This window comes from Oryzias latipes, chromosome 18 (assembly GCF_002234675.1).
Source record: "Oryzias latipes chromosome 18, ASM223467v1".
Lineage (NCBI taxonomy): Eukaryota > Metazoa > Chordata > Actinopteri > Beloniformes > Adrianichthyidae > Oryzias > Oryzias latipes.
This window is the reverse complement of record NC_019876.2, coordinates 1,462,382-1,532,510: the sequence shown is the minus strand read 5'-3', so window position 1 is coordinate 1,532,510 and position 70,129 is coordinate 1,462,382. Positions and strand designations below refer to the sequence as shown.

Genomic DNA, 70,129 nt, shown 5'->3' with positions numbered 1-70,129 from the left:
GTCTTTCAATCTTTACAATTTAGATCAAATGTCAAGGTCTTCAGCTGTTTGGTAAAAAAAAAAATTCAACTTTAAAAATCCAACAAAAATCAATGCTACTTTATTAAGTTTGAATATTTAGAGATGGGTGTTTGGTAAAATAATTCCTGATGTTTATTAGATCCATTTATCTAATAATATATTTGATAAACATTGTAAGAAATTCAACATTTCAGCTGCTCAGAGCCTCACAGTTATAAAACATAAGAGAAATAAACCTCAATGTCTAGGGACTTCTAGAATTCCTACCAGAAGGCTGCCACGATTTGTGGACTCCGGTCCAAAACCAAGTTCTCAGGGAGACTGGGTAGACTAAATAGAGACAACTACTGCAGATTCCTTGGCAGATGGTACTTAGTAAAACAGCATGACTTTGAGAGAGAATGACAGTGTTTTTGTCCATGAAATCCATCAATGCTGAGGTACAGATCTGTCAGTCAACACAATAATGTCAGCGACCCACTGGTGTGATAAAACCAAGTACATGTAAAAAATAAACAAAATAAAAAAAGTATTTTTCCATGATTGTGATGAAATTCCATTGTCTTCTTTGGTTGACCTTGGAATGTTCTCCAACAGAGTCAATGAAAAAAGGCAAAGCAACTCTTAAATGTCTTTCTTTTTAGGTCTAAAGTCTATCCAGCAGACATGAACTCATCGTCCACCTCGGATCCTCCACTCATCTATTTCTGCACCAGCTCAGACATTGGACCTGTCATCAGTTTTAGTTTCTCTGTAGTCAAAGGCATCTTCATCCTTCCTCTCTCCGTCCTGGTCCTCTACCATGGTCTTCAAAGACGGCAGCAGCAAAGTTCCTCCAAATCTGTGAGCCACTCTGACGTCTACACCTACCACCTGGCTGCCATAGAGCTATTCTGGGGTGTTGGATTGATCTGCAGTGTTTATAGCAAATACCTTCAGAGCAGTACATTGACGGTAGCTACGAGTGGTTTCTATTCTTTCACGTTCTACGGTGAAGCGTTTTTCCACATTCTGACCTGCATGGATTGGTACTTGGCTGTTGTTCATTCCATCATCTACCGGCAGCTGAGAAACTCTCGTTGGATGAAGATCAGAAACATCAGCATCTCATGTGCTTGGATTCTCAACCTTGGACTCACATGTTTGTATATAGATCCAACGGGAAACTATGTTCTTATTTCTGTGTTATTTTTCATGGCTTTTCCAATTATTATCATCACTTATTGTAGCTTGTCATTTCTCTGTGCTTTGATTCGTCCAGGGCCGGGGGAGGGAGGGGGGGAAAAGGAACGAGTCGACCAATTAAAGCGGAGAGCTTTCCACACCATCACGGCCATATTGGGGGTGCTCTCCTTTTGGTTTGTTGGGCTTCTTGTGGGGATTGCTGTCACTCAGGCAAATTCAGTCAGTGAAAGTGTTAGATGTATGGCATTGTCTTGTGTAACTTGGTTCAACATCCCGACCAGTCTGGTGTCGCCTGTGCTCTATCTGCACAGGTCAGAAAAACTTATGTACATCCGCAGCCACAGGAAGTGAAATACAACTTTAATTTTGAAAACTATTTTTTTTTATCTTAACAAAGGAAGCTGTGTCCCAGGGTTAGACCACCAAGGTACAAAACTCCCACTTCTCTGACAAATTTGTTCTTTCAAAGCTACCCCATTGGAGAGTGTGTTCACATTTAACAAAAAAGCTTCTTATGTCCTAAAGAAACATCTAAGTCTACATAATTCTATTTTTTTTCTGAAATGTATTTGGAATGAAATGATTTTAACAAAACTTAGAGGTAGTGGTAGCATTAGAGATGGTGCGTGTAAAGCTACACCAGGCATGTGATCTGCCTTCCATAACATCTTGAACACGAGTTCTTAAACTTGTTTTTAGCAAACGGTGTTGACATATTACTGTTGATACTTTTTACTAGCGCCTCTTCTCACAGTTGGACGAGGCTTGGTTTGAAATGTCAAAGTGCTGCACATCTTGCTCCAAGCTTTTTCTTTCCCAGCTCTGTTCTGATAATGGAAAGACTTGGTGTCATAGAATTCCAGCTGAAAATGTACCGTAATTATTAATTTTTTTTCTCTCCATGATCACAGTTCAAGCGATTGGCACTGCAGTGTTTTAAAAAAGATTCTCAATACGGTCAAAGTTGTTGACTGGTCATTGAAAGTGCCGCCTGGTAGCGCGTTTCTGAGCCTGGTGTGAACATAGCGTTAAATGTCAGCTCATTGCCCAATGATCTGGTGACCATCCCTACTAGGTGGGGGCATCTGGTAACAGTGCCGAAGCCGATGCCTCAAAAATGAAAAAAAATGAAAACTTTTTCCCCCCCAGAATTATTTCAGTAAGAAGAAGCAGTGTGACAGGGGGAAGGAGAGTACTTGTATTGGTCTGAAGTACAGCAAAACCTTTGTGTGGTTTGCCTTAGTTGTATTAACTGAAACTGCCCAACCTTACAATCCTCATCCATTCTTAGATGAGCCCACCCACAATTGCTGGAAACGTAGAATAATTGGTTAGAGCAAAAGTTAATTGAATACAAGTGATTGACATGCCGAAAATGAAGCCCTGAAATTCCTGTTTTTATTTGATACCAGTGGTACTGTATAGGTCAGTATTGGTACCAACTTGGCACAGAGTTTCAGGACTCATCCCTACTTCTAAGGCTGCAAAACGGTCTATTAGCTGCTGTAGTAAGAATTCATATTAAATATTGAAATTGAGTTAAGTAAAAAGCATTTATTGGCATAAAGCCTTCATTATTTATACAGGTGTGTGATTGATCACCATGTTTATTAGGATTTTGACATTTTGTCTTCATCATAGCCAAACAGGGGTTTCTGTGGTCGACTTGCTTATGCGTCCTTCGAACAGATTTCTGCTTTTGAAAGATTTCTTACTATCCTTTTTGCTCAGTGGACTAAGTGTTTTACACTTGTGTTTTTCTATATACATGAGACTATGTATTCCCAAAGCTCTTCTGAAATGTCAATCCTGAAGGATGGTTCACACAAATATAACAGGACAAGCCCACATATACAGAAAGCCCATGGATGTATTCAAGTACATTTGGTTATAAAATTGACTTTGTGGTCAAATACATTTCTTTGAAACATGCAAAAATTCAAGTCTGGTGTGATTTATCCTTTTGTTGCCCCTTGGTGGCCAAGGTACAGAGGTAAAATGGACAACTTCTGATTGGATAATCACACGTTTGGTTCCCGCCTTGCATGCTCATGTGATGATGTGTCCCTGGGAAAGACACTGAACCCTACATCTTTCCTGGTAGTTTTGGGTTTTCCATCTGTGTGTGAATTTATGAGAGGAACAAGCTTGTATGTACTTCATGAGGAAATGGTATGTGTGTTTGGCAATTTTAGGCTATAAAACAAACCAGAAAGTCTTAGTTTGGTCAACTGTCTCAGTAGAAATGGAAAAGTTTTGGAAATGCAAATTCATCTCTGTGTGGTTCATAATTACAATTTTAAAGCAAAAGCTAAAACTGGTGCTTGAGGATTGGGCTATTTGACATCAATTGAAGCAAATACGCATCAAACATCTGCTCCAAACTTAACTTACTTTAGTGTCTACTTGCAAAAGCATAATGAAAAATGTGGGTTTTTTTTCTTTTTACTGTATGTTTTGGTTTGTAGTTTTGGCTCAAGCTGGGTCTATTTAGGTCCCCTCCAAACCACCATGACAAGCGTGCAGTAGTTGATCAAAAGTCTTATAAAATAGGACTCAGCCAAAAAAACTGATGTTAGATGTATACAATTGATCGCAATTCCTCTAAAAGAAACAGCTTAATATGTCCAGGATTTCAGTTGAAACATTAAAATGTAAATCAAGAAAAAAACTAATAAACTCCTCGAAATTTGGAGGTTTGAAATCGTTTTGCAAACATTAGGCTTATCTCACTGGTGATATTGGGAAAACGGCCACAGACACTTAAATCGTTTGATCCAAGACTCAGAATTAACGTTTGAATTGGTTAAGAGAAAAGCTATCTGATTATGTGCATAAAATTCCCAAGTCCATTGTATTGACTATGCTTGACATTTAAAATGCATTAAGAGCAAGAGGGGCCAAGTTCCTGGACTTGGGCCTCTCTTGCATGAGTTTTGCTTTATCCCATAGATAGCAGCACTAGTTATCCAATATGGCAGCGCCCCTGTTTAAAGGCCTGTTCACACCGGGACGAATTTCGCCGGCGATTTTCGCCGACGTTTAACGCCTCGTGACTAAACAAAGGGCACCAACGAGAGTGTGCACACCGACGCGAAAAAACGCCACGCGTTAAAGCGTCAAAAAAAAAAAAACGCCTCGGGTTCGTTTTTTTTTTTCGACGCGTCGCGTCGAAATCTACTCGACCAATGAGAATGGCGCTTTTGCTCACGTGTCTGGAGCTTCTGAAGTTACAGTAAAACACAACTTGGGGGCGCTCAAACACAAAACTGCCTTGCTGAGCACACATACCAGCGAAGAAGATAGACGCCAAGTAGCGCCTACACTGCCGCGAAGCAATAATGACGGACATTCTAAAACATCCCCGAACCAAACACCAGTTGGAGCTACTGGTGCTTGAAATATTCATGTTTTCTTTGTTTGATTCTGACAAGCGGGTAAATACTTGCTCTCTTCTTCTGAGTGAAAAGCGACTTTAAGAAGCGTAAAGTTGCGCAGCGCCACCTTGTGTACAGGAGTATTTCTGTTTACATTAAGCGCCATCTAATGTCAGGGAATGAAATTGCATGTTCACTCCACTCATCGTCAGCGAAAATCGCCTGGGTGTGAACACAAAAAACGTGGCGAAAAACGCTGGCGAATAACGCCTGGCGAATATTCGTCCCGGTGTGTACGGGCCTTAATTCAAGAAGGGCCCAAATCCAGAGACTTTAGTTTGGTAGTCCTCTGAAATGATAAAAGTGAGGTGCTTCATACGATAGAATGTGGGTAAAGTATTAATCATTTGGTGTAGCCTCCCTTTAAGCTATGCAATTCAAATCATTTCCTGGAAAAATAAACCTCTTGGACTTGGGCCCCTTTGGAACTAACCGATTCAATTACTGGAAATACTGCAAAATAAAATGTTACTTAATTAATTAATTGATTTCATTCCATAAGTGTATTGAGTGCATTCATGTAAAAACTATCATATCTACTAGTTGAGCCTCCTGGCATTTTTTTTTATTCCATGGAGATTTTATTGTTGTTTCGCCATAAGTTGCATATAATCAGATGCTAGTCAAAGATGTTGTTTTGAGGTATGCAAAAGCTCCAGTCTAGACGAACCTGCAAACATTTGAACAGAGGCGCCACTGCATGCTGGAACTGCAGACCTGAGGACACAAACCACAAAAAACAGGTTGGTGTTCATCTCTCCAGAAATATTTTCAAACACTAGACCGACCGGTGCAGTCACTTTTATGTCTGCTTTCCAAACACTTTATGTGAAAAGACAAAAAAAAATGGGTTGGAGAGACCCTAAGAGAATTTAGATCATGTCAGTTGTCTATTATGTACTTGTGTTTTCTAATTATTTTTGACCATCATGTGCTCAAAATTTTTGAAATTAGACACGTTTCTGTTACAGTTCAAGGAAAAATAGAAAAACTGCATAAAAACTTCATGTAAATTAGGTATTTTTAAATTATTTATTTTACACATGGCTGTTTACTTTATTCCAGTAGTCGTTTTTCTTTTAATTGCCTATTACTGGTTTTCCCCTGGACAGCCAGCTTTTATAAATTACATATACATCACAGTCTGTTTTTTGCATCACAGGTGTCAAACTCCAGGCCTCAAGGACCAGAGTCTGACAGGCTATCAAACTAACAAGTCATTGTAGCTTTTTATTGGCAAAACACACCTAATTCAAGTAATCAGCAGACAGGTAGGGGTGGGCTTTCTGAAGAACCATGTCTGATAGAAAAGAACATAAGAAATCATTTAATCATATACAGACCCAATGTACTTTTTTTTAACTATCTTTTAGGGTGAATTGTTCAAATTAAAAGTCATGAATTTACAAAATCAGACCTCACAGATATGTTACATTTAAAACACACACCGGCTCATGCCTTGATACTCTTCAATCTGATAGAGATATTTCAGTTTGCACGTGAACTTCTGGTTCTGGACCTTCAGTTGTGAAAAATGATGTCTAGGTGCCATGTTTTTGTCTGCAGCCAGGTCTTCTTGCACACAGCTACAAATAAATAAAGTTTTGTAGGTAATGGAAGACGTACAGAGACTTTGATACACAGATGAAGAAAGAGAAAACAGGATGTGTCCATTAGAGAAACGAATGGACGACTTGGAACACTTCAAAAACAATAACAGGCAAAAGATCAAAACATCATGTACTTTATGTATAAATGCAAATATTTATAATTAGTAGTAATTCTACTGGCATCATTTATATGAGGATATCTATATCTATTTTTATATATCTACCAAACGCCCCTCTCACCCTCCGCGGGTCGTTACTCACACACAAGCTCTACCAGAGGCCTGGGAGCTTGAGGGTCCTGCAGTATCTTAGCTGTTCCTGTTCTTTTCTGGACTGAGAGGTCTGAGGTCTTTCCAGGTATCTGTTGTAGCCACTCCTCCAGCTTGGGGGTTACTGCCCCGAGTGCTCCAATTACCACAGGCACCACTGTCACCTTCACTTTCCATGATTTCTCCAGTTCTTCTCTGAGTCCCTGGTATTTCTCCAGTTTCTCATGTTCCTTCTTCCTGATGTTCCCATCGCTTGGCACTGCCACATCCACCACAACGGCTTTCCTCTGTTCTTTATCCACCACTACAATGTCTGGTTGGTTCGCCATTACCATCCTATCAGTCTGGATCTGGAAGTCCCACAGGATCTTTGCCCTCTCATTCTCTACCACCTTCGGAGGTGTTTCCCATTTTGACCTTGGGGTTTCCAGTCCATATTCTGCACACATGTTCCTGTATAATATTCCAGCCACTTGATTGTGGCGCTCCATGTATGCTTTCCCTGCCAGCATCTTACACCCTGCAGTTATGTGCTGGATTGTTTCAGGCGCCTCTTTGCACAGCCTACACCTTGGGCCTATCTGGTGTGGTAGATCTACACCTTGGGCCTATCTGGTGTGGTAGATCTACACCTTGGGTCTTGTCTGGTGTGGTAGATCTACACCATGGGTCTTGTCTGGTGTGGTAGATCTGAGCCTCTATTGCTCTGGTGCTCAGGGCTTGTTCCTGGGCTGCCAGGATGAGCGCTTCAGTGCTGTCCTGTAGGCCAGCCCTTTCTAGCCATTGGTAGGACTTCTTGATATCAGCCACTTCAGTTATGGTCCGGTGGTACATCCCATGCAGGGGTTTGTCCTCCCATGAGGATCTGTCCTCCAGCACTGTGTCCTCTGCTCTCCATTGCCTGAGACATTCACTGAGCACACTGTCAGTTGGGGCCTTGAGCTTGATGTATTCATGGATTTTGGATGTTTCATCCTGGATAGTGGCTTCTACGCTCACTAGTCCTCGGCCTCCTTCCTCGAGGCTAGCATACAGTCTCAGGGTGCTGGATTTGGGATAGAACCCTCCATGCATGGTGAGGAGCTTTCGTGTTTTAACATCCGTGGTCTGTATTTCTTCCTTTGGCCATCTTATTATTCCTGCAGGGTATCTGATAACTGGCAGTGCGTAGCTGTTTATTGCCCGGGTCTTATTTTTGCCATTGAGCTGGCTTCTCAGGACTTGCCTTACTCGTTGGAGGTATTTAGCTGTTGCAGCTTTCCTTGTTGCCTGCTCCAGGTTGCCATTTGCCTGCGGAATTCCAAGGTACTTGTAACTGTCCTCAATGTCTGCTATTGATCCTGGTGGTGTGGATCAGGGAGTCAATGTCACGCTCGCTCTTAGCATATAGCTGATTGGTGATTATTTGATTATATATATATATATATATATATATATATATATATATATATATATATATATATATATATATATATATATATATATATATATATTTACTTTATCATCTTTCACTGTTTTTTACTTTTTTCAATCAATTTATGACTATGACCATAACTGTCTGTGTTTATTTGTTTGTAGGTATTCTTCAGTTTGATTTGTTTTGATTGCTTGAAATAAACCAATTCCACACACAGTCACAGTTTACAAGGTTCATGGAACATGCCAGGTTGTAACAGAGTTAAACTACATTATTATTGGTTTTGTCCTTTCTGGAGTTTAATCATTATTGTCAAGCTATTATTGTTCACATTATTAAACTCTGAGACTCTTAACTTTGTCTTTTTTTGTCCCCTCAAGTATGTCAGGAAACTTCTCGTCCACCTCTGGGGATCCTCTGAACTCCTACTGTGCCAACCTACAAGTCAGAGGTTTGATTCTAAACGCCTTTGCTGCAGTTAAAACCATCCTCACTCTCCCTCTCTGCATCTACGTCCTGTATCTGGGTTTTCGACGATGGTTGGTCCAGCGAACCTTTGAAGCAGTGAGCCACTCTGACATCTTCACCTCTGCGGTGGAGCTGTTCTGGGGCCTTGGCTTTGTGTGCCACCTTTACGGTACAACCATCAACAGCTACATATTAATTTATGTAGGAATCTTTACTTTGTTCTTCACCTGTTATGGAGAAGGCTTTTTCCACGTCCTGACCTCCGTGGATCGATACCTGGCTGTGGTGCACCCCATCACCTACCTGGGACTCAAAAGCGTCCGTGGGGTCAGGATCAGAAACGCCGGCATTGCAGGCGTTTGGCTTCTTTCCTTTGGACTGGTCACCACAGCTGCAGACACCCATAGCTACTACTTAATTTTCCTTTTCCTTTTTCTCATCGTTTCCCTCTCAGTTGTTACGTTCTGCAGCTTTTCGGTTCTCTGTGTTCTAATTCGTCCAGCACCGGGGCAGGGAGGGAGAGAAAGGGAGCGGGTGGACCAATCAAAGCAGAGAGCTTTCAACACCATCACCGCCATTTCTAGTGTGCTCTGGTTCTGGTTCATTGGACTTCTAGTTGCCACTGCTCTGTCAAAGTCTTCTTTGCTGACCGAGCATGAGAAGTGTCTGTTGATCCCGTACGCTTCCTGGTTCAACCTGCCCACCAGTCTGGTGTCACCGCTGCAGTTTCTGCACAGAGCTGGAAGACTGTCGTTTATCTGCTGCAGCCGGAATTAACTTTCAATAGGAACGACAACTTGGTTTTCAATGCGCCAAAAGCTTCAAAGAATAAATCAAATCAAACTTTATTTATAAAATAGCGCTTCTCATGCATTGTGCAGCTCGAAGCAATTTAACATTAAAAACAAAAAACACACAATATTACAGTAAAAACCCAACCTCCCCTTTACCCTTACCACCCCCCTCCTTAAAACATATGACCCATGACCCCCATGTACAAAGAATAATGACTATTTAATTTCTAAAAGAAGAAAAAAATGTTAGACTTGGCTCTGCTGCGAGGAAAGAGTATTTGGGACTCTCTTCAGCTTGGCCATTGGAACATCGCCACAGTGCCCCCCCAGACTGGGACAGCAACAGAGTCCACTTCACAGCTGCAAAGTTAGACTCCAGCCGCCCCAGCAAGAGCAACAACCGTGGCAAAAACCACCAACCACGGCGGCAAGCCCTGGCAGAAAAGATCCCCACTAGAAACACTGGGGCTAAAAACATGATAAGATGCTAAAATTCAAGACATAAGATGTATATAGAAACATTAAATAATGTGCATAAAATGAAAATAAATATATATATAATAGCCTATACTAAAACTAATAGAATAAATTAACAGTTCAAATCACTACAAGCTAAATTAAGAAGTTAGGCAGTCAAGCACTCTTGAGCTTAATCTTAAATTGCATTGATGATGATATATTTTACGTTTTTTAATCCTATGTGAACCAAACGTTTATGTTTGAGGTGTTCAGCAGAACACCAAAATTGCTCTTTGTCAAAATTCTGTTTGGATCTCCATTTCCCTCTAAAGACTTTTTACTGTCAGGATGTTTTTAGACCTATTTTGTTTGGTTCTTGGTCAAACATTCATATTCATATTTCGTCCATGGAGATTGTGTTCTACATGGATATATGCTACTCAATATCTAAAGTCCTACTATGGTCATCTTTCGATCTGATCAGTGAATTATGATTTTGTCATTTTTAACCAAACTCCAAAGACCTGTGTTGTTTTCTAGAACATAGCTTCTGCAGAGCAGCAGGAGTTCATTAAAAATTTACCTCTGAGTTGTGGGCGGGGACCGTTGGTGCAAAACACCCCCACCTCCCATTGCCAATAACTGAGCTCTCTGTTTTATGCTCTCTCCCGCCAGCTCACAGCCCAATCCCAATGCTACACACCAGACATGGGATGAGCCTTCAAGAATGGGCATCCTTGAACACACTTGTAGCATAGTGTGTTCACACTGGACTGTCGCCGTCCATACTAGTGCATGTGCTCACAGTTGGAAGAGTCTTGGTGTCAAAGCAGTGCAAATCTGGCGAATCTTGTTCTAGGCTTTTTCTTTCACAGCTCTAATCCAATATATGCCTGACTTGGTGTCATAGGATTGCAGTTGGGCTCAAATTATTCAAACCGCCTTCATGATCAATTTCCAAACAGTTGGCAATTCCGCATCTTAAGAAAGGACTATAACAATAGCTCACTACCAAATCCAAGTGTCTGACTGTTCAAAGTTCAACCCGTCAAACTTTTGATGCGTGTTTTAATGGCCGCTCATTTTGCACAGAGAACTAGAAAATGGACTTAAAATTGTTATGTAAGGGTTATGAATGCAAGCTTATTGAACACGGAAGAAGAACTTCTTTGGAAGGGGTTGTTTGAGGCATCAGAATGGAGAAGAGCAGGGAGCTTGTGGAACGCCCAGCAAATTCTTTTGTAACAGAAATGATCTTTTTGTGCACTCAACAACATTTGGTTATTAAATGGCTTTATGGTCGCACGGATTGTTTTGTCACATGCAAAAGTGCTTGTCGTGACTGATTTATGAAGATCATCAACACACCGACACCTTCAGAGGACTTACTGCATGCAGAGTCAACCTGAGGACAGATTGGACAATGTCATTATGATTGAAGATAAAAAAAAATCCTCCCTGCAAACTTAAAGCCTGATATAAAGAGATGTAATATTATATATATATATATATATATAAATGTTTTTTTTCTCCACATATCTATAAATATGTTCAAGGTAGAAATAGCATATTTTTAGATGGAACTTTTATCGCAAATGTAGTTTATAAATTAAATAGTGAAGAAATAAATTAACATAGATATTTAAAGATGTAAAATTTAAAATGTGATCTTTTTTTATTAATGTTTAATTTAAGCAACTTCAAAAGTACAATAATTAATACATTATATGTATATAATTACACACATGCATTAATTTATATACATTAAATATTTTATACAATGGAAATACATTATACAGATACTGGCTCTAATTCTCTTTGATTAATGAAAATAGTTTTAAGAGATGTGAAAGCTAGTGGTTCGTGTGTGTGTCAATTATTTTGTTGAGTAACTGTTCCACACTAATTAAAAAAATAAAAAGAACATATTTTCATCGCCTTAAAATGATACTTAATCCCAAAAGCTGAAATGATTACCCCTAAAATTTCCGATTTCTACCTTTTTAGTTGACCTTTTGAAGACAATGAGAGGGTTTCTAACCAGTCAGTGTGTAACCACCATGCAGCAGCAGCATCATCATATTCAGGTATTTTCGTATCCTCATGGATTCTTTTAAGCACATTTGATTGATGATTTTTGAATTGCTCAGCAAGTTCCTGCCTGTAAAACATGCAAACTGCTGAGTCCAGTGTGGTTTGGAGACCTCACCAGCAAAACCACAGCAGAGAGCTGCTGCCACGGTCCTCATGAACCGGAGAAACATCAAGATAAAACATGTAAGTGTTTGGAGTGTAGACTAACATTTTTACCAAAGTGTTCTGTCTCAGCATCAGGTTGTTAACTTGAGTCATTTTATTGATTCATGTTCATTATAAAATATTCATGTAAAAGTATACAATCTCATACTGATTCAACTGATATTTTAAGAAATCATGTAAACCAATTAATTTAGACATCATTAACACTCAATATTAGGGGCATTTGTCTCCATTCTTTTTATCATGCCTGAAACATTGAACTTTTTTTAAAACAGAGCAAATATTGACCTATATTTCCCGGAAGTTGTTTGACAGTACAACGATTTTGGATATTGACTCACTTTTGATGGTATTTCATAAAGCATTCTTGATTTGAAATGAGTGACACTGGTGTTTGCTTCAGTAGGTCCCTCTTGTAGACCAGCCAGGAATTACAGACACACAAGTCGATGAAGTATTCAAACAGGGGACTGTACCATCACCTTGATTTAGCTTAGGTCTTGTACAGGTGCACCAGCATATCAGAGAGATCTATTAGGCAGGCATCAGTGATGGGCATGGGATAAACTCTTTTGACTCTTTGCTCCACTGCCTGACTGTTGAAAGAGGCATGATCCCAAAGGCATTGCTCAGCAGGTTGAATCATTTGCTGTCAAATTTTATAAAATTTGTCTGGACTCTCGTTGATGTGCTACTTATCACAAAAATCGATATATCTGCGTAACCACTGGAATCTTTTCTTTGGCATGGCAATTATGTTGACTCTTGGTGCCAGTTGTCCGCCTGCGATGGGAATGTTAAAACACCCATATATCGAAGAATTGCTAAGAAATCCTCTATTTCTGTAGAACTTGTCTTAGGATCTCCAAACATCTGAGCAGAATTTGTATGATAAGCAATATGTTTAATCATTTTAAAGCATTTTGAAGTATTGGAAGAGTGTGTGTACATCCTCAGGAGGCTCAAATCTTGAATCTGCAACCTTGAATCCTTTAATGTCCTCATGCTTCCATATTCTTCTTGTGGTTTTGCTTGGGTTAGAGGGGGATATTGAGTCAGGAGAATAGCCTGTCAGGCTATTCTTGGTGGGGTAGAATGGCGTGTGTTTGCTTTTTCTGTTCTTATGAGGTGGCAGTGTAGATGATCTGCTTGTTGAAAGAGATTCAAAAGAACTGTCACCAATGGCCTTTGCAAGTGTGGACTGATAATCAGGATCCTCTGTTGGGTCATCATCACTGTCATACAGATCTGCATCTGAGTCGTGTGGATTTTGTCGTGATCTTGCACTGTAGAATGTTTTAGAGTCTATCTAGTAGTTGTAAAGCAAAAGATAATGATAGAAAACATTTGTAAATGTTGGTAATATTTTTATTGTAGCTTTTTTTGTTTAGTTTCTAAGTGAATTGGCTGTAATAATCTTGATTTTTCATTTATTTAGACACTAGCTGATATAAACTCAAAAATAGACAAAACTATACAGTAGTTTGTATTTTAAATTATTATTTAGGATTGATTAATGATTATTTCTTTAGCAATGGATGATTTAGGTTGTTTTAACTGATTTTATGACAAACAGTCCCTTTATTTAACATTGGCTTGATTTAGCTGCTTATACCATAAAGTGACAAATCAACTGTTTGGTAGAGCATGTTTTAAAAAAAATATTACACACAGAATGTGTTTATTTCTGTTTATCTAGGAACATATTTCTGTTCATTAAAACCTTTACTAGCAATATCAAGTAAGAAAAATATTCCTACCTTTCAAATTTTCATAAAAAGGAAGAAAATGTGTAAGAACATTTTCAAGTTGTGACTTGCTTGTCAGTCAAAGAGGTTGGGCAAGCAACCACTGACTGACACAGCGCCATCTGTTGGTTTTCTTTAGCTTTGCATGCTTCTACCAATTGGTTGAGATTGCTAAATCATTTTGAGTCAAGTTAAAAACTTCTCTTATAAAAATATGGTGACTCAAAGTTTGCTCAACCATTTGATTGGCAGTTAAAGGGATAGAGGTCTACTGCATGACCTGCACAGGTTTGTGTATTACCGCCCAAATCCACCCTTAAGGATAGTTAGGACTAAGCCATAAATCAAAGTGCTTCACTGAGCTTATGTGTGTCATTGCTGGGCCACGTACAATAGAAACATAATTGAGCGATCCAGAGCACGCATTATAGAGATCCCTTTTTAGTGCAAAAATATTTAGATTTAATTCCGCATTTGACCCATCCCCTGGGGAGCGGTGAGCTGCAGCCTAACTGCACTCGGGAGGTGGTAGCGTTAAGGGTCCTGCCTAAGGGCCCTCACTGGGTGATGTTAATTGTTCGCCATTGGTATGGTAGTTGACCCAGTACCATTGTTTATTCCCTCTCACCTTACCAACCGAGCTACCCAGCCGCTAATTATGATAAAGTCAATATTAATCATACAGGTTAGTCGTTTCTTTCTTGTTTTTTTTTTTGTTTTGTTTTTTTACCTTGTCCTGTCCAACAGCTAGGCAAACAGATGAGAGCTGAGGGCCTCTTGTGTTGGACATATTTTATTTTAACAAGAGGGGTTATTCATCTTCAGACAAACCAAAGGTATGTCTGAATAAACCCCTTTTGTAATTGAGGCCAAACTTTATTAATTTCAATCATATTTGAAAATCTTTGGTGTTGGACCGGACGGAAAAGGAAAGAGGGGAAGAAGAGAGAGGGACGTTAGAGAGAGGGGGGGGTAGGAGGGTGATAATCGGAGGGGAAAGGGGGTAAGACCATGAAGCAGCATAGAGCAGACAGGCTTACTGGTTGTTTATCGTTACGGTACGGTTCAAATGTAGTACAAAAAGGGCGGGGCCTGTTCACACACACACAAATATTATCAACACACCTGCTAGCCGCAAAAATGTCCACATGTCAACATGCACACAAAACAGATAGTGTTCACGAACGCATACCTATGCCTTTAAACCAACTAGTGTGAAATCTTTCATTCATTCAATCATGCAAACTATTAGTGCAAAGGTGAGCTAACACCTGTGCTCAGGTGAGTGTTTATGTTCTTCTAAAATGGATGGTGGAATGTGAAAAGAAGGAGGAGGAGCGCCCAGCCACCCCCACACCCATACCCCCGCCGCAGCAGCAGCGGCAGCCGGAATTCCCCCAACGCCACACGGGAACAGGCAGGGAACAACCGCCCCCCGGGCGACCAAGACCGCCACCCAGGCCAGGGCCAGCAGGACCGCCGCGAGGCCCCCAGAGCCAGAGAGCAGGGAAGCGCAGAGGGAAAGAGAGCGCCGCCCCAGCCCAGCCAGGAAAGCAGCCCCCCGCCGCGCCGGAAGAGCCCAACGCAGGGCCCCACCGGAGAGGGACGCCCACAGCCCCAGACGAGCACCCAACCACCACCCAGGAGTTCCGGGCATCCCCCCGCCCCGACCCCAGGCACGAGCCAGGACCCCCCCAAGGGAGACCCGCTCCGCACTCCAGGCAGCCACCCACCCGGCCCACGGTTGGTCCAGGTAGGAGCAAGGCAGGGGCCCGCCGCCCCCGCCCAGGAGGGGGGAACCCCGGGGAAAAAAAGGGCGGCCCACAAGGGGTGTTATAAATATGGCCCGACCAGGCTCGGCCATGTTGGAAGTTTGGCGGGGCCCAGCGCCCAGGGGCAAGGACCAGGACCCACCCCCCAGGGACACGAACACCCCCGGCTCAGGTGTAATATGAACCCCCCCACCGCGCGGAGAGAGCACCGCCGGGCCCAGGGAGCCGGCACCCAAGGGACACGGCCGCCATCGCCAAGGGGCCCACACCCCCCACCAGGGAAGGGGTAGGGGACAGATGGACCCAGGTCCCACCTTCCTTGTAAAATGTCAGTCGTTTGTTAGTTGTTAGTCGTTTCTTTCTAATAACACTTTGTTCCTGGGGCCTTCAACTCTATAAAGCTAACAAATTGTCTGGAATGTCTGTCCAGAGAGAAGGAAGTCTGAGCCTCCATGCTTGTTTATTGCAGTCAAAGATAGTGGATCATTGGTTGTTGTTTAGATTTAGTCATTTTCTGCCTTTCTTGTGTTCCTTACCAATAGCTACAATAGTTTGAACTGTTAAAGTTCCTCCATTCATTTAATGCAAAAGCTTCCTCATTTGTTTTCACATCTAAACAATGTCAAACATGATGGATTTTTCACACAAACTGGGTCCTTTCTAAGAAAATAAATGCAAAACAGTGGCTACACTGCAGACTTGTGCGTTCTGAAAGGATTTTCTATAAATTCTCTTCTATGTCCTCTATTTTTGGTCCAGTCTGCCTCCTGCAGATGAGAAGAACTTCCATTCAGACACCAGAGGACTACAGAAGTGAGGCCAACAATGCTAAAAGTTTAGCTGAAGGGCTGAGCAGAATGCAAATGACAGAAACCCAACTCTGCAAAGCCATGAAATTTAGAGCTCTATTTCTCCTTGTTGGCTTTTTTTTCTGTTATGTTTGATGTGATGCTCAATGTTGATTCACTTCCTTGTACACGTAGTTTGTTCTGTATTTAAATAAATCATTCCAATTCGAATAGACCAGAGTTTTTTTCAACTAATTTAAAGTAAATGTTTTTCATGAGAAATAGTCATACATCGTTTTAAAACATGAACAAACTCAAGCCATGACCGACTTTCAGAACTTATCACCACAATCACACATGCAGACGAGTCAACGACAGTCAGAGACTGAAGGAGGATTCCAACCAACTCTACCTAAAATGATGGTTTGGTGTTTAGACGTGTCATTTATTCAAAACGTACACGTCTTCAATTTGATTTAATATTGATCTAATAATTCATAGAAGCTGTGGACAATCGTGTGACGGCGGCCTCTGTTCATTAGATAAATATTGGATAATCAGCCACAGTTTTAGTAAATCAATCAAAAAATATGTAGAAACATTCCTTTGAATAGAAAAGAATATTTCGTTCTGTAAAACTCTTTAAAGTTCCTCTCTGATCCCTTTTGATCTATTTTCATTGTGTCCTAGTGGTCTTTCTGCTATGATTATGATAATTTAAGTCAAAATCTAAAAGCCTGTGTTGTTTTCTACGACCTAGTTTCTTCAGAGCGGCAGGACTTCATTAGAAATTCACCTCGCGACAGACGTAGTCTCTCCATCGTGTCCTGGGTCTTCCCTGATCCTCCGCCCAGTGGGACATGCCCGGAACACCTCTCAAGGGAGGCGTCCAGGAGGAATCCGGACTAGATGCCCGAGCCACCTCAACTGGCTCCTTTGGATGTGGAGGAGAAGCGGTTCTATTCCGAGCTCTCCGCGGGTGACCGAGCTTCTCGCCCTATCTCTAAGGGAGCGCCCAGCCACCCTACGGAGGAAGCTCATTTCAGCCACTTGTATTCTGGACCTCGTTCTTTCGGTCATGACCCATAGCTCATGACCATAGGTGAGTATTGGAACGAAGACCGACCAGTAAATTGAGAGCTTTGCTTTTTGGCTCAGTTCTCTCTTCACCACAACGGACCGGAACAGCCACCGCATAACGGACGCCGCTCCGATCCGCCTCACAATCTCACGCTCCGGTCTTCCCTCACTTTTGAACAAGACCCCAAGGTATTTAAGCCCCTCCACCTGGGGCAGGTACACTCCACCCACCCAGAAATGGCAAACTACCTAAAGAAATACTATTTTAATCTTAATTTTTGCTATGTGTGTCCATCATCATGAGAAAAAGGCCAAAAGAAATGTTAAAAACACCATTTTCACAGGACTAGGTCTTTAAGGGTCCTGGTTGTGACACAAATACAAACAGTTTGCTACACTTTTGTCTGACAATGCATTACAACTGGTATTTTATTAACTCCTACAATGAATATAGATTCAATTCAGTTTTATTTATGTAGCCCAATACAACACATTTGTCTCAAGAGGATTCACTAATTGTGCAAAACATATAATCGGTCACAAAATGCAATAGGTAATTGCTAAACTAAACTAAACAGACTAAACTAAACTGGGCATCCCTGCCCTTGGCCCCTCCTTCTCAGTAAGTAAAAACTGGGTGTGTACTGTGTTTATAGTAGATGTCAAGGAGCTGTGACCCCTGCAGAAAGATTAATCCATTTTGGTTTATATGATTTGATTATTAAATTTGCCTGATGTCGACAGCTGATATCAATCATACAATAGCATGAGTTTGGACTGATGGGAGATCATCAGAACACTCCCACCAGCAGAGAAGGTCCTGGGAGATCCTGCAGCTGCCAGAGATATCAGGAAAATCCGGACAATCTTGACTAGAGAGGTGGGAGTTTGTGTGTATTTAAACTTTAATATGATTTTATACAGAAAAAAAATGTTTTTAGATTGACTTTTACATTAATCAGATAATATGAAATTGTGTTATACATTTTATTTAAGTAAATCTGTGCACCAATGCTCAGAAAATTCTGTTCTTTTATTTATTGAGTGTGCTAGTGTGTATATCTGTAAAAGATAAAATTAAGAATGAAGACTATTTTATGGACGGCCTGGTATCCATTTGGGTTATAAATGAGCTCCTTGGTGGCAAGGCCCCGGGAGTGGACGATGTACCTCTGGATGCTGTAGGGGTGTCTTGACTGACACGTCTCTGCAGCATCGCGTGGCGGTTGGGAACTGTACCACTGGACTGGCAGACAGGGGTGGTGGTTCCCCTCTTTAAGAAGTGGGACCAGAGGGTGTGTTTCAACTACCAGGGAATCACACTACTCAGACTCTCTGGGAAAGTCTATGCCAGAGTACTGTGGAGGAGAGTCCGTCAGATAGTCGAACCTCAGATCCAGGAACAACAGTCTGTCCTGGTTGTGGAATATAAGACCAGCTCAACACCCTCTTTAAGGTGCTGAAGAGTTCGTGGTATCCTGTGGAGGGTGCTCTGGGAGAATGGGGTCCGGGAGCCTTACCAAAGGCTGTCTGGTCTCTGTATGACCAAAGCAAGAGATTGGTTCACATAGCAGGCAGATTCGAGCGGTGTCCCTAGTTATGCCGTCGCTGTATCGGTCCGTTGTAGTAAAGAGAGAGCTGAACCGAGAAGCAAAGCTCTCAATTTACTGGTCGATCTTCGTCCCAATACTCACCTATGGTCATGAGCTCTGGGTCATGACCGAAAGAGCGAGGTCCTGAATACAAGCGGCTGAAATGAGCTTCCTCCGTACGGTGGCTGGGCGTTCCCTTAGAGATATTGGGAGGAGTTTGGTCACTGGCGGAGAGCTCGGAGTAGGACCGCTTCTCCTCCACAATGAAAGGAGCCAGTTAAGGGGGCTCTGGCATCTAGTCCGGATGCCTGCTAGAAGTGGCTAGAAGAGAGAGGGAAGTCTGGGCATCTTTAGATAGAAACCTTTGTTTCACCAGGCAAAATATTAAGAACAATTAAGAACAATTTCTTATTAACAATGTTGGCCTGAAAATACTAAAAAAATTTAAAGGAAACCTGTTTTAGACACATTTAATTACTGATCAAGAAGCATTTACATGACTCTTTAAAAATGTCCTTTCCTCTGCGTTTAAAAGCAGAGAGTGGAATCAGAGTTTCCAAATGCAGTATGTTTTGATAGAAATTCAAATCATTTGGAGTAGCAAAACGAAAAGACATAAGGCCATAGAGGAGCGTGTTTTTGGAACTTTCAGTTTGAGGAGTTGTGAAGAACGAGTGTTGTATCTTGAGGGATACTCTAATTGTAGTAACTGTTTCAGATATGGAGGCGAAAGACCAAGTAAGCTATTGTAAATGAACATAAATCAGTGACTGTTGCAACGGGACTGTAAAGAAGGCCAATTAACCTGAGAGTACAGCAGGCCGTGGTGTGTCCTGTAAGGGGCGTTAGTAAAAACGAATTGCAGAGTGAAACATTGTGTCCAGTTTTTGAAGACTTCCTTTGCAGGCATGGCGATAGATTATATCACCACAATCAAACAAAGGAAGAATACACATTTCAACGGCAATCTTTTTAGCTGGACATGTAAAAGCAGAGCAGTTTCTGTACAAAAAGCCAAGTTTTGCTTTGACTTCAGATTGTAACATGGTGATGTGGTGACAGAAGGACAGTGCATTGTCTAACCCAGGGGTCACCAACCCTGTGCCCGCGGGCGCCAGTGCGCCCGCGAGCACCCCTTGTGGCGCCCGCAGGGAATGCACCCCAATTTTTTTTTTTTTTTTAATTGAAGCAAATATTCAACAAACAACCACGGCATGTCTATCAATGACAACAATATCAATTCTGAGATAAAGGTAGACAAAAAAACAAAAAACAAATATAACTTAAAAAATAATAAAGTAAGGGTCTATTATAAAAGTTTAAATAGATCAAATAAATTACACAATATCTGGGCGTTCTTGTGATTCATGTAATGTAAAGATTTAGAGATTAGGTTGAGACATCCATTAATGTGAGGTTTTACCTTTAAGAATTTACAAGTATGAATAAAATGCTTTGAAATTACAATCAGTACATTAATCAGAAAGTCCAGATTTTTGTCAATTAATTGTAATCAAATTTTAATTATATTCCAATTTAAAGGGTTAATGATGATATCTTTGGCTTTAAGCCAATTATGAAAAGAAGACCAAAACTTTTTTACATGCAAACATTCGAAGAAAAGACAACCATTTCACCGTTTCTAGATCATTTCCACAAAAGACACAAAGATCACTGTCCCAGTTAAAGCGAGAATGTAAAAAAATGATTGGAAGGCTAAATATAATTTAACGGGAATGCTCCAAAAATAGCACTGCTCATATAGCAAATCAATATATTGTGGTGATCTGGGGGTTAGCCCCGCCTTCAGCTTGACTCATGGGAAGTGGGGAATCTTGGTGTGTTAAATTGCTCACCATAAGTGAGGGAGCTGTGAGCAGAATTGAGGTTAATTCTGTTTGGCTGGTGGTGGGGGTGTTCAAAATAAACAGACAGATATGATTGTCTGCTAACTTATGTGAGTGTCATTTTTGACAAACGGGGGTTGTGCTTTGCATGAGGAACAGGTAGCTGATTCAGACATGTCCAGTGGAGCTGCTTCTAAGTAAGAAGATAGTGAATCAAGACTTGAGCGCAACGGTACCGGCCTGGATATTAGAGGGTAGTGATTCAGTGCTTGCTATTGGTAATTGATGCACTTTAGTTCTGCTATTGTGAAATATATGGCAGAGTATGGAACGGCCAGAAACTTACGAATCAGCGTTCCCGCCTTTGAGAAAAAGGCGCGTGTGTGTGTGTGAGGAGGAGAAGGGGAGGGGTAGTGGGCGCAGCTTGCGAGGTGAAACGTCGCATGGAGACCATTGCGCTACACCTGGATCATGGGGTAGCTTATGACTCAGCTCATTTTAATAATGTCATTCTTTACTAATTATTGCGGACATTTTCAATACTTGTCTGTATTTTCCATATAAATTTGTTTTTACGGTTGTTTAGTTGGTGATAGTTACTTATAAATAAAGACAGCAGGTAATGCAGGCTGGAAAACAGCTGCATTTTTTCAGACCATGAATAAACAATAAATAATTTGTTTATGAAAGTATTGAGGATTTTGGAGGATTTTTAATGTTGGTGTTGCACAAAATTAGAAAAATGCTAAATATTTTTGGAGTAATCCCAGTGATGAGCTCTATGATTTAGTTTTTAATGTTTTATGAGACCTAAACATGATTTTCACAATAACAGGTTTTTTAAATAATCAAATCCCTCTGATACATTTCACAAAGACACACACAGGACCAAAAACACACACACAGGACCAGAGGCACACACAGATCATCACACACCAAGCAGAAATGAACTTATTGCTAAAAAATGATGTCAGGAGTTGAGCTCTAAGAAAATGACAAAAGAGCAAAGAAAACGGAATAATTTGATTTATTATTTCTAATTATTATTATATCCTGGCTTTGTTTGTTCATATTTGCATAATTTGACAGAATATATTTATTATTCTGGATTAATATTCCTGTCTGTTTTTATTCACATTTATGTTTAAAAAGTTAAAATTAAGTTAACGTTTTTAAAGGTTTAAAAGTTTAGCTTTAGTGTGTTCAATAAATATTTATCTTGTGTGGCTGCAACTTAAAGACTGTTTTGGATTTAGGCCCCCTCTGCAACTGACTTTGACCCCCCTGTAATACGAGTCTAAAAAAATTCATGCATGTTTTTGTGGGTAAAATGAGCAAATAAAAATAGGGCACACAAAAGGAAGTCCTCAAATTGTGTTTTGTTTTTGTTTGTTTTTTTGGGGGGGGGGGGCTAGGAGGTTTTTAGTGGCGCCCTTCATACCACTTACTGCGAATAAAATAGCCCTCGGTCTCAAAAAGGTTGGTGACCCCTGGTCTAACCAGATTCCCAAGTACTTGTACTCTGTAACTCTTTGCTTAGACTGCTGCCCCCACAGCCCGGTCCCTGATAAGCAGAGGAAGATGGATGGATGGATGGATGGATGGATGGATGGATGGATGGTGAAAACTTCAATGTGTAAAACAAAACTGCTAACGGAAACTTGTGACTTCTGTGTTCATGTGACTGATGGGGCAATTTATTTCTGTATAGAAGTCTATGGGATTTTGGCAGCAGGTACTTCCTGTTTGGAATGCTAGGGGGGAGGAGACTCTCAGTCCAGTTCTCATATACGGTCAATGTATGAAACTCACATTATTAATTATTGAATCAATGACTCCTGGCCAGCGTCAAAAGAGTTCAATTGAGGCCTTACAGTAAGCCAGGGCTATTTTAAACCAAGTTCATTAAAGATCTTCATTATTACACGCAACGAAAAGAAGCTAATCTTTTTTGCTACTTTACTCAATCATCATGTTTTCTCTTCATGTCTTCCATGTCTGCAGCTGACATGTCTGTCAATTCATCTGATCATCACCTGGTGAATTCTGGAATATGCCCCACCTGTCAAGTTAACGAGCAACTCAAATTTTGCTTTTATGCCATTAAGACCATCCTCATTCTTCCCCTCTGCACCTCCGTCCTGTACCTGGGTTTCCAAAGATGGCGACGGCAGCGCTCTGTTAAATCTGTGAGCCACTCTGACGTCCTCACCTTCCACCTGGCTGCCATGGAGCTGTTCTGGGGTCCTGGGATGATCTGCTACCTTTGTGGTACATACCTCGACAACTTTCTGACGCGATTAATAGGAAGCTGTGTTTTCTCTCTGGTTTTCTACGGAGAGATGTTCTTCCACATGCTGACCTGTGTGGATCGGTACCTGGCTGTTGTTCATCCAATCGTCTATGTGAGGCTGAGGAGCACTCAGGGCGTGAAGATCAGAAACGCCTGCATTACATCTGCTTGGCTGCTCTCCTTTGGACTTTCATTTTTACAAACAGATGCAACAGGCCGAGAAACCATCATCTCCATATTATGTTGTTTGGCTGTTTCCATCATCGTCGTAACGTTCTGCAGCCTCTCTGTTCTCCGTGCTCTGATTCGTCCTCGGCCTGGAGAAGGGGGCGGGGAGAAGGAAAGAGTTGACCAATTAAAGCGAAGAGCTTTCCACACCATCACAGCCATTGCTAGCGTGCTCTGGTTATGGTTTGCAGCGCTCTTTGTTGCTTCAACACTGACTCAGTCTTCTCTGGTGACTAAAGATGTCTCATTTTTGCTTTTTTTTTGTGTCTGCTGGTTCAACCTGCCTTCCAGTCTGCTGTCACCGCTTCTGTTTCTGCACAGAGCTGGAAAACTGTCTCTCATCTGCACTAACAAAAAGGGAAATGTTTTACCAAGGTTTCAGGTGTTGTTTATGTAAAAAAATAGAAGTCTTTTAAGTGTGTCTAATAGTGCAGAAAATCTGGTAGTTTTAGTCTCAGTTAAATGTTGGTTTTTGGGTTGTCCAGGTCCATGGATGGTTATAGAGAGGAATGGCATCATCTTAAGAGAAGCACAGGTGTGTCTTCCAGGTCCCAAATGAACATTAATAATTCCAGAGTGAATACATGGTTACGGCAGTCTGATTTCCGTCAGTCCTCTGGCAGATTTGGTCATAAAATTGGCCTAATGGCACAGGTGGTGTTTTCAAAAACTCCAGTTTGGACTCGCTCAAGAACTGTCACACCTGGAGGAGTGACTGGAAGTGTCAGCAGGAGTCAAAGACCTGTAAAAAATTCCTCTGCTGAACAGGGGAGTGTTTAATATTTATACAATTAAATTTCGTATTTTCTCTTATATTCATCAGTTAACTTTGCAGTGTTTAGGGGTTTACACAGCAGATGTAAATTTAAGAGAGAGGAAGCCTTAATCTGAAATACTTTCTTAAAATAATAAATGTATTCAGTGTCATTAATATACAGGAAAGGAAAGAAATAATGTTTTTGCTTTCAAACACATTTTATCAAAAAGAAATGTGATCAAATTCTTGACCAGACAAAAAGTAAAAGATTAAGGTTTAAGATTAAGACCCAGACCCTTCAAACCTTTGGACGATCAAACGGTTTGGCTCAAACCTGAAGGCAGAGATCGCGGCTCACCCACTCAATAGCAGAACCTTCAGGAACTATGGCATTTGCAAACACCGCTGAGCCAAAGCTAAGAACGATTTAATTACACCGTGGACATTTTTAAACCTGCCCCTGACACACGACCTTTTAGTGTGACCTTTAGCTCCAGTGTTGATTTTCTCTAACCTACCGTAACTCTTCAATCGTTCATTCAGTTAGCTTAATTCCATCGGATCCTGAAGCAGACAGCTAAAAATCTAACTCGGGCAAAAAGCCAAAACCCTCAACGGACATCTCTGCACATCGACGGATGACGGACGCAAGAAACACTTTTAAATGACATATTTCACGCATTCTTCACCAAAGACCAAAATTTCATATATGATAATGCGCAAAATGTACGCAGTGGCTGTGTGACACAACTTTAAGCTAATTCCGTAAACTAATTCCGATTGAAGAGTTACAGTAGTTGGAAGAGAGTTTGCTGTTTCCTGTTGCCGGTGACAGCTCCAGTATAAAAGGTTAAAGTGGGCTTGGCCACGCCTCTGTGGATGTATGCTTGCATGTGATTACAGGCCATAATCATCGTAACGTTCTGCTGCCTCTCTGTTCTCCGTGTTCTGATTCGTCCTCGGCCTGGAGAAGGGGGCGGGGAGAAAGAAAGAGTTGACCAATTAAAGCAAAGGGCCTTCCACACCATCACAGCCATTGCTAGTGTGCTCTGGTTGTGGTTTGTAGCGCTCTTTGTTGGCACACCATTGGCTCAGTCACCTCTGGAGGATTTAGACGCCCAATGTTTGCTTTTGGCGAGTGTCTGCTGGTTCAACCTGCCTATCAGCCTGTTGTTTCCCCTTCTGTTTCTGCTCAGAGCTGGAAAACTGTTTTCCATCTGCCCTAACAAAAAGTTAGACGCTGGACCCAGGGTGAGATCAAAGATTAAAACATGAATATGTAGAAAGGGTTAACTTTGAGATGAAATGATGGAAGCCAACTAAATCAAAGTGTATCATGCTTTTGATCTGTGTAGTGATAGAATTTCAGTTTTACTGACAACTTTGTGTGTATTGTGGCCCAGTCCATTGAGACAGTGAAATATCATTAGTTCTTGTGGTTTAGATGGTGATCAATCAGCCCTGTACTGTGTAAGAAAATCAACCAGAGAGCAGAAGGCCTGGCAAGTAAGCAGTCTCTGAACCTTATAGATAAATTTATGGAAAAACTGAAACCTAGATTTGATCAAAACAAAAAACTGTAACGTGACACGACTAGTGGGAAATAGAAGTGGATTCAACCAGAAAATCATGGATCTAAATACACCAAGGACCTAAGTCTTAGTCCCAACTGTTCTTTCGGATGGATACAGTCAAACCTGTTAGGGTAACCAACTCAAAATATCAAGGTCATTGACCTTACCTTAGAAAGAAAATGTTCATGTACATATTTTTTACGTTCACTATGCGGCGACAGGTCATAGAGAACACTTAAACATCTTGTAAAGGTGAGTGAGGATGAAGTAGGTGAGACACAGGCATGTCATTGGGAATTATAGTTTCTTCAACACCCCCTGAATACTGTGCAAGGAGTCCATCAGTGCTGTTCATGTGATAAGTGTGCTCTCCTTTTTGCAGCCTGACTTTTAGTTTGTGTGCACATCCTACATGTGTGTCACAGCAGTGGACGCATACATTTTGTTTTTCTTATTTTTCTGTGTTTTTTGTGCTTTATTTCTGTGTCAGAGTGGGACATCTGTGTTTTTTTGTGGATTTTTCTGTCTCTGGTCACGTTCAGGTGTGGTGCTGGACAGGTGTGGCTTCCCATTGGACCAGAGCTGGTGGAGGCAGCCTTCAAAGCACCGTGTGGAGCTCCAGACCTTTAGAACGGAGCTCTAATGCAGCCAGTCTCCAGTTCAGCTTGGCTCTCCTCTCCTCTCCACTTGGATTTGGACCTGTGCTGAGCAGACTGTCGTGCCTTGTAGAGTTGTGTGTGGTTGTTTTTGTGCAAAGGCCCGCTCTGTATTTACATGTTTAAAGTGAAGCTGTAAGGGTGAACTGCCATTTCTTTAGAACCTGTTTTCTCCTGTTCATGTTAGTCCAGTGAGGTTAGTGTTTTCCCTTTTCTTTCATTTCAGGTTAGATGTTTTCTGATAGGTGGTGTTTTGTTTGTTTTTGGCCTTTGGTTCATGCTGAAGTGATTTTGCTTCACCTCTTTAAGTTGTTGTTTCTCATTGATCATTTTGTAAATAAATCAGTTACTTTTGACAGAGACGGCCTTTCAGTAAAACACAACTTGGGGCGCTCAAACATCAAACTGCCTTTCTGAGCACACATACCAGCGAAGAAGATAGACGCCAAGTAGCGTCTACACTGCCACGACGAAATAATGACACACATTCTAAAATATCCCCGAACCAAGCACCAGTTGGAGCTACTGGTGCTGGAAATATTCATGTTTTCTTTGTTTGATTCTGACAAGCGCATAAATACTTGCTCTCTTCTTCTGAGTGAAAAGTGACTTTAAGAAGCGTAAAGTTGCGCAGCGCCACCTTGTGTACAGGAGTATTTCTGTTTACATTAAGCGCCATCTAATGTCAGGGAAGGAAATTGCATGTTCACTCGGCTCATCGTCAGCTAAAATCCCCTGGGTGTGAACACAAAAAACGTGGCGAATAACGGCTGGCGAATATTCGTCCCGGTGTGTACGGGCCTTAAGTCTGTTAATCCTGGTCAGCTCATCTGCTTTGCCACATTTTTGTTTCTTTTTTTCAGGTTTTTTTTCAATGTTTAGATCCATCAATAGGTGTATTTCAAAAGAAAGAAGTGCATGGGTTATCAAAGTGTGAAGGAAAACAGGGATATTTTAGAAAAATGTCAAATGTGGAAGCTTATTCTCATGAGGCACAGACTGATTTGTGCAGAAAATCATGAGGGTTGGATAGTCAAACATTGTTTTGACACATGCAAAACCATCCGTCCAGATGAATGCTCTCTGGCCATCAGCACCCCGTTAGCAGCAGAAGAGCGCTGAACAGCAGGCTGGGAGAAAACTCATTGATAGAGGTGGGTGTTTGATGTTTTCCTGCAGTTAAAAGACATTCTTTAAATGTTTAAGATGAGAGGTTTTTTTTTAAGTTTGGTTTATTACATATAAAATGATATGGTCTGGGGTTAATTTCAGCAGTAATTGCTGCTCCTTTGGTTAGTACATTTAGGGCGTTTCAGACTGGACACACAGCCAGCGTAGCCGGTGATTATGTGATGTAAACAGAGTAGGAATGAAGCAACCAATGAGTCGCAGACAAATGTGAAGCAACGGTGAGACGCAGCAACTCATGGAAATGTGGTCGGATTTAACAGAGACAAAAAAAAAAGCTAATCCACTCTTAAATGTCTGTCTTTTCAGGTCTACAGTCTATCCAGCAGACATGAACTCCACCTCTCATCCTCCTGCCCTCAGCTACTGCTCCAGCTCAGACATTGGACCTTCCATCACTTTAGCTTTCTCCATAGTCAAAGGCATCTTCATCCTCCCTCTCTCCATCCTGGTCCTCTACCTGGGTCTTCAAAGACTGCAGCAGCAAAGTTCCTCCAAATCTGTGAGCCACTCTGACGTCTACACCTACCACCTGGCTGCCGTGGAGCTATTCTGGGGACCCGGATTGATCTGTAATATTTGTGGCACATACCTGAAGAGCCGTACATTCACACCAGCTGCAGGTGGTTTCTATTCTTTCACGTTCTATGGTGTAGCGTTTTTCCACATTCTGACCTGCGTGGATCGGTACTTGGCTGTTGTTCATCCCATCATCTACCGGCAGCTGAGAAACTCTCGTTGGATGAAGATCAGAAACATCAGCATCTCATGTGCTTGGGTCTTTAGCATTGGACTTGTATGTTTTTATATAGATTCATCTGGAAACTCTGTTATAATTTCCATGTTATGCTTTCTGACTTTTCCAATTATTATTGCCACTTATTGTAGCTTGTCAGTCCTCTGTGCTTTGATTCGTCCATGGCCGGGGGAGGGAGGCGGGGAAAAGGAACGAGTCGACCAATTGAAGCGGAGAGCTTTCCACACCATCACGGCCATATTGGGGGTGCTCTGCCTGTGGTTTGTGGGGCTTCTTGTGGGGATTGCTGTCTCTCAGTCACCTCTGATCAGTAAAGATGTTAGATGTTTGGCCTTGTCCTCTGTCACTTGTTTCAGCTTCCCCACCAGTCTGGTGTCGCCTGTGCTGTATCTGCACAGAGCTGGAAAACTTGGATTTATCTGCAGCAACAGGAAGTAAAATACAACTTTAGGTTTGAAAACTTTTTTCATTAACAGAGAACTTTTAGATCACCAAAGTTATAACTGCAACTTAAGTCTGCTGATAAATTTGTTTTGTCACAGTTAATAAAAAATGTTCTTTACATGTTGGTTCAATCATTTGAAAGTCCCAATCCAATCATCTCTTGATCAATTATCAAAGCGTTCCGAGTGGACTTTTCATTATGATGATGCCATTTTTAGCCAAATTTACAAAAAGAACTTGTGTTGTTTTCTAGGAACTAGTTTCTGCATCCATCCTTTTATACCCTCCCCTGCTAGCTTACAGCCTCTCACACCCCACACCTGACAGTAGCGGTGAAACAAAAATGGCAAAAAAATATCGTAGCTGTCCTGCCGTACAGTTTAGATCCAGATTCCAGCTCAGACGAGGAAAACAAAGACGTTCATGGATCTGTTTATCTGCATCTGAATGGGGCGGAACAGAGAGCTTGAAGCTCCGCCCCATGTTATTTTCTTTGTCACAAATGCAATCTTTTTTCTAATTGCATTGTTTTGTCTGCTCCTGATTCACAGTGACTTGATTAAAGAAATACTCAGAAATCCCGTTTTATTCTTCTTAAGTTTGTCCTTCACCACGAGGAAAATTCTAAAAGAACATGGTAAAAACACCAAAAACATATTTATATTCATATTCTATTTTTAAATGTCAATTCTCCTGGATTTTATCTCTACATTCTTTGGCGGCTGTGGTGCAGCGGTAGGGCGGTTGACCCATGATCATATTATTGCAGGTTCAATTCCTTCCTTGCACGCCCATGTGTTGAAGTGTCTTTGGGCAAGACACTGAACCCCAGCTTGCCTCTGGTGGGAGGTTGGCACCAGTGTTCGGCAGCGGAGCCGCCACCAGTGTGTGAATGTGTGTGTTTATGGGTGAAAGCACTTTGGGCCTTCAAAAGAAGGTAGAAAGCGGTATATAAGTATACGCCATTTACTTGTGGTTTCTAAATTATTTGCTCATTCTTATAAATTTGAATTTCTTTCACATTAATCTTTCTATTTTTGAGGTAAAATTTCCCTATTTGAATTTAGTACAGACATTTAAGTTTTTTCTTTCTGTTTATGTTCCTGCTTTTTTTTCATCTCTGGTAAGAACAATTAATGGAGAACAGATGCACTTCATCTCCAAGCAACCCCGGTTCAGAGTTCCTGGATGCCACACACCTGACTTACACTCACAGTCTACTTGAGCACTGCGCTGAGCTTCACTCAGAGCTAAATATTGTTTGTACCACTCTGCCTGCATTACCTAGCGTTACATCCAGACATGATCTTCCGATTTCCTGACCCCGTTTCGTCGCTGACTGATCGTTTTTGCTTTGTCCATCGTGGTTGTAACCTTCTGCAGTCTGTCTGTTCTGTGTTCTGATCCGTCCAGGTCCGGGTCAGGGAGGTGGACCAACCAAAATCTTTTAAGCGTTCCAAAAACCCACTTAAAGACTAGAGGTGATCTCTTATTTCAAGCCGTTCCTCCTTGTCTTTGGAATTCCCTCCCATTGTTGTTGTGTCAGATTGACTCTGTTGAATGTTTTAAATCTCAGGTAAAAACGTTTTCAGGAGAGCTTTTAGTTGATTTTAGTCCTTGCTTAACCACATTTACTGTGTTTTTTTTTTAATTATTAGTATTTTTATATTTTATTTCCTCTCTGTGTTTTGACTTGATTTTTAGGTCCTTTTGTAAAGCACTGTGTGATTCTTTCTGGGAAAGGTGCTACATAAATAAATCGTTTACATTCTATTGACTGTATGCAGATAATACTCTGCTTTATGTACTAAATCTGATTTCCCCTTTTTGACGAGGAGATCTGCATCTAACATTTCCAGATGTACATATAGGAAAGCTTTTTCTTTAGCGTCTGCTTCTTTAGAAAGTTAAGTTGAGATGGTTTGGATGTCAGATGTTGTTACCCTCTCATGCTCCAATACAGACCTAACCTTTGTGATCAGCACACAACACAGGAGTAACCAGTTTTTGGTAGTCTGGAAGAGACTCATCCCAGATTAAACAGAGATGCACCTGTGCCTCATAATCGTTAGAAGTCAGAGCTCTGTCTCCCCCTCTGGTCATCGCCAGAACGATTTCTAGAGTGCTAAACACACTACATCTCCCAGCAACCCCAGCACACAGTTTCTGAATGACTTACATTTGCAATCACTCACAGTCTACTTACTCACTGCACTGAGCCTCACTCAGTGTGAAGTATTGTTTGTACCACTCTGCCTGCATTACAGAGCGTTTTATACAGACCTGATTTTCCCTCTCATGACCCTGTTTTGTCACTGACTCTGTTTGCCTGCCACCTGCCCCAAATCTCGCCTGCATCCTGACTACCCCAGTCTCTACTCTGATACTCCCATGCTCGATAACGACCCCTGCCTACCTGACCCTGAGTTAGATTTCTGGACTTTTTGCTGAGCTAATAAACCTGGTCCCTAACAAAAACACGATACACTTACCTCATGCAACTTTACGTACCACTTTTAAGTCATCTATTGAAGTGAGACTACAGAAAACTGCACGACACACCTGCAGTCCCCTTAAGATGCCACCAGACCTCTGTACAAGCCTCAATGGACCCGGACAACTCAAAACTGGCAGCACCAGAACAGATCAAGCCCCCATACGGGTGCATGTGACTGAGGCATTAGCTATATACTGTATGTCTGTGGCCTTCAGTATATAGTCACTCTGGACATGTTTCTGTTCCTTGAATGTAATAATTAATCGCTGAAACAGTTGATTCTCTGTAGATGATCTTCTGGACTGGAATCCATCTTTCAAACTCTCATTTCTTGTAATGTTTGTTTAAGGTTTGGTTGTGAAAGCTGATAAATGAATTAGATTGGCCGGATCAAAGTTCATAACACTAACTTGGAATTGAATTACCTTTATTTAAAAATAAAATCTTAAACCTGCATTTTGGACTGTTGGTTTCTCCAGTCTGGGTCTCATTTTACTTAATTTGATTCAATCTCTAATTTAATTTGATTATTTTAGTTGTTATTAATGGAGTAACGGCAACAAAAGGGAAGCAAGTTACATTTAAACCAAACGACAGATGCTTTTATGTAGTCAAATTTAATGAAGTGATCACAGAATCACTGAAATATCTCAATATAGTTTGAATAAACAAAGCAAATAACATTTTTGTTTTTTATTTCTAATTCACATTTGTGTCTCACTGGCCTTTTCAAAGCATCGTATCGCATGAGAGAAAATAATTTGCATGATCAATTGTAGCGTAAAAGTATTTAAAACATCTGCATTTGTTTTGCATGCAAAGACAGTCCTGCTGTCACTGAACGCACCAGAACTGAACCCAGCGCTGGTCCGGGAAAAACCTCCAGAGAGAACGCTGACGAAAGGTGAGTAAAAGTATTTTTATTCACCAATCTGGGGATGTTTTTTTGTTTGTTCTTTTGAGGAATTTAGAAAAATAAAAGTAGAAAATGTCAACATGCTTAAAACAAAAAAAGAATTCACTGTTGTTCTGCATGCAAGGTCACGTCACTTATTTTGGAAAAGAAAAAAATAAATAAAAAACAGTAAAAACTATCATTTACTAGAATTTACTGGAATTATTATCCGAGCCAGTCAAAGCAACGCCTGGATTCTCAGACTGTAAAGATGAAGTCAAGACAATGTGTATGTGTGTGAGTGTGTGTGTGTGAGTGTGTGTGTGTGAGTGTGAGACAGAGAACTAATAAACAAACAGGATTTGATGTTTCTGACTCTTTTTAGCTGCAGATTTGACTGCCGGGTCGAATTAACCCAGACAGTAGGTTTGTAATATGGACATGCAACTGCACGTGTCAAATACACTAAATAAGTAAGTTTAGGGCGAAAAACATCCTTTCATGTTTGTTTTTTATTAATTAATTTATTTTTTAAATGGGTCAATTTGACCCATAACATAGAAAGTGGGTAAATACAAATTTTTCAATGAGCTAAATTACATTTTTCGTGTTGTCTTGAAAAATTACAATGAAAAAAAACAGGCTGATTATTTATTGTTTTTTTTAAAGGTATTAAAAAAGACTTGTCATCTGCTGAGTTTGTTTCCATCTAACACAGCAATAATGAAAGCAGGACATCATAGTTCAGATGTTTGCACCCATTACAGCTCTGCAGACTCAAAGTTTAATTAAACCTGTGTCGGTTCCATAACCGCCTCTCTTCCTGTTGTGTCTGCAGGCTCCTCCCCCTTCAAGCTGACATGCATGAAAATACATCAGAGAGTCCCTTTACTTCCACTGGTCAACTCCCGTCTCCTCAACTCTCCCCTTTCAACTCCTCTCACACCCTTTTTACCCAATGCTTCACGCACAGAACAGGAAACCACATCGTCGGAGCCTTCAGTGTCTTCAACGTCCTCTTCATCATCCCCCTTTTCCTCATTGTCCTCCAGCTGGGACTCCACCAATGGAGAAAATGGCGCTCTCCAATCTCCGCACCAAGAATGAGTCAGTCAGACCTCTTCACCTGCAACATGGCGGCCATGGGTCTGATTGAAATCCTCTCATCCGTCCTCTACTCGGTTGGCGGCTACGCTGCTGTCGTTAATTTAGCGACGTTTGGGTTCAACCTGTTCTCTGTGACCTGGTCTGTCAAACTGCAGTTTCACACGCTGACCTGCGTGGAGCGCTACCTGGCTGTTGTCCATCCAATCACGTACCTGAGGCAGAGGAGCGGGGCTGGGAGCAGGCTCAGGAACGTTAACCTCGCTTGCGTTTGGGTTCTCTTTATTGCATTGGCTGTTTTGGTGAATTTTGCTAGCGTAACGGTGAACCTGGTCATATTTTTTCTCCTTACAAACTGGACCTTCATGATTGTGTGTTTTTGCAGCCTCTCTGTCCTCGGCGCCCTGATGCGCCCAGGTCCGGGGGAACCTGGTGGCGTCAGGGACCACGTCAACCGGGCCAAGAGGAGGGCGTTCCTCACCATCTTACTCATCCTGGTCGCTGTGTTGTTGGGTTTGGTTTGGACGGTGGTCCTCATAGCTCTGATTGTCGTAGCGCGACTGCCTGAAAGGGAAAGCTGTCTGCTCTTTAGCCTCATCCCCTGGTTCTGTCTGCCGAGCACCGTGGTGCTGCCTCTGCTGTACCTCCACCGGACCGGAAACCTGCCTCGCTGTGCACGCAAACAACACAGCCGCTAGTCGCACACGTTTCGTTAACTACACACCTTCCATCATGCAGGTTGGTCATCATGTTGCTTTTTCCAGAATCATAAAAGCAGCTTCAGACAATGACACATGCAAAGCAGAATTCTGCAGTTTGCATACTCAGATTATGCAAATGCACGTCGCTAAATGACGTATGATGTTCCGTGCGCATGTTTATCTGCCACACTGATATTTCAGCAGAGTTCACTGGACGAGTCTGTGCAAAAAATGAGCTGACAATGATATTTGAGATGTTTTATTTTACTGCCATAGTTTAACGGGATTAACTTTTTGTCTGGTTTTCTCCTCGATTAAAGAAGATTTCCTGCATTTCTTTGTTTATAAAATCCAAGAAAATGTGCTTTAATACGTAGCTACTATATAAACAGATGATACTTTCGTCTTTTCTTGGTTTATTTTGATGTGGTGTATTAAATAAACATCTAAACCAGCAGTGAATGAAGAAATGGGGAAATATCCTTTAACTCAACGTTCCTCCAGCAGACGGTGTCGATAAAAGTGATTCACAAACCAAACAGAAGCAGAGGAGTGAAGGTAATGGAGGAGTATTTTATTTGAGTGCTGAGTGGATATTCACAAGCTGACTTTACCAATGAACAGACAAGACAAGCAGTGGAGACAAAGAGGTGAGCAGGCAGGTGACTGAAGCGAACCGTGGAGCCGCATTTCTTCTTGTGAGTTTGAGTCTATGAATCAATAGGTGATGGTCGTTTGTCATCTGACGTGTTCAATCAAATCCTAGAAAACAACATTTGTATGTGATCTACTCATAGTAAGACTGAATGTCCAGCCAACACTGAGGTCATACAAACCTACAGACAATGACTGTTGGCAGCACAAATCATTTTTACAAAAATATTACATCCAATTCATTTGTTAACTGTGAGAAAGAATTTTCTTTTCTTTAAGGAGTTTGGAGCCAGAGTTTGAATTTCCCACATTCTAGAACTGATTTAACATTGAAGCTTGTGAAGTTCCAACCTTTGAATGTATCTGAGAACTGGACTGAGAGGCCCCTCCCCCCGGATTCCAAACAGGAAGTACTTGCTGGTTCCAAGAAGCCAAAATCCCACAGACTTCCAAAGAGGAATAACCAGCTGTTACTCAGTCATTCTGGATCTGATACTTTCTTTAACATCTTCTTGATAATGCTCTTATTTTCATGATATTTTTTCAAGTTATTCAAGTAAAAAACTGACCAATCAGATGCCTCAACAAAAGTAGGTGGAGCCTGCTGGCCCCAGCATTGAAAATGTTTATTTGACAGATTAGGTGTAGGCCGCTTTCACCAGGCTCAGTCCAGAGAACTGACAACGTCTGGCTCCAACTTAACGGTTCACGATCTTTAACAGCTATTTATTTATTTTAGTTTATGACTCTTGTATTTTTCTTAACTATTTAACTAACTAATTTGAGGCAAGCTCTCCATTGTTAAGGAAAACATAAATTCTTGTGATCACGGAGTGGTCTGCTATTTAAACGGCTCGTACCGTCGTACAGGAGGTAATGCTAGATATCAGGAGCTGATCTTTTTAAAACATCTTTTATTTTTAATGTTTTGATAATGAATACCCAGGTTTACAATCTTGGAGCAACAAATATAAGAAATGTATACAAGTTACGGGATTAAATCTAAATCAAATTGCTTAACTGTCACAATGTCGGTCACGAGGAGGAAGTGACATCACTTTTGCGCATGCGTGGACGGATCGAGCAGCTGTTAGACATCAGGTAGCGACATTAGCGTCACAAAATATGGCGACCAAATTGACTTCATGTGGTTGGAAGTAACCATTTTCTATGGATGATGTCACACTTAGTCCATTTCTCATATACAGTCAATGGTTAGTCGTCATTCAAAGAAATGAAACACAAAACAAAACCAAGAAGTAATAGAAAGAAAAGGCTTAAACGAGCTTAAATGCTGAACTTGTTCAATGATTCCAGCAAGAAAAGGCCATTTGAAAGCATTTTCTTTTCCTGTTAGCTTGGTCCTCGTTCCCCAACAGCATAGACAAGTTTTATTTGAGGACTTCTCATCTTCACTCACAACAAACACCATCCACACCCCCACTTTAAGACAAAACGGATGAAAAGGCTGTGGGCACTTCAGAATTCCAACACAATCCAATGACAACATGCATAGAAATAAATAAAATAAATTAACCTTTACACAACGTGTACATATTGCATTGATAACAGTCCTATTTTAATGCTTTCATAAGACTCGACAAAAGAAGCTAAAAATCCTTGACAGCGGTTCTAAAGAATTCATGATAGCAGTTCAGTTTGAAAATAAAGCACAAAAAGCTGTCCCATTCTGTGTCAATGCAGCAGAAGTCTATTTTTGTCTTGTATAAATCATGTAAATGCTTTATTGGAATAATAAGCCATGTTTCCAATGAGCAGTACGGTGCGGTCCGTTTTAGAATGGTCCTGGTAATCCAGGTGAGCGTTTCCACTCAGCTAACAACACCAATGGAGGTCATCCAGCAGCTCTTTGGCGTTTGGTTCTTCATAGATACAAAGCATTTAACCCTTGTGCTATCTTAGATGACCCCCCCCCCCCTTCCATTGACGTGTTCTCCCTACCATGACAAAGGTGGATAAAGATGGAAAGATTTCATGTAATCCATGGACACCAGTGAAGATCACAAATCATTGGTTCAGAGCACTGTCTAGTGGGTCTAGATGACCCAACTCCCATCGTTAAAGTGCCTAGGATAACACAAGGGTTACTGCTGTCTGAGAGACGATTGTGGGCGGCAAAGAAGAATACAGCTGCTTTCTTGGAGCTTTCTTTCGTCGTAATGACCTTCAGCTAATCAACAGATTTCAACAGTGGCTCTGCCCTAACCGGTCCATTTCATTTTTCTGTGGAGCCACAACCAACGGGGGCCCAAAAATGGTACGGTTGAGTCTGGCTCCATTTTATAATGGAAACTCTCAATATACCGGACCGGACCGCTCAGTGGAAACGTGGCTGTAGTGTCACAAGGGACTTTATAGGAATGCAGTCTGTAAATTCTTGGTCATTTCCCATTTTTGACCTCACCGTTCATGAGGAATGATGGGAATGTGGTTTTACTCAACACTCAGCGGCTCATTCACAGCTCTGTGCGTATAGTATTTATGGCATCAGATGCTAAAACTGCTTAGGTTTGCAGATAACAGCTTGTTGCACCAAACTCCATCAAACATCCAGTCTTTTGTCAACAGATCCGATCGTTTCTGTCCCTTTTGTTTGTTTCACTGTCATCAAAGTCATTCTTTACGGTGACAAAACACTGCTTTTGTGCACATTCCTTCATGAAAGGGAACACATACCAGTTTTTTCTAACTTTAAGAGATGTTCTTGTTGTTGGTTATTACAGACGTGGTACTTAAAGAGGATTACCGTAAAACCAGGCTCAGGCAGCACTGAGGAGGATTACCAACGAATATGACATGAAATTTAAACTGATATGCATCTCAGAGAAACCGGTCAGATTTATTAAACGTCCTCTATAACTGCACAAGCCTAAAGGGAGTTGCTGTTGTAGTAGAAGTTTCACATTTTCTGACCTTTTTGTTAGAAATGACTAAAATGTGGTTGTTCGCAGTCCACCCTCATCTTCCGTCCTCTTACTCAGCTGCCTGTAAACATCCAGTTTGTTTTGTGGACATGTAGCTGTTCATGAACACATTTAAACCATGTCCGGAGATGCAGCCTAAAACACTCATGCATCGTTCTTTTGATGAGGACCCACAGGATGGAATGGATCAAGCAACTGAGGGAACCTCATGAATATCTAAGGCATTCTAGAATCCGTAAATCCACACCAACGGGCGATTCTAGAACATCCAGGTTAAAGAAAAGGAAGAATCTGAACATTTCAGGACCTTCAAGTTGTAAAGAAGGACGAAGCTGAACATTCTAGAGCCATCGACCCACCAGCAGGAAGGAATCTGAACCATTTAGAACCCTCAACTCTTGAAAAGGGATTCAACTGAACATTCAAGTCATAAAGAGGGAGAAATTGGAACATTCTAGAACCTAACAGTGGGGATGAATCCGAACATTCTGAAACTTTCGAGTCTTAGAAAAAAAAAGAACATGAACATTTTAGAACAGGAGTTCTCCAAATCCTGGCCTGAAGCCGGCCTCTTGCTGGTTCTCCAGAAACCCCGCCTTATCTGCTGCTGATTATCTGGTTCAGGTGTGTTTTAGCCAATAAAGAAGCTTCAAAGGCAGGTTGGTTGGAAAACATGTAGGACACCGGCCCTCGAGGCCTGGATTTGGGCAGCCATGTTTTAGAACCTTCAAGTTTTCATTAAAAAAAAGAATCAGGACATTCTAGAACTTTGAAGTCATGAAGAAAAACAGTTTTGAACATTCTAGAACCTCTGGGTCTAAGACATGGATGAATCTGAACATTCTGTATTTTTTAGGTCATAAAGAATTGGAACATTTAAAAACATTTAAATTATAAAGAAGGATGAATCGGAACATTCTAGAACCTCCAAGTTTTCAAGATAAAGGAATGGGAACATTCTAGACCTTTGAAGGCATAAAAAAGAATCTGTATCTCCTAGAATGCCCCGTCTGGTCCTTCTTTTTCTTACTAAGACAATTGAGTTCACACATTTGTGTCTGAATGTTACTGTAATACAGGACGTTCCTTAGTTCAAGTTTTGCACACATTGTGAATGAATATTCCCACAAATAGAACTTGTAGGTTTTTCTGTTTTTCTCAGGAAAAAAATATGCAAATATAGAGGGAACACAGACATCCAGACAATCAAAGTTAAGCTCAGGCAGGAATGAGGAACTCAATCTGTAGCAGATGAACCGCAAAGAAAACATTCAACAAATCAAACAATCTCACCGTGAAAGGAACGCTGGCTCAAAGTGGCTCGTGTCTCGGTCTATGGACGAATCCTTAACTGTTCCAAAGTCATAAATAATCATGAAGTCAATGGAACACTTCATCCAAAGTTCACCATCACATGCAAACTAAAACGTTTAAGTAAAAATATCAGGGGCCATCATTTACACACAACACAGGATGGCAAAACCCACAATCCTCCTCTGCACGCATCTGTGTATTTATAATATCTCCTCGTCCATTTTAGCAACCATTGTAATTGGAAAAATTGATATTTTCCAAAGACGATTTTAAATCATTCACCCTAGAAAACATTTGTTCTACCATTAAAGCCGTCAGCACCAACCTTTGGGGGAAATGTTTTGTACCTGGAGATTCTCTTCATTCTTTGCTCCCATCTCTGCAATTGGCTTTAGAAAAGTTTCTGGTTTCCATTGCATGTCGTCTTCGTTTCTCTTGATGATCTCAACGCTGTCATGACGACCAAACTCTCAGGTAGTTTCATTATCTTGCAGTCAACCCTTGTCACAGGTCCATGCAGTTATCATCGGACATCATGCATTGAGCGTCTTTTCCTGCTCCTTCCACCCACCCAAGCCTTTATCATTGCAGGTAGCGGTAGACTTTAAAGCAATGGTTGCCAGAGTCGGCCACGACCACGTGTCCGTCTGAGGTCAGAGCCAGGCCCTGCGGTCCGTACAGAGGGTCAGCAGACGTGTTGATGTACGACAGAAAAGACCCGCTGCCGTCAAAGACCTGAAGATTTTTAATGAGAACATCTGCTGTTACGATACTTTCTGTTGGCCACAAAGCCAGCAGGCGAGTGTTTGTACCTGTATCCGGCTGTTGCCCCAATCAGCCACGATGATGTTTCCATTAGTGTCCACAGCCACGCCCGTGGGAGCGTTAAACTGACCGTTCCCTTCGCCATTCGAGCCAAACTTCAACACCAGCTCTCCTTCAGGGGTGAACACCTGACCAAGGAAAAATAAGATAGTTTGAAGTTACCGTAGCAACTGCCCCCTCATGGTGGTAATGATGCAAGTCCACCTTCACGGAGTGGTTATGGAAGTCCGTGATGATGATCTCATTGTTTTTGTTCACTGCTGCAAAGTGTGGACCTGCAGGTGAAAAACATCATTTCAATGCAACAACAACGTTTTTTTTTCTTCATTTTAACATTTGTGGGGGAAAGAATGACTGTTGTTTATGTCGGGGGTCTCCAACCGTTTTCAGGCCACAGACCAGTTTCATGTCAGACAATATTTTCACGGACCAACCTGTAGGAAACCAAAGCTTCCAGTTTCCCTTAACTTTTGAGGGAAAAGTTTATCTTCATCCTCTGTCAAGTATCTGCAGCTGCTTTAGACTTTTTAATGAACTAGAATTCAAGTAGGAACCATAAAAATTGATATTCATATTTTTCCTTAACCCATAACTCTCAAAGTGGAAGCTAAACAAATCAGACTCCAACTTCAGCCTCATCCGACTTTTAAGGATAAATATGACAAAAAAATGCTACGACCAATGTCCCTCACAGTATTTTAACTTTTGCTTTTCTATGACCACATGAGCTTTATTTGAGAATTTTACAGCTGTCATTCACAGATTGCAAAAATCCTATTTTCTAAAACACTGACATTTTCCTTGGAGGAGATGCTTGAGTTTCTGAATGTTCTAAATCAGTTCTTAAAGGTCAAAAGTCCCATAATGTTGATCTGTATAGGATAGTAAAGTTTAACAAAGAAAGTCTTCGTGAGCCCCCGTCAATCTTGGACCGATCCGTACCTGCAAACTGTTTATCACCGTTGCCACGACTACCAAATTTGGTGATGAGTTTCCCGGTCAGCTGGAAGATGAAGACGGTGCACGCCTTGTTGTCGACGACGATCACGTGACCATTTTGGTCCACGGAAACTCCTTTTGGCCCCATGAGTCTGCCGGATCCGAGTTTGGCCTGGCAGGGGGGAGATGCAGCCAACGTAACACACCGTCCATGTGCGGTAAGGACCCCCCATCACCAACAAAGCACAAACCTTGAACTTGCCCTCACTGGTGAAGATGCTAACCCACTTGTTGTCATAGTCGGCAATGATGATGTCACCAGAGGGGTGCACAGCCACACCTGTAGGTCGCTGCAGCTGGCCTGGCGTGCGTCCGCGAACACCAAAACGGCTCTTAAACTCTCCCTCATTGGAGAAAATCTGCAACAATCAAACATTTCTGTGTTGGAACAAACGTTTAGAAGAACGTCAGACGACTTGAGCACATGATCCAGTCCTGTGCACCTGAACACACTGATTGTTGCTGTCAGCTATCAGTATTCTGCCGATGGAAGAGGCAGCCACTCCTTGAAGGTTGGTGAACTCCCCCTTATTCCTTCCCTTTGTCCCTGAAGAGAAAGGACATTCAAAGAATTTGAATTCCTTTTTTGGCATGAATATTTTTGCTGTACGGGTTTACTGAGCGGTCTACAATCTTGACATTTGGTACGGACCAGGAACAGCTTTGACCCTTTTTCACCTGCTGTGACTGAGAACAAGTCTGTCACTGTGTAGGTGTGGATTTGTTAGTGAAAGTAACTGACAGTGACACTCATTGTGTTTTGTTGAAATTGTTGATATGTTTGATTTTGTGTTTTTCTTCCTGTGTTTGTGCATGCTTGGTTGCTGTGTTTGTTGGGGAATGAACAGACTGATGACATGATGACACTCCGCTGTGCGTAGTCACACGCAGTCAGGATCAAAGACAGAGTTTGGGACTTGGACGGGGGACGCTAAGGGGAGTGACTTTGAAAATGGAGGCTCGAACGACAGACTAAACCCGGTTGTGTGCGGAAACGGGAAGGCGATCTGGAAGTGCACGGCTGAGATGAAACAAACCCTTTCTGTGTTTTTACATTAGTTTATTTTTAAACAGAGCACTGCCAGAGAGTTTACTAGATTTTGATTTCAAGTTCCACTTTAAAGTGTCGCACCACTTTAAAACAAATGTGTTCTTTTATTGGTGTTAAACTGTACAACATAATGATTTGAAAAGTTGTACACATATTTTCCAGTTTAAATATACGTATAGGAGAATATTGCATATGTAAAGGCATAAAAACACTGCTCCTCTGACTTCATTCATGACGTTGAAGCTTTGTGTTGTGATCGGTACAAGATTTAGTTTCTGATGCTTCATGAAAAGAAAAGATGAAGAAAGTAAGAACACGTTCTTTACTACTGACGTTTTTTTTTTTTTAAATGTAAGCACTTTTTGATAGTCTTTTTATGAAAGAAGACTTTTTTTATTTAGCCTTTAGTATTGAAACAACTGAAGTGCTGAAAACAAAGGTGTCCTTCATTTCTGGACCTAAACCTGGAGGGGCCGGTTGGAGGCCTGCTCACAAACACTCTCAACTGTAAAGTTTGATCACCCAGTGTAATTTCCTGATTTTGGTTGCTCTCTGTGTGTTTTTCTTGGTGTTTTTTCCTTTTTACTTCCTGGCTCCTCTGGAGCACTTCCTGAATCATCCAGTGGACCCAGCTCTTGTTTTTGGCCTGTTTAAAAAGCCAAAGGTTTTATTTCTGTTTTGTATTTTTCCTGTTAATTGTGGGACTTTTTTTAAACTTTATACATGTTTTGATTTTTTTTTTGTTTCATAGGACATGTTGTTTGAATTTGATTAGTAGTTTGGGTTTGTTTGGAGCCAACCACCTATAAAAGAGGACCTCTTCGAGGTGGAGGACCTGTTTTTGTTGTGTAGCTTCCTTCCTGTCATGTTGATCCTAACTGACTCTTTTTTGTCATGTTGCCTAAAAGAAAAGAACCTTGACCTTTTGTGTGGACGTTGGTTTGTTCTTCTGACACGCCAACAGTCCTTGTCTAGCCTTGATTGTGACTAAGTTATGATCAAAGGTGTTCTTCGCCCTAAAAACCTGCAAGAACCTCCAACTAAACGCCGTCTTGTGGAACCAGGAATGGCTACAGCTGCTCAGCAGAACTTTCCAAATATTGCTTGTGGGACTAAACCGTTTAGATCAAACATTTCTGTCTCACCAATCTTGAAGATGAGGTCATCCTCGATGGGGTTCTGGGTTTTGCGCCGCGGCGTGCCCAGGGCGCTGCTGGCTCGTTTTGAGCCCTTCTTCTTCTGTCCGGGTGACTTCCCTCGCCGCTTTGCCCCCTCAGAGGAGCCGGTAGAGGGTGTGGCATTGGCTGCTGAGTTGGTTGCTGTTGTTGTGGAGGGAGACACCTGGAAATGAAAAACGTAGGGTTCATGTTAGTACGATCTCTCGAGACTTGGGGTCTCATTTACTGGAGAGGCCTGCTTTACCAAAAAAGCAATGGCATTAATACAAGCAGTGACAATTATCCAAAAAAGAAAATTAAATGCCAAAAACATAGATTTTTATTAGGTGTGACATTGTTGTGCTAATTGCAATTAATGAATTCCAGACAAACTACTGTTCATCCACCGCTGCAGTGATGTCATCAATCTGCGACTTTGTAGTTCTTAAGAGGACTGCCCCAAAACAAAGCCACAGCTATTACGTCTGTAAGGGATATAAACTGACGAGCTGTCCAAAGCGCAGATAAATCCATTTCATTATTATTATTAATAAAGTTTTACTGGATTGCTCCCAAAAGTGTTTTATGTGTTAAATTAGAGTCTCCGGACCTGACGTTTGGTTTTGTTTCGTTTTATTAATTGTTCGAGTTCGAAAAAAACTCCAAAAGGTTGGAAGTCTGTTTTGTTAAAAAACTTCAGAAAGCCAGTTTTTTTTAGTTGCATTTGGATCTGCAACACAATGTCACAAATTTAAATGAAAAACCTCAAAATGAGATTTTTCACAGAAAAATTAATCACATGGCAGCACTACATTTTTATCGTCAACCTTGTATTAAACATGAAGTATCTGTACTTTTCAGTAAAACGTGAAACTCCCTCAGTGAGGCCAGACTGGAGTTTATGTTTGCAAGTCAGTGGGAGAGTTAAATCAGGTTTTAGAATGATTCATCTTGTGGTCTTGTGGTACCGGTTCTGAGAGGGTTGGTCCTAAAAAGGCTCAGACCTGTATTTAATACCAGAGCGGACCAAACCTCCTGGAAACGTCCACCACGACTCCGACAGCTGCTCAGTATGAGCTCCGACCAGGAAAGACTGAAGTCATGAAGAAGACATCGTACTGGTCCTTTTCTGTGAGGTCAAGGTGTTTTCATTATTACTGTTGAGACGTTGTCCAACCGTTTTCTGGTTCCTACGTCTTTGGGTGTGAGTTGAGGCTACTTTTGTACTCAGGACTTCCACCACTTGTTCTGTTTGGTTCCCTTCTGCTATTAGCTTAATCACACACTCAAGTGAACCGTATCAGAGTTCACTTCCAAGTCAACCAAGACTCTGGTGGTCAGGTTAACTACAGATTGATCTGGACCAGAGTTCTGCTGAACATTCACACCTGCAAAACAAATGGAAACATACAAACGTACAAACTCCAGTGCAGACTGGAAAAGTAGACTAAAAAGTTAGATTAGATCTCTCTCTATTTCACCAACCAGTCAACAGGATGAATGCCAAATTCCAAGGTGGCTCCACCCACCTCTACCTCCACCTCTGAGGCTCTGATGACCTTCAGTTTGAAGGGACTCCCTTTGATGTGCTGGTTGTAGAGCCGCAGAGCCAGCGAGAAGTCCCCCTCCTTCGGCACCGTGTACACAAACTCGTACGTGCCGTTCTTGTGGTCAACGATCTCGCCGTCTACGATGCTGCCATCTGGGGTGAAGACCTGCATGAAAAGGTGGCTCGGTCATTTCTGTGTGAGGTCGTTCCCGAAAAACCGTGTACTGAGCGTCCGGCGCTACCTCAGCGGAAAGAATGGCATTGCCACTTTTGCAGGCCCCTCCGGATTTGTCTCTTGTAACTATGGTAACCGAGGCAGGAAGTCCCACGATGGACTGTTCCAGACCGGCACCCATGGCTTCACTCTGGCTCGCCACCGCGCTGAAGACATCAAATGACACATGAGATTTTCTCCGTCATGGCGGCTGGAGTCCTGCCGACTCAGCGCTGCTCCACCTGGTGGTGAGGATGGTCCCCAGGTTGTGGATGGACTTTCTCAGCCCATCTGTCTCCAGGATCAGATCCAGCTGGTCGTTTTCCTCGGGCTGGCTGGGTATGCAGAGGTGAGCCAGCTCGCCCAGCCTTTCCCCGAGGTCGCGCTCCACCTGCAGGTTTGCGGCGCATGCCTCGCCCGCCAGAGCCTCCTCCGTCTGGGTGCAGACGCTGGAGATGTCCTCGTCTCCACGGAGGAGTCTGTCTATTTGGGCTTGAAGGACCTGCGAAAACACAATCCATTTTTTAAAGATTTTAAGTTGGTGAGAAAGAAAGAAGCAGCTCAAACTGGCCATAAATGGTTCTCATCTCGTTTCCCACCTTCTGTTTGAGTCCGTACGTGACCTCCAGCTCCATCAGCAGCACACTCTTCCGAACGTCCAGCTGCTTGTGCAGATCCTCAAAGCTGGACTGGATGTCCTCTTCGATGGAGCCTCTCTGGCTGGTCAGCTGGTGGAGAATCTCCTTGACGAAAGACAGCGCATCCGAAATCTGGGGCAGTCTTTGGAGGAGTGACAGAAATGAAAGGATTGGAAGTAAAGGTATTGTTATATTTTTGCATAAATGTATGCCTATTCCACTTTTTGTGTCTTTGTCGTCCGAAAAATGACTTTTCTGTTATGTCTTCTGTACTTTATGGTTCCCTTTTTTAAATCCTTGCTTTGCTTTTCCTTAATTGTCCACTAGGAGTCAACGCTTCCAGTGATTTTTGCTTTTGCACAGAGGTTGGAGGGTTTTTGAAAAGACAGGAAAAATCCTAAAACTGGAACTCAGAAAGATGGTTATAAACATTTTAGAGCCTTCCATACACCTGTCTCGGTGGGCTGCCTCAACCTAGCAGCTGGCTTAGAACTGGTGCAAACCTGGGGAATCCTGAATGTTTAACCCTTGTGCTATCTTAGATGACCCAACTCCCAATGTTAAAGTGCCTAGGATAGCACAAGGGTTACTTAAAACAAAGAATCGCTGTCCATAGTGCTGATGTGATTTCTGTCCAGTGCTCTGAATGTCAAAGTGAGGAAATTGAATGAAGTGCGTGTTTACGTGTTCTTTGTGGGGTTTATTTGTGCTTCTTTCATGGTTTTAATGTGGTTCACGATATATCTGTAAAAATTTCACATAAAGAACCACAACTTTTTTCACGTATGATCGATTTTCACCAATCCTATATAAGCTAACCGTACATGGTGGCTGTGTGACACAGCCTTAAGGTGAACATTGACATTTGTGATAGAAGAAGACTAAATGAAAACTTGATTTGGTGGTGGTGGTGGTCTCAGGCTGTACCTGGTCTGAACAGCCCCCAGCCTCTCCTGCAGGAGGCTGCGGTGCTGCTCCAGAGCTTGGCTGAGGGGCACCTTAGGGTGCTGTTCGTGCTCCGGCACACAGTCGCTGCACAGCGCGCACTCGCAGGCCGAACAGAACACGTCAGCGACCTGCAGGTGGGACGAAGAGTCAAGTCTGGAACGGAGGTCGTGATGCCATTTTCAGGTGAAATTTGGTGATTTTTTACGTAACATGGGAAAAGAAAACTTTTGTTGGAGCGAATTTTACAAAATTTCACATGCTGCTAGCTTAAGTCTGCAACCACAACTTTATTTTGACCTAAAATAAGGGCCACCATTTAAAATAAAATAAAAAAAACAACACTTTTAGTATCTTTTACAAATGTAAATTCCTATTAGGGATTTTGATCTATAGCCTCCTAACGCCTCGAGCATTAATGCGACACTGCTTGAGAAAAATTTCACTTTTAAATGTTTTTAGATGTTAAAACGCTATTAGAGTGGCGAGCTCACAAAAGCTGTGTTCCCCTGTTGCTCGCACATGTTTTACTGGAATATTCTGAAAATATATTAAATGAAACGTTGGCTCAAGCTGAACGAAACGGTGTGGCAGCATCCCAGCTACCACGTCTCCAACATAAGGTTTTTACTTCTTTCTCTTCCTGTTGGAGTGATTTGTAACCTGTCAGCGTGGATTTAAAGTTTTTTTTCTGTGGTTTTGAGCGTTTTTTGAATCCAGGAACCAACAGAGAGCTGGAGGAGGGAGCTGCAGGAAAACCTTCAGCCCAGCAGGGGGAGCCAAAGCCACGTGGAAAGAACGGCCTGCACCTTGGACATCAGAAAAACGTCTACGGGTCTTTGAGCTTTGGAAGCGTTTGTGTCCAGGAGACTCACCTTGGCTGCATGTTGGGGGCAGGAGTTTTTTCCAGGTGGGGCCTCCAGGACGGTGCACTCCTCACTGCTGGTATCAGGGGAGTGCTGGTGGGCCTCCATCTACGAGAGGCAGCCTGGTGAGGGGGGGGCACCGATCACACCCCCGTGATCGTCTCTGCAGCCAGAGGAAGGGGCTCTCTGCTCAGGTTGTGTTGTCTTCGGAAGACCCTCTGCTTTACTCCATCACACACTCAAGCGGTGGTTCTTCACACCACATCTGGCAGCCCATAATGAGCAGCTGACCTGCTGATTGGAGTTTCACTGTGTGTTGGAGGGGGGGGGGGTCACCTCTGCAGATAAGGGTGTTCTTCTTTATTCCAACCTGTTGACCGTCGTCGTGGTCTCAAACCTCCCAGAGGGGCCGTCCGGTCCCGTCAGGTTGAATTTTGGAGGTTCTGCTCCGTCCTGCAGTGGAGGATCACAAAGGTAGAAAAATGAGATGAAGCAGATTTGTCTGGCATCCCTTTCTTCACAGGTGGTTCCCACAGGTAGAGCTTCACAAAGCAAGCACACATTCCCAGAACTGTTACAGCTTTTTACCACCAGAACCGGAGCAGCCGTCAGTCCTGGACTCACCTGGACTGATCCTCATTTCTATTCCATTACTGCAAAAGCTGCTAAAGTTAGCTAAGTTTAAATGTAAATGAGTAACCGCTCCACAACTCACATTAACCAGCAAAGGCACAGTAATGAAAACTGTGAAGACAAACGCCTGGAGGAGAAAAACCGGATCCACATTTCAATGATTGTATCCAAGAACCGGTTTACTCCAGAATTCTACAGCTAAAGAGAATCCTAACAGGATTACAGGGACTCTCCGAGAGCTTAAATATACATTTCATTGACTGTACACGATAACTACACTTCAGACTCGTATTGAGTCACAGTTTGGTCCAAGACAAATGTTTCAGCCAAACTCCCCCCTTCCACTGCCGATTAGATGCAAAGGTAGCAAACGTTGCAGTTCTTCAAATGACCACAAGTGGCTGGTTTCACAACAATTCAGTTTTCTACTGACTCTGACTCGCCTATGAATGGGTCCTCCCACCTGCCAATCAAGAACTGGACTGAGTGGCCCCTCCCCCCAGTCATTCCAAGCAGGAAGTGGCTCCAAGAAGCCAAAATCCCTTAGACTTCTATAGAAAAACGAACAGCTGTTACTCAGTCATTCTATTGGTCGAAAATAACCATCTTACCTTGATACCTTTTTAAACACGATAATCCTCTTTTTTTGACTACATTTTTTCTGTAGTTCCAAGTTATTCAAGTTATTAACTGACCAGTCAGCTGCCTTAATTAAAGTAGGTGGAGCCTGCTGGCCTCCATGTCCAACATTCAAAACCTTTGATTTTGTGTAGCCTGATTTCACGTGGCAGGGATGTGGACTTCCAACGAGCTCACTGCTGATTGATGAAAGCGGTTCCCAAAGAAAGCGGTTCCCACCATTTGGTTGGAATCGTTAGTCAATCCTGTTCTATGGATGACGTCACTCTGACTCGGTCCAGTTCTCTGATACAGTCAATGGTCCAGATGCCTGTAGACTGGGCCTTTCAGAATCAAAACCCCGATGTGGAGAAACTCAGGAGAAGAATGAATTTAAACCGATCTGCAAGACAAACGCTCAAAAGTATCCAGTCTGTGATCTTTAGCCAGACTGAGAAAACCCTTGAAGTGGAGGAAAGGACTAAACCAGAAGACTGTTGAAAGCACAACTTCTGTGCCAAAGTTGACATGAGGACATTTGCTGTTCTCTGAGACAGACGTTCAGCGGACAGTTCGTCTGACCAATGATCCACACTAAGGAAGGAGCCCCACTCTCAGCAGGGTTCTGGAGAATTCTGGAGGTAAAGTTCTGCTTTCAACCCCCCAAACGCCTTCTGTAAAATCAGCTGAATGGATTCCAGGAGCAGAAATGTAGGTCAGCTAAACATCTTCAAAGTGACTGAGGAGGATGGAGTCAGACAGGGGGTGGGGCGGTTTCCATGGCAACAAACTGCAGGGGAGGTTGTTTTTTTTTTGTTTGTTTTTTTTTTAACAAAAGACCAGATGAAATGGTTTTAGGGTCCAGGTCTGACTGAAAGAGGGAAGCGGTGGGTTCAGAGTCTTCTGTCTGTCAGAAGCTCACATTTCTGAGGCTGACCATCACGGTTGTACATTAATGTGGAAAAGTCCCTGACATGTGAAAGTAACAGATTCAGGAAGTTCAGCCAAAGGTGTCTCTCTGTGTTAAAGTTTAACTTCTGCGTTTCCACAAACATTGACTGAAGATCAAACTTTGGTTGGTCATGGAGATTAGAAAAACTATTAAAAATGGAGGATTTTAGTCTGTCGTCTTCAGTGAACCCAGAGAACCGTTGAGAAGTAAACACCAGATGGAGAATTGCCGACGTCACCCAGGGAATTCTGGGGAGAAGGCCTAAAGTGAGCTCTGACCACCATCACAACGTGCTGAAGATTGACAGTTAAAGTAGAGTCAGAGTATTCCTGAGTCCACGAACGGGTCCTCCCACCTGCCAATCAAAAGGACTTACACACTCATTGACACTAAAGCAATAAACATTGCAAATATTTCTGAAGCCCAACTGTATATAAGTGAATGTTTGGTCAGAGTCAATGGGAAACTGAATCATTGTGAAACCAGCCTCTTGTGGACATTTGGAGAACTGCAACATTTGCTACCTTACATCAAACCTGCTGTCAGCAGCTGATAAACAGAATTTTGGGGTTTTGTCGTTTTTTCCGTCTCTCTTTCTTTGTGTCTCTACATCTGTTTCACATCTTCATGCAGAAGATGAACTCCAGTGAATATTTCATGTATGGGCGGGGGGGGGATTATGGATCAGGGAAACCAGAGATTTTATGGCTAATCCCGTTTCTGCACCTCCTCCCCCTCAAACAAACGCTGCTCGGAGGACACGCCCCCTCTTTCCTGATGAAGGGCGCCTCATGCACACACGTGTCTGACACACAGGCCTCATCACAACATCATTGGGGGGGGGGGGGATTCCAGCTCAAGCAGAGAGGTGACCCCCCCACACTAAGACTTCTCTGCTGAGGATTGTGCAGCTTTGTGCTGCAGAACCGGCGCGGAACCCGCCGCAGACTGACACCGACTGACAGACAAGAGGAGCCATTCTTGAAGGAGAACGCCACAACAGACACATACCAGAGGATCCTCGCCGTCCCACAATGCTTTGCTTTCTTCGGTTAAACCGACTATAAGATGTTGTGTAAATGTGTTTTGTGGCATCAGATCAGTCTGGTTCTGTTCAGGTCGCTCCTGTTTGTGCAGCCTGTTGGAGAAGAACCACAGCGTCGAAATCATCTTATGATGTGAACAGAGACCCAACAGCTTCAATAAAATTCAAATTCAAGGTCTGAGTCTTTGCATTTTTAAGTTTTTAGGTTTTAACCCAAAGAACAGTCACGTAAAACCACTGCAACAACAGAAAATCCCAGATCTAACGGTTTATTTGGTTTATCTGTTGGGATCGTTCCCAGAAGGCAGATGCTCTGAAGTTATCTGTAAGATGATTCTTGAAAATATCAAAAACACTCAAATTCAGAGTCTGAAACTAATAATTAAAAAGCCTGTGGGAATGCTGTGGAAATGGATCAAAAGAGGATCGGAGTGGATCTTAGAACGGCCGTGTCTTAGACCTGCGGTCTTCAAATATCCAGGCTCAGGAACCGAACTGATTCAAAGTGTTTCCTGAGAGCTCTAAACCCCTTCAGGTCACAGAGGTGTCAGAGGATCCATGCGGGCCTTAAAACCCACCAAGCAACACTCCAGGATCTCCATCTTTCTCCATCCACGCTCCTGCAGGAAACCTAATCTGTTTCACTTCCTGAAAAGATGTGAGGTTTCCTGACGGGCCTGTTGGTTTTCTGTTGTCACCTGTTGTTTTTCCTCCTGTAAACACCGTAAATACCAGCGTTTCACCAACGCTCTGTCTGCTCACACTTCCTCTCTTTGCTCTGGTTTCTCCCCCTGGTTTGTATTTTTTGCAGCATCTCTGATGTTGTGCGTCTCTGCAGTGACGAATGTGTGTCAGCTCAGTTCGTGTTCGTGGAAGTGATGCTAGCTCTCTGGATGCTAGCGTGTTCATTCAGGCCTGGAAGCTCACCCCCCCTACACACCCACACACACACAAACACAGACACTTGTGTGTGTGGGTGTGTGTGTGTGTTTGTGTTCTGCTGCTGAGGAGGTCCAGATTGATCTCATCCTCCTTCCTTCCTCTCCTCCCTCATCCTTCATCCCTCTCTCAGGAAAACCCAGCGTGCTCCAGCTGCTGCTGTCACCCTCCAGCATTCCTCCACCCATCAATCCATCCGCCCAGCGCTCACTCATCCATCCATCTGTGCGTCTCTCCCCTCATCCAGCAGATTAACGCGGCGCTCACCGCGGTTGGCAGTCGGTCGGTGGGACGTCTTCCCCGGCCTGAAGCCGTCCTTCGTGACTCTGTCCTGTTTGCTGCCTCTCCTCCGTCTCCGTGAGCGTGTCGATGGGGGAGGATATCATCGTCACGGCAACACCAGCAGCTTGCAGCAGCATCACCACCACCTCCATGAGGGGAGGGGGGGTGACGGGGGATCAGATTTCAGGCCTTCTGTGGCCAATCGGGACAAAGATCCAGAGGAGAGACGGTTGGTCCACGAGTCTGTCAGTCAGTCTGTGCTGGAGGAGGGGTTTGACACTCTCTCTCCTCCTTCAGTCCATCTTTAATCAACGTCGCTCGCCCTGTGCACTCACGTGGATCATTGACTCAAAACAGACCGGGTCATCTTCAATTAAACTTTATTCGTATGGCGCTTTGATGCAATACGTGTTGACAGTGAAGTCAGTGACATTGAAACATGGATTTAACAGAAAAGATCAATCCTGAAGGTCTGAGATATAAAATACAGAGAGAATGAAAATCTTTCATCTAAATTTGACAGACGTGAAGTGTTCACAGAGCTGGATTAAGGCCATGGAAAGTTCAAACCCATGTGGTGGTGCAGGGCCAAAGCGGTGAGATGCTGGCAAACACGTATCCTCTGTCAGGTCAACGACCCCTGGGAGATCCAAGCAGAGAAAACACCAGATGTGGAGCACTGAGTGAGAAAACTGGAGCGGGTGAGTGTGACGTCACCCAAAGAAAAGGGTTTCCTGCTGGCTCCAACCAAATGAAGTCAATTCAGCCGCCATTACGTTGTGAATGGTCCGAGTCAGGATTTCTAACCAATCAGGAGTGAGCTTGAAGAAAGACCGCACCCCTACCACACGGAATCTGTCAATCAAAGGTTTTGAATGTTGGCTGTGGGGGTCAGGGGGCTCCTTGTACTTTTATTGAGGCATCTGATTGGTCAGTTTATAACTTAAATACCTTGAACTACAGAAAATTACGGAAAAGTAATGAGGATTATCAAGAAGATGTTAAAAAAAGGTATCAGATGCAGAAAGGTTCTTCTGACCAATAGAGCGATTGAGTAACAGCTGTTTGATTGAAGTTTATGGGATCTTGGTTTCTAGGAACCAGCAGGTACTTCCTGTTTGGAACACTGGGGGGGAGGAGTCAATCAGTCCAGTTCTCATGTACAGTCATTGAATGTACTGGACTGCAATTTGGATTTAGGATTTCATTTTAATCTGTGACCAAATCTTTTGAATAGACTCGGATTTGCTCTCTAGCAAACAGTCAGTTGTTTTGTGACAATTGTTTAAATATCTGATGTATATCAGTGTAAAGCTGCTTTTCTCAGCGTGAAGGCCCGTACACACCGGGACGAATATTCGCCAGGCGTTATTCGCCAGCGTTTTTCGCCACGTTTTTTGTGTTCACACCCAGGCGTTTTTCGCTGACGATGAGTGGAGTGAACATGCAATTTCATTCCCTGACATTAGATGGCGCTTAATGTAAAACAGAAATACTCCTGTACACAAGGTGGCGCTGCGCAACTTTACGCTTCTTAAAGTCGCTTTTCACTCAGAAGAAGAGAGCAAGTATTCACGCGCTTGTCCGAATAATACAAAGAAAACATGAATATTTCAAGCACCAGTAGCTCCAACTGGTGCTTGGTTCGGGGATATTTTAGAATGTCCGTCATTATTGCTTCGCGGCTGTGTAGACGCTACTTGGCGTCTATCTTCTTCGCTGGTATGTGTGCTCAGCAAGGCAGTTTTGTGTTTGAGCGCCCCCAAGTTGTGTTTTACTGTAACTTCAGAAGCTCCAGACACGTGAGCAAAAGCGCCTTTCTCATTGGTCGAGTAGATTTCGACGCGACGCGTCGAAAAAAAAAAACGAACCCGAGGCGTTTTTTTTTTTGACGCTTTAACGCCTGGCGTTTTTTCGCGTCGGTGTGCACACTCTCGTTGGTGCCCTTTGTTTAGTCACGAGGCGTTAAACGTCGGCGAAAATCGCCGGCGAAATTCGTCCCGGTGTGAACAGGCCTTTAGACTTCACTGGAAGTAAGTTAATTGTATGCATGTTTATTCTGTTGAACATAGAAACCAAAAAATGTCAAATAACATCAGTTTCACAATAGATAGAAAAGGCAACACAGTCTTAATTAAATAATATTTTTATGTTTTATCTGATTATTATTTTTTCGCATCATTATGCTGGTTTTATGGATGAGAGTGGTTTTGGGCGCACGCGTCCTGAACCTCTCTTCCTGTAATCCCCTCTTAGACCTCCGATCCGGTAGGTGGCGCCATAGCGCCGCATACAGTCAGATTAGCCGGGTGGAGGGATATAAGGCGAAGAGCGGAGCCGCTTCAGTCTTTCCCGCTGACGGAGCAGAGCCGAACGGAGGACCTCAAACATGGTAACTTTGTGCTTCATTGTGTTTCTGCGCGTTAAAACAAATGCATGAATCTTGCTGTTGACGTCGTGTTCTCGCGTGAGGATATCATTTGTAGCCAATCTGAGCTTCATTTTGATCGGATGGATGTAGATTATCTCTGCATCAGACGTCACTGCTGATGAAACTCAGCTACGTCTCACATGGTTTCGTCCAGAAACGGCACTTCCTTTATTATTTATTTTATACATTAAAATAATTTTAAACTTGATGGAATTGCCACCAAATAATAATTAGTTTTTGTGTAAAAGGCTTATCTAGACTAACACGCATCCGGGTATTTTAAGAGTTGGAGAAAGTCGAACCCAAAAGTAACTTCTTCGATAGTGTATACCACGTGGTTTGTTGTGTAATAACCTATTCTATCATTATTGTGATGGATGTAGTCTAATGTGCGGAGAGAGGTCTTTAACAGGAACCAGTTAGGTTCTGTACATTTATCTAACTGTAACCTTTAAACTTTAACAGAAGTCAAATCCCTTGTTTCCAGCTGTAGTCTGGTGCAGTATGTTTTTTTTTTTTTTTTTCCTTAGCGTTCCCATTTTTAAATGGAGTCCTTGAGACCCCAGCTCTTGTTTGAGGTACCGAATCGTACCGTTTTTTGGGGGGGGGGGGGGGTCCACGTTGGTTGTAGGTCCATGGATAAATAGAACAATCCGTCGCTGCTGTTAAACCCACTTCACTGCCTGCTGTCTTCTCTCATACAACATGCAGTAATTTCTATTTATAAAATACCATACGTGGATTGGGGAAAATGAGCTTCTGACCTGGCCGTGATGGTCCAACTGAGTGGAAACTCAGACCATACTAAACCCGACCCTGACGCTTGGTGGGACAGTCTTTTATGTTAACTCGTCTTCTTTGTCTTTTCAGGGTTTTCCTGCAGCATCTCAGACCAGGTTGGCTGGTTTCCTGGACCGTCATCTGCCTCGGTGGCTGTGATTCCACTGGAACGCTAAAGAGCTCGGACCTTCCCTGGATGATGGGACGTTGTCTTCTCCAGAGCTGGATTTCAGTTCAGAGCTCCTGAGATGCTGGTGTGACTCAGGAGCCAGAGATGGATCTGCTCCCAGTCTGAGGGGCAAATGAAGGTACAGAAAAACTGCTGTTGGTGTAGAAACGAGTCATGAAGAGGCTTTAGATGTAGATTAAACCCTACATGGAGAAGTTTCAAACACAATCTAAAATGAATGTTGACAGAACCAACCAACATGTATGGAACACTGTAGATGTTTCTGTGATGTTCCTCATGTTTGGTGGTGAAGTATGTGTTTGAATGAGAGAACCTGTTATCTGGTATCCATGTGGATAACACAAATCTCTGCTTCATTTCAGAGATGACACTAGGTTCTTTTGTTTTTCAGATGGACGTTCTCCCACGATGAACATGGTGAGTAGGTGCTGGACCAAGTGGGGATTCCTTGGGTTGTGGTCGCAATGATGATGTCATTTCCTGCCATTCGTAGTTTCCACCAGAGGTCTAACGGCCAAAGATGGTCCAAACCTTCCTTGGATGTCTGAGCGACAGCAGCTTGTAGCTTCTGCTGCTGGTCTTGGTCTTCGTGTCTGACATTCTGACATCTTTTCCAGGCTTCTGGTTCAGTTTGAAGGAGTCTTTGACGATGGATGGACCTGATTTTTGGACCCAGAAACAAAGGTGTGTGTAAAGATTGTTCTCTATCCTGGATGAAATTTAGCGGGTGATTGGTTCGACACCTTCAACTGTTATGAAAGCTTAAAGAACTGAAATCCGTTCGCTGTGATGATGTCATTTCCTGCCATTCGTAGTTTCCACCAGAGGTCTAACGGCCAAAGACGGTCCAAACCTTCCTTGGATGTCTGAGCGAACTGTAAATTAAAGTCTGGTGTTAAATCTGGATTAAGCCGTGAAAATAAAGACTGTTTTTGTTTCAGGTGGACTTTCAGAGTCCAGGAGTCACTCCTGTCTGGGTGGAACGTGACAGATATCCAGGTTGGTGTCTTGACATCTCTAGTCGCTGCTGCTGTTGTCTTTAAATCTACCAGACATCAGATGGATACATTCCCATGTCGTGTAAATCTGGATGAAATGATTCAGTGGTTTATCACTGAAGGTTGTTCCTGTAGCAGATAAATTATCAGTTCGCTGTGATGATGTCATTTCCTGCCATTCGTAGTTTCCACCAGAGGTCTAACGACCAAAGACGGTCCAAACCTTCCTTGGATGTCTGAGCGAACTGAAAAGCTTCGTCCACAGAGCGTGTGATCCGTACTACAACACGCATGTTCTTTTAGCATGTCATGTTCACAGTCGCTACATGAAACTAGCGCATGTCTGCCACCTACAGTAGGAAAAGGCTTGGTGTGACTCCAGCGTATGTTGGCTTTGTCTTTCCCAGCTCTGTTCTGATATGAAAGACGTGGTGTGATAGAATTTGAGCCGTGTAAAGAGCTGTGTAGTTTCCACACAGAAGTGCAGAGTCCGATTGGTCAAAGTTGGACCTGGTTTAACTTGTGTGTAGAATGAGGGAACTGGTGTAGTACCGCATGGACATGATGGTTTGAACGCGGTAGCTCAGAACTCAGATCTTTTTTCTTCTGCAGTCTCAGTGACTTCCTGAAATGTCTTCCAGGTGACCTTCAGCTGAAGGACCGGCGGCTCACAGGTGTGTACGACCAGAGGGGTCTCTTTATGTTTACCATTCACTGTGATGATGTCATTTCCTGCCATTCGTAGTTTCCACCTGAGGTCTAACGACCAGAGACGGCCCAAACCTTCCTTGGATGTCTGAGTGACGTGTGGCGGCGCTTGCCGTCCGTCAGGACTTCCACATGTTTTAACCTGGGTCTTCTGTCCTTACAGGTGGACTAAGCCCCACCCCTGCTGCTCTGGGAGTGAAGTTCACGTACCAAATATGTTGTGCAGATTTTGTTCTTTGAGGAACTTGGAATCCAGGTTGTCAATTGTTGTTTTTAATAAAGATTCTTTCAACAATCTTTTGTCCTTTCTCTACATCAAGGTTCTTAGAGGGAATAGTGTTAATTGGTTTTGGAACCATTCTGAAATGTGGTTTAATTTTCCTTCAGTCTGTCATACATGACTAGAACTAAACTTTTGTCTAAACCTCGTCAAAGGTAATGGCATTGATTGAACCAAAGTCCTAAGAATTGTCTACACCTACAAAGCTGACTTGATGGCACCTTTAAGTGGTGACATATAGGACCAAAAAGGCGTGAACGAGCTGTTCAACGTTGACTGGAGTCTGAAGACCTTAAAGTACAGCAGCACCTCTTTGTCCTATAGAGGCTGGAACAAGTCCAGGTAGAAGGTGGAGCAGATCTACAGCTCAGTAAAGATCCCCTGACCTAGTGGATGAAAGTCTGCTGCAACAACTGCACTAAGATCAAGTGGATCTCATTCCCAGGAGGAATTCAATTACAGTCTCTATCATCTTTAATCTTTTGTTGGAATTCCTGGTCTCATTTTGGAGTTTATTGACTATCGCTAGAACGGTTTTCTAGACCTGCAGGATAGAAAGTTCAAAAGAATTATAATTCAACAGTTCCTGTTGAAAGCCATCCCATCATCCACATGCATACAGTTGCCTTACAGCCCCTCACTGACAGTGGATGTATCAGGAGCAGGGCGGGGAGCTTGTGGCCCGGTGATCCGATTATGGCTTCTGTGTAAGGAGTACAGACATTTATCCCATTTTTTTTTTTTTACTGCTCCTTATCAAAGATTTGAAGAAATACTCAGTTTAAATTGTTTTTATATAGAAAAGCCATGTGGGGAAAAAAAATCTGAAATGTTTTCTACGTGGAAGTATTTCGGCCTCTTCACACAAGATTTCAAAATAAAGCCTCTTTACTGCCTCTTTACTGTTCAAGTCTTGTCATTTCTTTAAATCTTTTTCTTTAAATCTTGGCTTACTTCAAGACTCACTTTTGAACAGTTTAACTGTCCGCTAAGAACTTCAGGACCCGCATTTCTGCGCAGGCGCGTCGCAATTTTCAGTCTCCTTCGTTTTGACCCTCGTGGGTTTCCGTAGCCACCCTTGCTGTCAAAACAGCGTCGCGTCGGCGCCGCGGCGGAAGCAACGGGATGATGGCAGCTGTTCATCCTCAGGTAATCGACTCTGTTTATTCAGAACTCTGCTGCTGGCCAGTTTAGCACGTTTAAAGACGTCACCGCGGCTAACTTTCAGGCTAACGCGTAAACTAGTAGCCGCTCTCCCGACGTGGCACTCTGGGTCAGAAACGTGTTAACTGCTTCGAGGCTTCAGTTTGTGTCCACTGGTCCAGAATTGGTCTGTTTTAGCCGCCGTGAGGCGCTTTAACCCACTTTGAGGAGCCGCTGAGACCTGCTGCTATTTCTGCCTCCAGGACGACCTGCTGAAGATGACCCACAGGGAGAACTGGAAGTAAGTCCCGCCCCTTTCCCCGTCACCACCATCAAACCATGACAGTGACTGAGCTCTGCACCGTGTCCCCGCAGGCTGCAGCACGAGCGCCTGCACCTGAAGCACCGCGGCCACGAGGCCATGCACGCCGAGATGGTGATGATCCTCATCGCCACGCTGGTGGTGGCGCAGATCCTGCTGGTGCAGTGGAAGCAGCGGCACCACCGCTCTTACAACGTAAGGGCCCCCACCCACAGCTGGTGGTCTCACCCCAGACCAGAGGTCCCAGGGCCCCCACCCACAGCTGGGGGTCCCACCCCAGACCAGAGGTCCCGGGGCCCCCACCCACAGCTGGGAGTCACAGCATCCCCATACATAGCTGCGTCACGTAGGTCATTTAGCAGACTGACCTTATCTCTAAGAGGACGTTTGGTCCAATCCCACAATTCTGCGCTGTCATTAGTGACGTGATGTGGAATGACAGAAGCATCAATGCGCTCAATGGCGTTTTGAATGTAGAGCCCTAAACAGACTTAGAACTGGTGCGTAAACGTTTACGAGGGTTTACATAGACTTTTCATTGGAACAGGTCACAGAAATCTGGATACTTACTGGAATACAAATGTTTTCTTTATCGGTTGTTTCAGACACCCATTTCTGATTTGTTTTATTTCTCTTTATTGGTTGTAAGATCTACTTTAAGGATACAACTAGATTCAAACGATTCAAAGAAATATGGACTAATTTTGGAAAATGATCTTTATTTCTGTAATAAATCTTTTGTAAATGTGGTTTCACTTGTGTCGTCCATCAGTTTTCTTGCAGTTATAACAAAGCAGTAGCATACTGCAACCACAAGAGGGCGCAATCCAACCCCTTATGCTCACTGATGGCTGGAAGCTGATGCACATCAATAAAATAGTATAATACCACAAATAGTGATATATAAGTTACTGTGTAATAACATAGAACACATAAAAAACATTGAAAGAAAGATAAAAAACATTGAATAACATTTATTAATATGTTTGTAGTGTAATAAGGTGTAATAACAGCATATTAATATGTACTTAGTGTATTAATGGTATAATAACGGTGTAATAAAGCACCTGTCTCTCCTCAGCTGGTGACTCTGGTCCAGATGTGGGTGGTTCCTCTGTATTTCACCCTCAAACTGTACTGGTGGAGGTTTCTGTCCATGTGGGGGGTGTTCTCCGTGGTCACCAGCTACGTCATCTTCAGAGCGACCCGCAAGCCGCTGTCCTGCAGGACGCCCAGGTGAGCGGATGTTCTCTCGCTTTCACAACTTTGGGTTTTTAGAATAATAAACTGACTTGACTAAAAACACACATGTTTTTGTTGAAGGAGCAGGATTTTCAAAGTGAAAGCTCATATCAGCAGTAACAAGTAGAACCTGGGATGTTCTAACAGATTTATAGATTATTGCAGTGTCAATCAATTTGCCTGTTTAATTACACTGAGAGCAAATGTATCGGAAAGTTGCTACCGGAACCGTCAGGCCTGCAGGGGCATTTATTACAGCCCGGGTCGCCCCACGTGCCTCCTCTATCTAGAATGAGACGTCCCGTCTGACCCAGCCGTCCTTCACACGTCCTTCCCGCTCCGGGGATCCGAGCCCGCTAAGGCAGCGGTGTTGTCCAACAGCATGTGCTGCTCAGTGGGAGTCCAGGCTGCTCCACTGCTGTTCCACTGCTGTTCCTCCTCACATCTTCATGAGTTTTTCTTCAACCAGAATGGTCTACAAGTGGTTCCTGCTGATCTACAAGCTGAGTTATGCCGTTGGGGTTCTGGGTTACCTGGCCATCATGTTCACCATGTTCGGCTTCAACGTTTTCTTCAGGTGAGTTTCTTCTGGTCTGTGTCAGGAGATTAAAATAATCCAGGATTGCAATACTGGAACAGCAAAACGCTGATCGATCATGAGCAGAGTTTGTCAGAAGGTCCTTGGATCCGGGATGCTCCTGTGTGCAGGATAAAGGCAGAGGACTCCATGGACGTGGGCGTGGTCATGCTGTTTTACGGTCTGTACTACGGCGTCATGGGGAGGGACTTTGCTGAGATCTGCTCCGACTACATGGCCTCCACGATCGGGGTGAAAAGCTGCTCATGCGTCCGCAGACGGAGCAAAGCAAACTCCTCCACTAACTCCCTGCTTTGTCTGCAGTACTACAGTAAGGGAGGCATGCCCAGCAGGAGCCTCTCCAGCGACATCTGTGCGGTGTGTGGTCAGAGGATCCTGGTGGACGTGGAGGAGGAAGGCTTCATCGAAGACACCTACCAGCTCTCCTGCGGACACATGTATCCTCGCACCGTAGATCCAGAAGCCCAACAAACGCCGACTCCAAACCCAAATAACATAAAACAAATCCATCACAAAAAGTTAAAGAAATCCCGGACGAGCCCCCAACTTGTTAGACCACTGTCTAGTGGAGTGTAAAAGGATGTTAACATAACGGAAAGTAAAACTAATGAAATGCCCCAACGGTTCAAAAACTCCCATAAATCCCCAAGATGAAAGTTGTCTGGGACTTTTTTTTTTAAATACAATGATTTCCACAAAGATAACAGAATTAAAAGGTCCAAAGCCTGAAAGAGCAAAGAAGAAGGTTGCTGATGGCTGGGGGTTCCAACTGAAGATCTATGGTATTTAAGTGTTTGCCCAATCAAATACTCCAGACAGTTAAGCACTAATCTACAGACAAAGATGGCAGAAGAAAAGGTGTGTGTTTGGGGGGGGGGGGGGGGGGGGGTAGTTGGGTAGTGACTGTACGTTGTGGGGTTTAGTCAGGTGGACAGAGGGCATGAACGTTTTGGATCACTTTGCTGGTTTCTGCCTGAACTTACCTGCACAACTTCAGATTCCATGAGTTCTGCATCCGTGGCTGGTGCATTGTGGGTAAGAAACAGACGTGTCCGTACTGCAACGAGAAGGTGGACCTGAAGAGGATGATGAACAACCCGTATCCTTTTCTGTTCCTGAGCTCTGACAGCCTTTACCTCCAACACCGAAGCATTCATTATGATTTCTAGAGGAAGTTCTCAGCTGCCCTCCTTATTTTGCCCCCTAGCTGACAGGAAATTGAACCTGTGAATGAAACGCTGTCCTTAACTCCTCGTCTGCCTCCAGCTGGGAGAAGACCCACGTCCTGTACGGTCAGCTGCTGGACTGGCTCAGGTATTTGGTGGCCTGGCAGCCCATCATCATCGGCGTGGTCCACGGGATCAACTTCTCCCTGGGCCTGGAGTAGAGCCCTGAGGAACACCGCTGTGACTGTCCGGCGTTGGAGTGAGCTCTATAGGACGCTGATTCCCGGTGCTGTTAGTGTGGATGCCGACGTTTCCTCTGGTGGATTACCCAGAATCCCCCAGGTTTCAGGATTCTGCCAAAGTAAAGAGAAACTTTCCGGGCTGAAACTGTTTTTCTTCGGGCTGATGCCCTTCGTGTGTTTTTGTTTGCTCGCTCCATCTGCAGAAGTTCTCTTATTTTTCATGAACCGTCACGTTTTTTTGCCAACCTTTGATAAACGAAGTCGGACTGAAAAACGGTCACATGATCAGACAGCTTTACACGTTATGAAGGTTTCTTTAGTGTTATGCTATAATTTTATTCATATCACGTCTGTTTTAGGGCTAATTTATTGTTTGAAATGCTTTACGTGTCATCAGCGGTGGGGAAAAAAAGATTTGTTTTTAACCATTGTTGTATTTAATAAAACTTTGAAATTATTAGTCCTGATAATTGTGCTATCTTAGATGACCCCACTCTTACTTTGTCGTGTTCTCCCTACCCTGACAAAGGTGGATAAAGGTGGAAAGATTTCATGTAATCCATGGACACCAGTGAAGATCACAAATCATTGAAGAAAAAAGGTTCAGAGCACTGTCTAGTGGGTCTACATGACCCAACTCCCAATGGTAAAGTGCCTAGGATAGCACAAGGGTTACATTTCATAACTATAATAATCTAATTTATCGGGACTTTGCATTAAACTCAACGCTCCAAAAGTGTGTCGAAGGCTGTTTTAGAGACCCACTCCGATAAAAATGATGTTTTTGTGGCATTTTTCTGACGATGGAGGACATCAAGAAAGAATCTTTCTGTATTCAAATAGTTGTGAATGAGTAGCAGATGAATGAATGCCGTTTGAAAAAGTTTATCTATTCTTAATGAAACCCGTATAACGAAACGACAGCTCCCCCTGGAGGCCGTTTCCAGCATGATTGAAACACTCGGAGATTCAGTTTTAGGCTAAACTGGGGAATTTTGTGTTTGTTCTCTTAGGAAATAAATTTGTCCTTTAAAGCGTTCTACTCTCCCCTCAAAGCATTACGAAGACTCCTCCAGAATTCCTCCCTCTGCGCCTCCTCTCCAGGCCACTCCAGGTATGTGGTGGAGCTCATCAGCTTGCGGAGTTTGCAGAAACGCTTGGGGACGTCGTCTTTGGTCATCGGCTCGAGCAGGATCAAGATGGCCGCATCTCCGCCGGCGTCAAAGAGGTGGAAATGGGAGAAGTCCAGCTCGTAGCGACACCAGGCCGACCTGACGAAGTTCTCAGAGAGGACAAACACAGTCCGCCGACTTCGCTCGATGGCGCTCATGATGTTGTCCTCGATCCACCGGCCAGGAAGGAAGTCCCGTTTGTGGAGACAGAGAGTCAGCGGCTGGAGAGAGTCACTGCTGCAGAGGAGATCAACAGGAAGCAACATACTAAGAGGTTGTCTGTTCCAAGCCTATAAAGACTTGAACATGTGGAAGTTAGAAAAGAAGGACCAACCTCGGCTCCTCCAGCTCCGGTACCAGGAAGTTCTCCACCCAGCTGGCATCTCTGTCGTTGTAGGAAACAAAGGCGTCAAAGGAAATCAGAGCTTCAGATTCTTCATCGTTTCTGCGTCTCTGTCGCTGCTGGGAGCTACGCTTGGCCTTGAGCCACGCCCAGATCATCTTCAGGTACCAGAAGACGTGAAGCCGCCACAACAGGACGCACAACAAACTGCCGAGGAGCAACGCCACGCCACAACTCACAGACACAAACAAAAGCTGATGACACTCCAGGATGGAGAGGTGGACTGTGCTCACAGACTCCCCCTGCAGGTAGAGAGGGGAGTCGCAGCGGTAGCTGTCCTCTTTATCGGTCAACGTGGCGTCTCCGCCTCCTTTGAGGAGCGACTGGAGGAAGCCGACAAAGTCACAGGAGCAGATGAACTTGTTCTGGCCTGCCTGCAGTTTATCCAGCCGCCTGTATGACTGGAGGTCCGAACGACCAAACAGGTTCAGGGTGTTGGACTGGAAGGAAGAACGAGACCAGACATTCAGAAATGCAGAAGCAGGAAGGAGCCGGAGTGTGAGAACGGACTTGTTTCCCACCCATATCGCCAGCGTTTGCAGATTAGGAAAGAGGCGTCCATCAGGAAACTTCAGGAACTTGTTCCCAGAGAGGTGGAGCTCCCTCAGCAAAGGCAGGGTCACAGTGAAGCTTCTCAGATCATTGTTGCTTAGATCCAAAACCTTAACAGCAAACAGCAAAGTCAGAACCGTGCATGGCTATAGGGTGAAATGGTCTATAAGGACTAAGGGTTCACGCTGCAAGCATCACCTCCAGGCTTGTGGAAAGACACGGCGTTGTGGTCGTCAGCTTGGCACTGGAGATGTTGAGGTGTCGCAGAGTGGCGGGCCAAGCGCAGCTGGGGGGCATGGAGCTGTAGCCGCTTCTGCTGATGTCTAAGTGGGTCAGTTTGGTGAGTCTTGCTGCCAGCCGGCTTATCGTGGGCAAAGACTGGACAGGGACGGACAAACCTTCAGACCGTTTAAAACTCAAAGTTCATGTAGACTTTTGTGAATGTTCTACCGACACCTTCAGGTTGTTTCCACTTATGTTCAGAACTCTGAGTTCCGGCAGCGTTTCTTCTCCGTCGCACAGCATGTACCCCAGAGTCAGGTCTGTCAGCAGGTTGTCCGACATGTCCAGGTATTGGACCTCCTTCATCAGTCTGGTTGAGTAACAGGACAGTAGAAAGAGCTGGATGCAGAAGAGAGACAGAAACAGAATGAGGACAACATGGGTTTGAAGGCTCCAGTCCAACTGAGATGCTACCCTGAAGACTGCATCCATGTAATGCATGGTTTGTATTTCAAAGAGATCCACCGTCGTGTCAGTTGTGCGTTCTAGTTCATACTAAGGTCGGCCAGTTTCTTTGGCGACCGTCGCTGTAACTGCAACGAACGTTTGAGTGGCGTTGGATGACGCGATTGTGTCCGAGGTTTCAGTGGTTTGGTATTTTCACCGTGGATGACATGTGGATCATACACTTGCTGCTCTGGCAAACGCACAGGTCCACCAAGAGGCAAGAAGTCCACGAAACAGAATTAGAATTATACTATATATTTATATTATGATAATTATTGAATCCAAATTAGTATAATTACTAATTATGCTAATTATTTTAGTTATTTTATTCTAATTATCTTAGTATTAAACAAAAATAATTGCCCTCTTTGTAGCTCTGTACTCCTGCATGGAAGTATCATGGAGGTTTCTGAATTTTCTCACTTCTTCAATTAAGTTTGTCAGTTTTCTGGATGGAGTTTGCTTCACCATCGCATGTTCTAATCACTCAAAACAAGCACATGGCACAGTATGCACGCAGTTGTAATATGTTCATAAAATGTTAGTCATGGATGATGTCATCAGCGTGCAACACCTTTCACAGCGATTGGGGCCCTGAAACCATCGCAATTTCAATTTTTTCAGTTTATTTCTTTTAAGTTTCAGAAATCAGTAAAAACAAAAAAATTTCACCCAAAAAGATCTCCCAAGGGTCCATAAGAATAAAATACACAGATTTTACAAAATCATGAAACGATTTCACAAACTTCACAAAATAATTCATCATATTTACATTAAAGCTACACATGTTAGAATAACCGCAGCAATCATGTCCATGTAGCAAAGGTTGATGTCGTGGGATGGTGTGGTACGTTTCATGGATATTCTAATGCTACTTGCTTTAAACGAAGGTCTTATTGAGGTTTTTCAGGTTAAGTTCAAGTCAAATCAAAACAGCACTAACACAGTTTCCCCATGAATCTCACATTGTGTTTTCACATCCGTCAGCTTAATAACAGGAACCATGAACCCCAGAAAAGATCTTGTTAGGTCAACAATGCTGGAATAAAGACTGGAATTACACGAGTAGATTACTGAAGAACCTTGTTCTGTTAGGCCAAAGCTTAAAACCAATAAGCTCCTTTGCTGCACACACCAAGTTTAACACAACAAGAATGTCATGAATTTACCTGGGAATTTATGAACGACAGTTTCCGCTGGTTCTGGACCAAAAAATACAGGTTTCCAATCAGGAAAAATGTGAACACATCCTGCAGCACCAGGTTCCTGACCAGGAATTCATCCATGCTTCTCAGGTCAGTCCAGTTTGCACGAGTCCACCTAACAGCATGAGTTCATCCTCTTAGAAAACACTTTAAAAAAACACAAAGCTGTTTCTCTCTACCCACTTCACTTAGTTCAGTCCAAACCCCTCACTGCCCAAAGGCCGTGTTGCACAGCCACAGCTGCCACAGCTGTGGTGATTCTCTCCTCTACATTTGGTGCAGATGGTATGGATGAAAACTGGTCATACGTGTCAAAAGTGGGAAAAGTTATGGTCTCACGGGAAATTTTCACCGATGTATCACGAATGAACCACGTTAAAACCACAGAAGTACAAATAAACCACGCAAAGAACACGTAAACCACCGTAAAACACCAACCATGCGTGATTATTACGCTGTTTACATGTAATTCATTAGTGATTCATGTGTCAGTTATATAATTTTAACATATGTGCGCCGTATACGTGATATAAAAGTTATACATCGGTGGTTCATGCGTGAAAAGTCCATTAGACATACAGTACAGACCAAAAGTTTGGACACACCTTCCCATTCATTTGAATGAGGTGTGTCCAGACATTTGGTCTGTACTGTATGTGGAACAGTCGTAGGAAGACACAAATTTGTGTATGCATCTTTATAATTGCGCAACATTTTTGTAATAATTGTGTATAAACTATGTAAAATACATGTAAAAATACAAGTCAACCGACCAAACAGTTTGACTCCAAACTGAATTCACGTCTGGCCCGTCGGCCAAAACCTTGACGGACATCTGCACACATCAACAAACGCAAGAAACAGTTAAATTACGTCAATCACGCATGAATTACGACATTACATAGGTGGAAAATGCACAAAACGAACGTAGGGGCTGTGTGACACGGCCTTCAGTAACATTTCTGGATAGAAGTTGATGTTCTTCCAAAATGATCATTTTTATCAACGTTTCTTTAGAAACACAGTAACTGATAAAAATGTCTTTGTTTCCTAACAAAAATTAGGACAAACGTTTGAAAAGAGTTTAGTTTTTCTGGCCAAAGCTTTGCCCTCCCTGATCGCTTCCTCCTCAGGGTTCCAGCTGGCAGAACATGGTTTATCAGAGTCAGCCACACCCACCTTCCTTCCCCGGTCACAGTCAGACCGTCTATGGACAGAGAGGTCAGGGGTGACCCGTTAATGGCCGTCAGGAAGTCGACCACCGACTCATCAGAGATGGTGACATTCCGGAACGACATGTATCTGATGAAAGACGCCACAGAACAACTTTATGCTGCTTTTCCAGAAAAGTTTATTTTCTCAAAAGGGACTAAATCTGAGTCTGTTGGACCTGATCCTGTTGATGTGTGTGTCTCTGAAGACCTGAGCGGGAATTTTTGACGTCAAATGGACGTCTTCCAAAGTCAAGTGCGTCTCAGGACTCAACACGTCATTGAGGACAGCTGAGACCAAGGCCGGGTCGGTCAAAAAAGGTCTGTGAAGGTTTAAGGTGACGCCACCCAGAGGCCAGATCTCTGCCAAGGTACCACGTTCATATCTGCAGAGCCAAAAGAGAAAACTTCAGTGGTTTTTGTAAAAAACTGGAACATTTTAATAACATTCAGAGAGTTTGAATGTGGAATTTTAAAAATGATGCCATATGAACGGTTTAGATGGACATCAAAGCCCCTTTTCTGCATCCAGTCTTCTGACCAACAGCTTCCAAATTAGATTACTTTTACCAATACTTCAATGAACATGTCCATTGTTTGGGTCACTGATGTCTAGGTACTGTTCTTCCAAAGGAGCCGAAGCCCCCAAAAGCCCCCGAAAGGAATTCAGTAACTCAATTCCTCAGAAGTTTGTTTGGGTCAATCACCTCCAGTTTCCCATTTTTTCACTTTGTTTTGATTCCACCAACTATTCCGACAAACCTGATCAGATTGTTGGCGCGCACGGTAAGTCGGTCCAGCTGAGTGACCCCTTTCAGGTCTCCTGTCTTCAGTTCTTCCTGAACCGGACCTCCAAACTCCAGGATCCTCAGTCTGACGAGTCCCTCAAACAGAGGAGAAGAACCCAGACGACTGCAGGAGAACAAGGAGAGGATAAAGAAGCTCCTCAGGACCTCCGAGCTTCATCGTGGAGCTCTTCATCTCCTCACCTGTACGGGTTGTTGAGCAGGTTGAGCTGCTGCAGAGCTCCCAGCTCGCTGAACCACCGGGGGTCAAGGACGGTCAGCCGGTTGTCGGACAGATCCAGCTCCTCCAGGCTCCACAGGGAGTCGAACGCTGATGGATGGATGGAGGACAGTCTGTTCCCTGGAGGGAAAACGAAACGTTTGTGTGAACAAATGAAATCAAGGCTGAAGAACGAACGCCATCCGTGTTACCTTGGAGGTCCAGAACCCTCAGGGATGCATGACCTCTCAGGTCGTCGTCAGTCACTTCAGAGATGTTATTGAAGGAGAGATCCAGAACCAGAACATCATCCGTAACTTTAGGAACCCGGGTGAACCCACTAAACGAACAATTGCAGCAGAGCTGGAGGTCACAGTGAGCGCAGGACTCACGGCCATCGTTTGTGTTTGACCTCTGACCCCAACACACAGCAAGGTAGAGGAACATGGGACACAAACGGCTGACAGAGCGTCTCATTCTGCAGAAAAGAGAGGGGAACCATGAGAGACAGGAAATGATATTACCAGAGTCCAGTCTGTGGCTGGAGGCCTGTGATGGAGGTGAGAGGTAAGCAGTGAGGAAGCTGAAGAACGGCGTCTGCTGTGGGCAAACGACAGATGCTAACGACACTAAAGATAAGTTAGAGCCAATGCATCCAGGATCATTCATAGAAACAGGAAGATGCTGCTGGATCCACGCCGGCGCTCATGTGTGGAGCAGACAGCCGCCAAAAACCCACCAGTTGGTCCAACCAGAGCCACTCATGGTCCTGGTGAGGCTTCACAAGAACAACAGGCCTAAAACCCTGTGAAGCCTGAATGAGGGGTCTGGATGGTTGTGATTTGTTTGAAATCTGTAATGAAGTTTAAAAAGACCTGCAAGGACTTCTGAGCCACATGTTCGACTGCAAAACAAAGATCAATTAGTTTTTTTGTTTTATCTTCCATCTATTAAAATGAACGTCTCCGCTCTGCTGTTAATGAAGAAATCCAGAAAAACCTTTTCTGATTTATGAGGAAAGACACTCAGGAAGTGGGTTTTTTGGGAGACTTGTTCTTGTTCCAAAGGCCTTAGTCACATGACCCCATCCAGGGGGTGGGTGAGGTATTACCAGTACAAGAGCTGTGGGTTTTTGGGTTTCCGGGTCTTTGGAGGGTCATAGAGAGGAGCAGTTGTATCTTATAGGGAACGCAGGTGTGTCTCGCAGTTCCCTTGAGCCTCGTTTGACCACAAAACAAGACGTCATGCGTTATGTAATGACATACAGGTGATGCTGTCATACGGTGTCCTAACGCCACGTTCTAGTCGATGGCGGGGTGCGCGCACTGGCGTGTAAAAAATAAAAAGAAATAGAAAATTGTAGATAGTTTTATACAGAATGATCACAAAGTGAGAGAGACTACACCTTTAAAAGTACTGAATGCACAGAAATGATTAGATACCGATGTAACTGAACATGAGAAGAGCGTTTAAAACCACAGTCACTGTTGAACAAAGAAGAAATCCTTTGATAAGAAAGTGTTTTGGGGAAGACGAGGTGGAAACTCAGCTGCAGTCTCCGTGTCATCAATGGTCTGCAGTCTGACCGCTGTCGGGTGTTAGAATTAGAAAGACGGGAAAATACAGACAACCCATCAAAACAGAACATTCCAACAGATCTGAGAAAAGGTTTCCAATCTTCAGTTTAACAAGACCCTCTTCACTCTTACCTGATGTTTTCCAGATCAGTGCTTTGGGTTTCCACGCTTGAACTGAGGGAACCAAAGTGGAAGAGAGCAAGAAAAGAGGAAGTGAATGACTTTCTGTGTGTCCAATGAACTGGGAGGACACCCAGCTGATGTGTGACACTATCTCTCAATTTAATGCAAAATGTTTAAAAAGATATAAACATTCAATTCAATATGTATTTTTAACATTTTAAAACCCGTGGAGGTTTTGTAAGGGGGGGGGGGGGTAATATACTCCTCAACTCATCTCAGTTTGATGGAGTCATTTTAAGGACACATTGCAACATCAATCAAATTCAGCAAATCGACGTCTCTGTGAGAAGTCAGGGGGGGCCAAAGGGAAATTATGCAAGCTCTGAAACTACGGTGGCCCTGGAGTCCAAATCTCACTAACAATTCACACGATGCACAAACATCGTAACCCTTGTTCTATCCTAGGCACTTTAACGTTGGGAGTTGGGTCATCTAGACCCACTAGACCAGGGGTCGGGAACCTATGGCTCGCGAGCCATATATGGCTCTTTTGATGGTCACATGTGGCTCGCAGACAAATGTTTAA

At 43.1% G+C, this 70,129-nt stretch overlaps 3 protein-coding genes, 1 long non-coding RNA gene and 4 other non-coding genes across 11 annotated transcripts; 6 read left to right on the top strand and 2 right to left on the bottom strand.

Annotated features, from left to right (window-relative positions):
• Window positions 1-36,504: 36,504 nt before the first annotated feature.
• LOC101163206 (tripartite motif-containing protein 2) lies at window positions 36,505-52,172 on the bottom strand. Its single transcript, XM_011487187.3, has 14 exons — window positions 51,452-52,172; window positions 47,007-47,450; window positions 46,114-46,262; window positions 45,148-45,328; window positions 44,791-45,050; window positions 44,577-44,715; window positions 44,315-44,500; window positions 42,774-42,969; window positions 41,021-41,124; window positions 40,769-40,936; window positions 40,521-40,689; window positions 39,783-39,853; window positions 39,566-39,706; window positions 36,505-39,488 (listed from the first exon to the last, which is right to left on the bottom strand). Exons 2-14 carry the CDS (start codon window positions 47,103-47,105, stop codon window positions 39,336-39,338), a joined length of 2,016 nt encoding a protein of 671 aa, XP_011485489.1. The 5' UTR covers window positions 47,106-47,450; window positions 51,452-52,172; the 3' UTR covers window positions 36,505-39,335.
• Window positions 52,173-53,737: 1,565 nt separating this feature from the next.
• On the top strand, window positions 53,738-56,868 carry LOC101173743. The gene is made up of 7 exons (XR_002875336.1): window positions 53,738-53,858; window positions 54,768-54,985; window positions 55,259-55,284; window positions 55,485-55,551; window positions 55,809-55,866; window positions 56,507-56,539; window positions 56,737-56,868. It is a non-coding gene; the product is annotated as an uncharacterized LOC101173743 (long non-coding RNA).
• LOC111946366 lies at window positions 55,327-55,419 on the top strand. The gene has a single exon (XR_002872046.1). It is a non-coding gene; the product is annotated as a small nucleolar RNA SNORD14 (small nucleolar RNA).
• Window positions 55,649-55,741, top strand: LOC111946365. Its single transcript, XR_002872045.1, has one exon. It is a non-coding gene; the product is annotated as a small nucleolar RNA SNORD14 (small nucleolar RNA).
• LOC111946367 lies at window positions 56,017-56,109 on the top strand. Its single transcript, XR_002872047.1, has one exon. It is a non-coding gene; the product is annotated as a small nucleolar RNA SNORD14 (small nucleolar RNA).
• On the top strand, window positions 56,577-56,669 carry LOC111946368. The gene has a single exon (XR_002872048.1). It is a non-coding gene; the product is annotated as a small nucleolar RNA SNORD14 (small nucleolar RNA).
• Window positions 56,869-57,904: 1,036 nt separating the features above from the next.
• On the top strand, window positions 57,905-62,026 carry rnf175 (ring finger protein 175). 3 transcript variants are annotated; one of them, XM_004079554.4, is made up of 9 exons: window positions 57,905-58,002; window positions 58,260-58,297; window positions 58,372-58,513; window positions 59,400-59,554; window positions 60,030-60,137; window positions 60,269-60,389; window positions 60,462-60,595; window positions 61,156-61,257; window positions 61,425-62,026. In XM_004079554.4, the coding sequence occupies exons 1-9, from the start codon at window positions 57,979-57,981 to the stop codon at window positions 61,543-61,545; spliced, it is 945 nt and encodes a 314-aa protein (XP_004079602.1). In that variant the 5' UTR covers window positions 57,905-57,978; the 3' UTR covers window positions 61,546-62,026. The 3 variants fall into 3 exon arrangements, with proteins under 3 accessions (XP_004079602.1, XP_011485488.1, XP_011485486.1); XM_011487184.3 differs by having other exon boundaries at window positions 57,940-58,002; window positions 58,082-58,297; XM_011487186.3 differs by lacking the exon at window positions 61,156-61,257 and having other exon boundaries at window positions 57,936-58,002.
• Window positions 62,027-62,435: 409 nt separating this feature from the next.
• On the bottom strand, window positions 62,436-69,614 carry LOC101162959 (toll-like receptor 2). 2 transcript variants are annotated; one of them, XM_004079592.2, is made up of 12 exons: window positions 69,553-69,614; window positions 68,056-68,321; window positions 67,828-67,984; window positions 67,601-67,750; window positions 67,018-67,224; window positions 66,807-66,929; window positions 65,592-65,742; window positions 64,150-64,314; window positions 63,892-64,071; window positions 63,663-63,803; window positions 63,073-63,581; window positions 62,436-62,975 (listed from the first exon to the last, which is right to left on the bottom strand). In XM_004079592.2, exons 2-12 carry the CDS (start codon window positions 68,318-68,320, stop codon window positions 62,606-62,608), a joined length of 2,418 nt encoding a protein of 805 aa, XP_004079640.2. In that variant the 5' UTR covers window position 68,321; window positions 69,553-69,614; the 3' UTR covers window positions 62,436-62,605. The 2 variants fall into 2 exon arrangements, with proteins under 2 accessions (XP_004079640.2, XP_020567103.1); XM_020711444.1 differs by having other exon boundaries at window positions 62,436-62,972.
• Window positions 69,615-70,129: the final 515 nt, after the last annotated feature.

Bases quoted from the DNA above. Each gene is read 5' to 3' on its own strand.
- LOC101163206 (XM_011487187.3), bottom strand. From the start codon at position 47,105: ATGGAGGCCCACCAGCACTCCCCTGATACCAGCAGTGAGGAGTGCACC. The intron at 44,501-44,576 runs GTAGCGCCGGAC...CTTTTCATGCAG, and splicing joins ATGCCATTCTTTCCGCTGAG to GTCTTCACCCCAGATGGCAG. The intron at 39,707-39,782 runs GTGGACTTGCAT...TTCCTTGGTCAG, and splicing joins TCCATAACCACTCCGTGAAG to GTGTTCACCCCTGAAGGAGA.
- rnf175 (XM_004079554.4), top strand. From the start codon at position 57,979: ATGATGGCAGCTGTTCATCCTCAG. The intron at 58,514-59,399 runs GTAAGGGCCCCC...GTCTCTCCTCAG, and splicing joins GGCACCACCGCTCTTACAAC to CTGGTGACTCTGGTCCAGAT. The intron at 61,258-61,424 runs GTATCCTTTTCT...GTCTGCCTCCAG, and splicing joins AAGAGGATGATGAACAACCC to CTGGGAGAAGACCCACGTCC.
- LOC101162959 (XM_004079592.2), bottom strand. From the start codon at position 68,320: ATGAGACGCTCTGTCAGCCGTTTGTGTCCCATGTTCCTCTACCTTGCT. The intron at 66,930-67,017 runs GTCCAACAGACT...GTCTTTCATCAG, and splicing joins ACACACATCAACAGGATCAG to ATACATGTCGTTCCGGAATG. The intron at 62,976-63,072 runs GTTGGTCCTTCT...TCTCCTCTGCAG, and splicing joins CCGGAGCTGGAGGAGCCGAG to CAGTGACTCTCTCCAGCCGC.